This window comes from Drosophila miranda, chromosome XL (genome assembly GCF_003369915.1).
Source record: "Drosophila miranda strain MSH22 chromosome XL, D.miranda_PacBio2.1, whole genome shotgun sequence".
Taxonomy (NCBI): domain Eukaryota; kingdom Metazoa; phylum Arthropoda; class Insecta; order Diptera; family Drosophilidae; genus Drosophila; species Drosophila miranda.
The window spans coordinates 4,473,843-4,545,758 of NC_046673.1; the positions used below are offsets into that span (position 1 = coordinate 4,473,843).

Sequence of the window (71,916 nt, forward strand, 5' to 3'; positions counted from 1 at the left end):
GTTGTCCACTACATATATCCACATATTGTCTATTCTCTTTGTCGTTATTTAACCGTTGCAGGCGCATGGTTTTAAGTAGGGAAATGACGATCCGAAAGCAATAAAGACCCCAAATTCAACCCACCTGTTTCAGAACATTCTCCCGTAGGAATTACTCACCCCCTCTCCCTCTTTTCCCTTTTCCCTGGGGGCCCAGCGAAGTGGATGTGAGTCGTGGTTCATGCGGCATCCGCAAAGCTGGGTTTTCTCTCCTACACCCTCGCCCTGGGGACCCAGCGGCGCAGATGTGAGTCGAGGATCATGCGGCAGCTGCTAAACTAAGCTCCCCTCTCCCAAACCCTTCCGATCCCCTTCCCCCGCCACGCAAGACCCCCGACGCACATTTCTGCAGCTCCCAAGCATGGGTTCACCCACGCCTCGTGGCCGCGCCAGGCCCGACCGTCCCACGATCAACCCCACGGGTGCGCTTTCGCCACGAGCGGCTCTCCCCTTAGGTCCTCACACAACCAATTTTGCTGTGGGGAAGGACCAGGCCCTGGACAGACTGAGCAGCTGAACCTCGGCCTGAGAACTTTCTTACAGCGGTCATATTCGGAAACCAATAATGATTCTTAATCTCGGTTACACATTTTTAAACTCCCAAGTGGCACAATTTTTCGTGAACAGCTCTTATTAAATTATTTTCCATTTCTGACGGAACATAAAGCAATTCGAAATTCGAAAAATACCATCTTCTAATACAACATTTTTCACTGGTTCTCTTTCTAACTTTTCCTTCAATTGAATTATAGTGCTATCTCTATTTTCTATATCTATAACTGAAACTATTTGATCCTTATTTTTGTGTTCCCCAACTGAAACTTTTGGGTCGTAACTGAATCCTGGACTTATTGTGTGGTGTCTACTTAGGCCATCGGCATGGGTCATGTTTACCACTTCGATGATTTACTGTGCAGTCATAATTTTCAAGTTCAAGGGCCCATCTAGCAATTTTTGAATTTACAGTTTTCTTACGTAAGGTTAGAGTAAGGGCATTAAAATCGGTTATTATTCGGAACGGTATTCCTTCAAGGTAAATCTTAAATTTATTCAATGAGTAGATTATGGTTAGAGTTTCTAATTCATAACTATGATACCAACTTTCTGCTGGTGTTGTTGCTTGAGAAAAATATGAGATTGTATGAAATTTGTTATCATCCTGTTTTTGTAATAGAATTCTTCCAAACCCTTTGAAACTAGCGTCACAATGCAATTTTGTTTCCTTAGTCGGACTATACAGGGCTAGAACTGGTGCTGAGGCCAGTCTCTCACAGAGATAATTAAATATTGTCACACATTTGTCGTCTAGCTCAAATTTCCCTATAGTGCTTGCATTGGCTTGGCAACTTTCGAGTAACCCGGAATAAATCTCCTGAAATAAGAAAAGAGTCCTAAACATTTTTGCATATCTGCGGAATTAGTTGGTTTCGGAAGGTGCTTAATTGTCGTGATGTGATCATTATTTGGCTTAATTCCATCTATGCTTAATGTGAATCCCAAAAATTCTATACTAGTGTAACAAAACAGACACTTGCTTAACTTATTTTCTGATCTATATTCTGCTAGGAGACGTACTCAAGACAACAAAGTGTTCTATGGTTTTGGTTCCATTGCTGATTTGGTGTACTTTTTCTCCGGGAACGTCTTTATAGTGTGGCTGAGAGAGCCGCAACGGAAGCAGGACCCCTTCGCACGTTTGGGAGCCTTGCAATCTGAAGCGTAGTGTTCAAACAACGAACAATTGTAGCATCGCGTCTCACCATTCGATGTTAATGAAGATTGTGCTGAAGTTGAAGCTGAAGAGATAGTCAATGAGTTCCATTTTGGTTTGTTTTTTGCTCTTAAGTCCGCATATCGATGAGATAATTCCTTAAGCTCGTTGATAGTTTTCGCTCCATAGAGCAAGGCGATGGCTGGCGACGTGTCGCGGAAACCATCGATGATAAAGTGGACTGCTTCAATCTCACATACACTTTCACACAACGCCAACTCTTGCATCTGCAAAATGTACCCCATAACGGATGTTTTTGCCGGAATGTAGAAAGTTTTCTGTAGTTGCATCACTAATTGAGTTGTCAAACATGCCTTATCAAATGTTTTCAGAAAGTTGGTTTTAAATAGGTCATAGTTTTCTGAAAGTCGAGCCGCATGAATGTGTACGCCTCTGAATTTGGTGCCATTAATAAGCGTGCGCATCGTAGCTGGTAGGCGTCACTTTCATCAACAGCAGAGCAAGCGCGCTCTAATTTTGTAATCCATAATACAGCGTCTTGGTCCCTCGGATTCGAGAATGGGACCATTGCACGGATCACTTCTTTGACGCTGGTGCTCTCCGCCATTAGTTTTGTGAGCAAAGCCCTTTTTTTTGTAATATTCTAATGGCGGCAACCAACTCTTCTTCTTCTGGTATGCGTGCCTCGCCAACCACCGGCGCCAGCGTGTCGGCGTCGTTTTCCAAGTTGAGGTTGTGGTCGGCCGGAATGTCGTTGTCGGCCTCTTATCGCATAAGACCTATCCCAGTATAATATCGGGATCGGTTAGGGTTAATATCGGTGTTGCCTTACACACCCAAATCTCTCTGCGTATCTTCCTTTCATTTAATAATTTCTTCATTTGCACATTTTCGCACAGCAACGCTTAAAGAGAGAGAGGCTGCGGCTTTCAGCTTTCAGCAATCAGATCAGCCTACAATGTACGCACCTGCAAGCTGATTCTGCTTGAAAAAAGCTCTCAGATCAGCTGAGCTTTCAGCTCCGATTTCATCTACAGTGTGCGCGAGCCCTAAGTCTTCAAAGACTGCCATGAGTCAGATCAAGACATAGTAATAGCTAGCACCACTAACATCAAACAAAATCTGAGATAAACTGTTTATTGTAAACCTTCCACCTATCTTAAAAATTTCTAACAAGCAATTGACTACCTGTTAGAAAACCTTAACTCTTTCGAAAAGGTCATTATTGCAGTTGATTTCAGACTTCAGACCTTGATAAATACGTGTTACGGTCCACCAATTGATCGTAGTTTGACCTTCAAAGTGGAAGTGCGAGAATTTTTTCATAGGAGGTATTTTACTAAATAAATATAGAAAATAAATGTGCAAAGCTATGGTCGGACGGAAAGTTAGCCACACTTTTCGGGCAGAAAAGGGCAGGTTCGGAACCCTCCTTTCAAAGCTTTTGCAATGGAAAATGTTGTACAATTCGATAAGGGGACAAGAAATGTGAGGAGATTACCAAAAACTCGAACACTAGGGAAGCTTAGAGGTTCCTTACTAACCTGTAATGTGTCACACCGGGTCTAGCGTGGTGGTTGATGTCACGCGTTCCACAAACTAGTCAACTTTTTTAGCACTGGGGGCATCTTTCGGCTAGGGCTCATCGGATGGGGGGATCTTTTATTTGTTCTCGTTAAACACATATGTACAAGTGATTCTAAGTGCTAACCTGGCCGTTAGGTGATACAAAAATCAAGTCAATAGTGCCATATATGTGTGGAGAAATTGGCCGCTTAGCTTTAGCACCTATTTTTACGCGCATAGTTGTGTTGTTACTGCTTTTGCTCAAAACGTAACTGTAACCTTCTCACACGTATAGACAATACATCGATGTGTACCGTTTTGCATTGCACCGTCGCATCGCATGATCTTTCAATTCCTCTTTGCTTGACTTCCTTTCGTGAAGTTGATTTTAATAGAAAATTCTAGTCGCAACCACCCGCACGCATATCGCTGTACCGCCGCAGATCAACCCCCGCTATCTTTCTTTATTCTTTTTCTTCTTGACTTAATATTTTATTGCGTTGTTTTTCTGTATCGCACTATAACCGTTCCAGTGCTACACTGCACTTTCGAAGAGTTTTCAATATTTATTAATCAGGCAAGTGTTATCATTTTCTCTCGTCGTATGTAATTCCACCAAAAACTAACCCGGCACAATTAAGTTGCATTGATCGAATGATTTAGAGCTTGAGCATTGGGTTTTTCGCATCCATTATGTATCCACAAATAAATAAATATGGTCCGTCACAAAACTCAAAAACTGCCAATGTCGACGAAGCAATGTATACCATCAAGGAAAACAAAATACCTTTCTTTTCCTTGGGAGATCTTGAAGCGGGACTAGTTCGTAAGAGGAAAACAGGGGGAGGTTTCGACCATATCACTTATTTTGAGTGATATTCTGTATTCTGAGAGATTCTAAGTGCATTGAATACAAATACAAAGATAGAATTAGTTATGTTTTTCAATATTCAAGTGGCTATGTGTGATTTTCCAGTCGAGTGGCGCTCAATAAAAATCATACCAATTTTCTATGTTATTGATTAACAACAAATCAAAAAATAATTTAAAAGTGGTTTAAGCGGAAAAGATTCTTTCAACCGTACAAGAAGTAATCGGAGAAAATGTATTTGTAATTATTATTTGTGACGGGTTCAATTTCAGACAAACCTTCAGCATTGAGATTAAAATACCATTTTATTTTTTTTTTAATCATATTTGAATCTGGATTTCTTTTCAAAATGGCTTTAAATTTATTTTTTAAGTCCATTCCATATTTCCGCAATAATTCCCTCAATCGACGCTGTACATAAGTCCATTTTAAGTTGCAAAAGTTGCTAGACGTGTTGCTGGAAATAGGCGCATTTTCGTTGGATGTTTTGGACTGGACCTTCTGAGGACCTTCTTCCAACAACTTTAGCAATCTTTTACATTTCACAGAAGATGCCATTAACGGCTAAAATTGCATTGCAATTTTGTATAAATTATGTATAATTTGTCATCAATTTTGGTGAAATGCTTCCAGTAGAAGCTCATTGTTATTCTAAAATAAATAATTTTGCAGTAACAAACGAGGGGGAACGTTGTGAGTTGCTGCGGACACCGCAACTCTACAGTTATACCCGATACTAAGTCAGTATGGCTCTCCTCCGGCAGACGCCGCTAATATTAAACGACACGACAAGGAGTGCGTGCGAGAGAGACAGAAAATCTGTCTGAGCGTGACGTCGGGGGCTGCGTAGCCAGTGCAAATTGATTTGTTCCTTTTGGCTATAAAAATGATCTGATCTGATCCAGATTCAGCAATCTGATAGATATGGTCATTATCTATGATTCTGCGTTTTTAGTTTTCTCGAATGTGCAATATTGTGGATGCAACAGATTTTCGTCCTTTGTGGGGGCGGAAAAGGGTAAGGCGAAATTCTGAGATATACGTTTTATAGTGAGATCTAACAGAAGTGCGGATACCAAATTTGGTTACTCTAGCCTTAATAGTCTCTGAGATTTGTGGATGCCCCAGATTTTCGTCCTTTGCGGGGGCGGAAGGGGGTGTGGCGAAATTTGGACACGAAACGGTCAAGGTCCGATATCACAGGAGTGTGGATACCAAATTTGGTTGCTCTGGCTCTTATAGGTTCTGAGATCCTTGAACTCATATTTTGCAATTGACAAAACCGACCATGAAACCTGTGTGTTAGAGAGAGACAGAGCGAGAAAGAATGAAATTGTTTTCTTGATTCTGGCTATAATCATTATTCGATCTGGTTCAGATTTTGCACTGTAGAAGATATGGTCATCCTCACCGATTCTGCGTTTTTGGTTTTATCGTATCTTTAAAAATGTGGATGCCACAGATTTTCGTTCTTTTGTGGGGCGGAAGTGGGCGGGGCGAAGTTTTGAAATATTTTTGTAGCAGTGACATATCACAGAAGTCTGGATCCAAAACATCGTTGCTCTAGCTCTTATAGTCTTTGAGCACTAGGCGCTGTAGGGGACGGACGGACGGACGGACGGACGGACAGACGGACAGACAGACAGGGCTCAATCGACTCGGCTATTGATGCTGACCAAGAATATATATACTTTATGGGGTCGGAAACGATTCCTTCTGGACGTTACACACATCCACTTTTACCACAAATCTAATATACCCCAATACTCATTTTGAGTATCGGGTATAAAAAGGCTAATGCCAAATTCAAAAGAGCAATCAGGGAAGCTAAGCAGAAATCGATTCTTGATTTCACAGCCCAAACACACCCTACCTCAGACACATCCTCAACATGGTCTAACATCAGACGACTATGCGGACGTTACCCTGTTAAAAACATTCACAATATCTTTAACCCACTCACCCAAACAAACACAACCAACCAAACCGAAATAGCCAACTCCTTCGCCCATACGTGGTCAAAAGAAGCTCACGATCGTAATTTCTCCGCAACATTCCGGACGAACAAATCCCACACAGACTCCCTTATAAACTACACCCCAACTCCACCAGCATTAGAAATCGAAAAGGACATTACACTCATAGAATTCTCATCAGCACTGTACTCCCTGAAAGGAAACACCCCCGGCCTCGACCGCATCTCCTACTCAATGATAAAAAACGCACCCCCCACCCTTAAGACCAGAATAATAAACCACTTTAACAAAATACTCGACTCATACATCCCTCAATCGCTCAAACTCAGCCTAGTCCTCCCGATTCTAAAACCACAAAAACCACTAACAGACATAAAATCCTACAGACCTATATCACCTAACTCATGCCTAGCCAAAACGCTCGACAAGATAGTGGCAAAAAGGTTATGGTGGTTTGTTTTGAACAACAAACTAATTCACAACAGCCAACTAGGTTTTAAAAGAGGCAAACCGGTACTAGATAGTCTACTCTACGTAGACCACCTAGCTACCAAAGCCATTGCCCAAAAAAAACATCTAACCTTAATATCCCTTGACTTCACCAAAGCTTTCGACAAAATAGGAATCCACTCCATCATTCAACAACTAAAAAAATGGAAAGTAGGTCCACGAATGTTACAATATGTCATAAACTTCATGTCAAACAGGAAAATACTCGTGAAAAGTGGCTCGAACCTCTCGAACACCGTCCCACTCCCTAACGGCATACCCAAAGGCTCCCCCATCTCAGTTATCCTTTTTCTTATAGCGTACAACCCACTCTCCGAAATCTTATCCTTTCACAAGCAGATCAAATTTAGTGCATACGCCGACGACTTCCTCCTTATCATCCAACACAGCAAAAGGAAAAGCCCACAACTGACATCCAAACAATCCTCAACCAAATAAACAACTGGTGCACTCAGTCAGGAGCAGACCTCTCCAAAGACAAAAGCCAATCTCCACACATATGTCGCAAACATAACTGCACGGGGACAGCTCCACCAGTGGCTGGCTTTGCCTACGCCACGGCTCGTTTGCGCCGCGGCATCCTTTTTCCAGACAGTCATTGTCTGCTGCTCTTTGTCTGTGCTCTTGGTGCTCTGTGAGCATTTAATGCACAGGAATACAGCGTCAACCTCGCGTGAAGCTCCTTTATTCGCATGAACATATTCCTCGTCGCCATGTTGATGTGGCGCGTATTCTTGTCCATCATCCTGCTATGGACTTCATCCAAGATATTCCCCAGTTCTTGGAGGTTTTCAAGGCAGGTTGGCTCCTGACAAGCCTTGCTTTTCTTGGGTGACGTTCTTCTCTGCGAACTCTCTGGGCTGGCTGGGTCCCGTACCCCTTGGGGGTCTCCAAGGTCCAGGCTCTGTGCCTCTGCTCTTGATGTTGGCACAGCTTACGGCGATCGGGCGAGCGAAAACCAGGTTTTTGTCCTCCTTCATTCCTCTTGCTCGATAATCCAGTTAGCTCTGGGGTCGAATTTAAATTGAAATTTCAAATTTCGCTTGGCGCGTAACTCTGACCGGCAGCCCTGTGCCGTTCAAGGCTGTCCGGCAGACCGGTGCTTCAGTGATCTGCTCATAACAGCTTTCCTTTTCAGTTGCCAGGCGTGGCACGGATTTTTACCCGGAAAACTTGCAGCTCGTGGTGATCACAACCGCACTTGGAAAACGCTCAGCTTCCAGCAAACCAAACGCTCACACATGATATCGCATACGAGTCAAATGCGAGACTTAACCCGACAAAACGCTCGCATTCGGACCCGCATATGATAGAAGTATGATACAGAATGATGATTGGCGGCAAACGTTTCAATGCTCGTGGGGCGGCGTTTGCACTTGAGATTGCCTTTTCTTTTGGCGGCAAACGTTTTATGGCCTGGAGAGAAGCGCTTTCGCGTGCTTTCGGCGCCGTATGTCCGGATGCTGAGAGAGCGTAGGCGTCACTCTCTATGTTGCTTGAGTGTATTAAGTGTATCTCAACGCTAGAGTGGAGTTCGTTTTCGCTGTTTGTTTGGCGCGAAAACGTAAGGGCATGGTTTTGTTGTTATGTGCAATTAGATGCTCTTTTGTTAGAGCGAATGCGCCGCTATCTTTATCGGCCGTTGCGCTGCCTCCAGTGTCTGACGCTCATGGACATACCTGTGGCAGTCAAGAAGACGCTCGTCATGTCCTCCCAATGCCTGTGCCACACTCGGGGCACCATCCCTCTGTCTCGTGGCCAAAGCGCTTGAGGTAACCGCGGAAGCAGCCATGTCCGCTCAGTGCCTGGGTGAGGTAGAAATCTACCTGGCCGTGCTTTCTTTCAACCCAGCAGGCTATGCTCGGGATGAGAGTGTGGGTCCATCGGCCTTTGGGTGAGTGGTCTCATCGAGTCTGCCATCTGTCCAAGCTGATCTTCTGGCGGCGTCCTTTAATTCCGCTTTGGAGCGTACCTCAGCTGCGCTGTCCTGCATAGCGTCGTGGATCTCCTTCTCTCCCTTATCACCTCCCTGAGCGGAACTTGCCGGCAATGACAAGCGCAGCTTCGTCTGAGATGGTCCGGAACGAGCACGCTATCCTAATGGCGCACAATCTGTACCTTGCCTCCACTCCTCGCATGTAGCTCCTCACCTTCGCGGCTTCTGCCACACTGGTGCGGCGTAGAGCATCTGCGACGTCACGACGCTCGTCAGCAGTTTCCTCGCTGCCTGCTTTGGGCCTCTGATGCTTAGCAGCATCCTGGATAGCGCTCCGCGGTCCCACCGGCCTTCGTGTGGACGTATTCCAGATGCTCATGAGGACAGGCGCGTGTCGATGAGGACTCCTAGGTACTTGATGGACCTCTGCGATTGGATCGCGGTCCACCAGCCTGACTCTGGCGGTCTCGACCACTTTACGGCTGGATATTAGGACGCCTCCGTTTTTGGGCCGCCAGCTCCAGCCTCGCGGCGGCTAGCCACGCCTCAACGGCTTGTATGGCGACGTCGGCAAGCTCCTCCACTGCGGCTAGTTCCTTCGTTACTGCCACTATTGCGACGTCATCAGCGAATCCCACAGGTTGGTGTTGGCTGGCATCGGGAGCCTTAGGACCCGTCGTACATGGCGTTCCAGAGCAGGGGTCCCAAAACGGAGCCCTGTGGGACTCCGGCTGAGACTTCGTGTGCCCTGGAGCCTGACACGTGTCCATTATCAGCACCCTTTTGCTGAAATAGCTGCGCGCTATATTTAGTAGGTAGCCCGGGATGTTGAAGGACCTCAGTGCCTCCAGCGTCCGGGTCAGTCGGCCGAGTTGGCAAAGTCGGCCGGCAAAGTCGGCCGGACTTTGTTCCGCCTCTCCACCTTGTCCCAGCAGTGGCCTTCTCCGCCGTTTGTACGACCCTCAGGATGGCATCCAGCGTCAACCTCCCTTTCCTGAACCGTATTGGTTCTGGGAGAGACCGCCTGCTGCTTCGATGGCTGCGCTCAGCCTCGCACCGATCACCATTTCGAAAACCTTTCCTATTTCAAATTTCGCCACACCCCTTCCGCCCCCGCAAAGGACGAAAATCTGGGATATTTAAAAATCTCAGAGACTATTAAAGCTAGAGTAACCAAATTGGTATCCGCACTTCTGTTAGATCTTACTATAAAACGTGTATCTCAAATTTCGCCCCACCCTTCCGCCCCACAAAGAACGAAAATCTGTTGCATCCACAATATTGCACATTCGAGAGAACTAAAAACGCAGAATCATAGATAATGACTAATATCTATCAGATTGCTGAATCTGGATCAGATCGGATCATTTTTGTAGCCAAAAGCAAGAAATCAATTTGCACTGGCTACGCAGCGCCCGACGTCACGCTCAGACTGATTTTCTGTCTCTCTCGCACGCACTCTTTGTCGTGTCGTTTAATATTAGCGGCGTCTGCCGGAGGAGAGCCATACTGACTTAGTATCGGGTATAACCGTAGAGTTGCGGTTGTCCGCAGCACTCACAACGTTCCCCTCGTTTTTATATAAATTCTTATCTCGACTATTTGCCAGAGCTCTAAATGGGTAGTAAAATATCCTCCATGCCCACACACCGCCGACCAGAGACAAAAGCCGAAGCCAGCGCGTACTTCATACTCCCGTTTAGTTATCATCAGCTCCTATAACCTGTACGTTGTATGCTACAGGTAAAGACAAATTTTAAATGGCAACGGGTTCGAAAAGTCTGTCCCGATTTTATGGCAGGGTTTTAAGAACGTTTTTAAGAATTATACATATAAAATTTGGCGCCCAACGTGGGGCCCTTCTTCGGCATGCCCGACCAAGAAAATTTGTATAAAGTCATCAACACCAATGCGAGCTGCATCTCAATGCAGTGTCATAAGACTTATTCCTTTATCCATTAATTCCAAAAGATATGCATGGTCGTGCATTGTCTGGGGGATTGACTTCGAGTAGCTGGATTGCGTAGCAGTTTCTAAAAGAACTTAAAGCCCGCGCTTGATGTTAATCAACTTACTAGGCATAGTAACGAACCTGTAGTATCTGGCCGGATAGGCCACTTTGCTAAATAGCGCGTTCCAATGTTTCTGGTCGGATTAGGTGTCAAAGTGGATTAGCTCTACTGCCTAACCTCGAAAATGGGAGCGTGTTGTTTGGGGGAGGAGCTTGTCCATACCGTTGCTGAGCATTGTCTGCCGTTTTGGCCTGGATCAGGTTAGTCAGTGGCTTAGAGCTACGGCCTGCCCGCGAACGAATGCAATAGAATCGGAGATGGTATATTTCCTGGGTCAGCATAAACTACGTCTTCTTCTTCAGTTTTTCTTTTGTTGTTCCGACTGATGGACTGATGGATTCCGGCGCATCCATAAGTTGCATAGGTGGGAAGTTTGCGGCCGACCTGGTTCAGAATCCGAACCAGATCAAGCCTGTGAGAGCAGCAGTACGTACGGCGGATGGGCAGAGCCAGCCAATAATTGGCAAGGTCACCACCGAAGTGGGTTTTCAAGGCCAGAAGAAAGTATTGAAATTGTTAGTAGTCCCATCCTTGGTGCAAGACCTATATCTAGGCATAGACTTTTGGTCTCGTTTTAATTTGTTACCTGCTTTTCTAGCCCATAAATCATCCAGTCCAGAGTTATCAGGTTTAACATTCGATAGTACGTTACATGTGTGTTTGTCGAAGCAGCAGCAAGCTCAGTTAACAGAGACGGTCAACTTGTTTCCCTCCTTTGCGAAGCAAGGTCTGGAAAAAACGGGCTGGTTGTCGCACGAAATTGAAGTGGGCAACGCTAAGGCAATAAAACAACGGCATTATGCCGTGTCTCCAGCCGTAGAAAGGCTGATGTACGTAGAGGTAGACCGAATGTTAGCTCTTGGAGTTATCGAAGAATCAGATAGCGCATGGTCGTCACCCGTGGTCCTCTTTCGTAAACCTGGAAAGGTGCGATTATGCATCGACAGTCGGAAACTTAACGAAGTCACTGTTAAGAACGCTTATCCCATGCCATTGATCGATGGCATTCTCAGTCGGCTTCCTCGAGCTGAGTTCATCTCAAGCATCGATTTGAAGGATGCCTATTGGCAAATTCCGCTGGAAGTAAGCGCTCGTGAAAAAACGGCGTTTACAATCCTAGGGCGCCCGTTGTATCAGTACACGGTCATGCCCTTTGGGTTTTGTAATGCACCCCAAACGATGTCCAAGTTGATGGATAAAGTGATACCGCCATCTCCACGAAATGAGATATTTATTTATCTAGACGACTTGTTGGTGATATCTGAATCATTTGAGCAGCATATTCAAGTTCTCACTGTCCTGTCCGCCCAGTTGCTTTTTGACTGCCACTCGAAGCAGACGTGTTTTTCAAGCGGTCCGCTATACCGTCGTTCGAGTAAAGTAAAAAGTGATTTTTCCAAGTGGAAAATATATTAAAATTGCCGCGAGATCACGCGCTGTTCGCCAGTGCAATCGCGTGTTAATTTGGTGAAAAAACAGAGCAGCTATTTGCAAATTAATATTTGTAAAATAAACGTGCCATCAGCCACGTGCGGAAGCTTAGTTCGTCAACAAGTGCGAATAGTTCGACAACAAGTCGGAATAGTTCGTCAGCACGTTCGAGTTCGAAGCTTTGGTTCGAAGCTTTGGCTTGAGTTCGGAGCTTTTCGGTTGGTGTCCCCGCTAAAACTTTCGGTTTTAGTCTCCGCTAGAACCTGCGGTTCGTGTCTCCGCCGAGACTTTTGGTTCGCGTCTCCACTAGTGCCGTTTAGTGTCGAGTCACGCCAATAGAGGGAGCCATAACAAGCCGGGTATGGAAGTGGATACGGAGGCCGACGCCAGCGACACTAGCCTGGCTAGTGTAGGGGCGAGCTCGTCGTCGAGCGTTCCCGCCCGCAGGCGGGGTCGGCCGAAGTCCTCAGCCGCCAAAAAGGGAGCCAAAAAGATCGGGCTTGGGATTGGGATAGCCGGAGAGCTGCCGATCCCTGCCGAGAGATCGCCGCCACCATCGCTCCCCTTTGAGGAGGCTCCAGGCACCTCTGGCGCCGCCGCTGCCGATGCCACCACCGCTGCCAGTACCTCTGCCGCCGCTGCTACCATCGCTGCCACCACCGCTGCTGCCACCGCTGCCACCACCGCTGCCGCTGCCACCACCGCTGCCGCTGCCACATGCCCGGCAACTGGCATTGTCGCGGCAGGCTACTCGGCCATCATTGCGGAAATGTCTGCGATCAGGATGGCGGTGAACGAGGCTGTGCTGAAGGGGCTGATGCCGCCAGAGGCTTCCATAGGAATCCTCGTCGCTACCAACCGGTACGACGAGTTGGTCATGGCCCTGGCTGGAGAAAAGGTACGCCTGGAGGAGAGGGCAAGGATGCCGCCTCCACCGAGACCCGCTGCTGCTGCCCACACGGGCACCACCGCCGTCACAACCGCTGCGTATGCGACAGCCTTCCCAGGCCTGCCCGCACCGAGCGCCGTCGCTGCACCGATCCCAAGGCCTAGGGATACCTGGTCTGCTCTAATAAGGAGCAAGAACCCGGAGGAGACCAGCAAGGAGCTTGTGGAGCGTGTAAAGAAGACCGTGGTGCCGGCACTTGGAGTCCGCGTTCACGAGGTTCGCGAGCTGAAGAGCGGAGGAGCGATTATTCGCACCCCTTCAGTGAGCGAACTGAGGAAGGTAGTGGCCAGCAGAAAATTCGCCGAAGCAGGACTGGTGGTCAAGAAGAGGCCGGAGACCAAGCCTCAGGTCGTGGTGTATGACGTGGACACGTCGATCACACCTGAAGAGTTCATGGAGGAGCTCTTCGCGAAGAACCTGGAGGAGACCATGACCGCCGCGGAATTTAAAAAGTCGGTTCATCTGGGCAGTAAACCCCTGTCGGTCACCGACGGCGCCACGATCAACGTGACGCTAGAGGTCGACACGAAGGCACAGGAGGCGTTGCACGAATGCGTGTACATAAAGTGGTTCAGATGCCGCTGCCGCTCCTTGGTCCGAACATACGCCTGCCACAGATGTGCAGGCTTTGACCACAAGGTGTCGCCACAGAACGGCCACAACGTTGCACGGTGTCCCAACCCCGTGGACTGCCGCAACTGCCGCTTCAAGGGGTACCCTGCAGCACATTCCATGCTGTCAGCGGCGTGCCCGATCTACGCAGCGGTACTGGCGAGGGTGCAAGCTAGACATTAATGTTTAGCTTCATCCAAGCTAATTGTGGCCGTGGCCGAGCGGCTGTGATGGAACTCGGAGCCATCATGCGCAGCTCTGGCCGTCAGTTCGCACTGGTCCAGGAGCCGTACGTCGATGGAGCAGGGCGGATTACCGGCCTTCCTTCTGGAATGCGAGTATTCCAGGACCGCCGAGGAAAAGCTGCTATCATCGTCGACGAACCGGACGCCATCTGCATGCCAATGGAGACCCTTACCACGGATTTTGGAGTATGCGTCAGAGTTACGGGAAGATTCGGCTCAATCTTCCTATGCTCCGTGTACTGCCAATTCGACACCGACTTGGCGCCGTACCTCAGGTACTTAGATGCGGTGCTGCTGCTGGGCAGCCGCACTCCTGTCATCTTTGGGCTCGACGCGAACGCAGTATCCCCAGCGTGGTTTAGCAAGCTCTCCGGACACAATCGGGGGCAAGCTAACTATGCACGGGGTGAGCTGCTGTCTGAGTGGATAACCGAGATGAGAGCCGGCGTGCTCAATGAAGCCAGTCGGGTGTTTACATTCGATAACCGTAGAGGCCAAAGCGATATCGATGTGACAATCGTCAACCAAGCTGCGACTATGTGGGCCACATACGATTGGGAAGTGAAGGAATGGGACACCAGCGATCACAACATGATCCATGTTGTGGTGACGACTGACCCGAACGACGCAGTTGAGCCCATTGCTCCTGTGCCGTCCTGGAAGCTTTCCAATGCGCGCTGGCGATTGTTCGAGGAGGAAGTGGTAAGGGAGACAGCCGAATTACCGGAAGACACCGCCGAATCGCCGTTGGACAACCAAGTGTCTGCACTGCGCTCTGTAGTGCACAGTGTGTGCGACAGAGTGCTGGGACGCAGCACACCGAGAGCCGCGAGAAAAGTAGTTTGGTGGACTTCCGAACTACACTCCAAACGCCGAGAGGTCAGGAGACTGAGGCGAAGGCTCCAGGACGCTCGTCGGCACGAGACCGACGCAGCAGAGGAACTTGTGCTCGCGTTGAGGATCTCCTCAGCGCAGTACAAGAAGCTCATCCTGAGATCGAAGGAAGACAACTGGCGACGCTTCGTGGGAGAGAACAGAGATGATCCATGGGGGCACGTCTACAGGATTTGCCGAGGCCGCAAAAAGAGCACGGAGATTGGATGCCTTCGAACGGATGGTAGGCTGGTCGCAACATGGCACGACTGTGCGGGTGTGCTCCTTCGCAACTTCTTTCCTGTTGCGGAGTCGAATGCACACATTGCCATCCCGATCGAGGCTCCACCGGCCCTCGAAGCTTTCGAGGTTGATGCATGCGTCGCCAGGTTGAAGAGCAGACGCTCTCCCGGCATGGACGGCATCACAGGTGCCATTTGCAAGGCATTGTGGCGTGCCATCCCTCAGCACATGACAGCGATGTATTCCCGCTGCCTGGAGACAGGGTATTTCCCAACGGAATGGAAGCATCCTAGGGTGGTTCCACTTCTGAAGGGACCCGATAAGGACCGGACCGATCCTACCTCATATCGGGGTATCTGTCTGTTGCCAGTGCTGAGCAAAGTGCTTGAGGGCATCATGGTGAATCGTCTGAAGGACACCATTCCGGATGGCTGCAGATGGCAATTTGGCTTTCGCCAAGGACGTTGTGTGGAGGATGCTTGGAAACACGTCGTGAGTACTGTTTCGGCCAGCCGGTCGAAATACGTGCTCGGAGTCTTCGTGGACTTCAAGGGAGCCTTCGACAACGTCGAGTGGAATGCTGCACTACGCCGCCTCCTTGAGCTGGGATGCCGAGAAGCAAGCTTGTGGCGAAGTTTCTTCTCCGGCCGGAGTGCGAGCATCGTCAGTAGGCATGGAGTAGCCACTGTTCCGGTGACACGAGGTTGCCCGCAGGGGTCCATAAGTGGTCCATTTATATGGAACATCTTAATGGACGTGTTGCTCCAGCGCTTAGAGCCCCTTGGTGCGCTCAGCGCGTATGCTGACGACTTGCTCCTCCTCATCGAAGGGAATGCCCGATCAGAGCTCGAACAAAAAGGAGGTGAGTTAATGTCCATCGTAGGCGCTTGGGGAGTTGAAGTCGGCGTTGCCGTTTCAACTAGCAAGACGGCGATCATGCTGCTCAAAGGCATACTTAGACGGCCGCCAGTGGTACGGTTTGCTGGAGCAAGCCTGCCATATAAGCGCAAGTATCGGTACCTGGGCATCACGGTCGGCGAGCGGTTGAGTTTTCTCCCGCACATCACGGGCTTGCGTGATAAGCTGACCGGAATCGTAGGGGCATTGTCGCGCGTACTGCGGGTTGACTGGGGACTCAGTCCCCGCGCAAAGCGGACAATATATGCCGGACTCATGGTGCCCTGCGCACTATTTGGTGCCTCGGTTTGGTCTGTCGTGACGACGACGCAAGTGGTTGCCAGGAGGCATCTGCTTGCGTGCCAAAGGATCATCCTGATTGGATGCCTACCGGTATGCCGAACAGTGTCCACCATGGCGCTGCAAGTACTAGCTGGAACCCCCCGTTTGATCTGGTTGCCAGACGCCTGGCAATCAGCTTCAAACTAAAGCGTGACTACCCGCTGGAGGAGAGCGATTGGCTGTACGGCGAAGATTTGGCAAATCTTAGCTGGAAGCAGAAGATGGCGCGACTAGACGAAGGCCTGTTGTGCGAGTGGCAACGCAGATGGGATGATGGTGACTCCCCAGGTCGGGTGACGCACCGCTTCATCCCGAACGCAGGCTTCGTTTACAGCGAACGAAGGTTTGGCTTCACGCTGCGCGCTGGGTTCCTGCTGACGGGCCACGGATCGCTCAATGCATTTTTGCATGGAAGAAGCCTTAGCGACACGCCAGCATGTCTATGCGGCGCAGAACGCGAGGATTGGCAGCACTTCCTATGTGCTTGTCCCCTCTATGCAGACTTGCGAGACCTCGATGGACTTGGAGTGCAGTACACGGATGGCGACTGGACCTTCTCCGATGTGACGGCTTCTCAGGAGAGAATGCGGACTTTCGACGGGTTCGCCGGACTGGCGTTCTCCAGGCGACAGCAGCTGCTGAACGCGCAAGCGGCGCACGGGCTGGGTGGATTCCCTATCCAGGCCGGTCGGGGCTAAAAGGGAGGATCGAGCTGAGTCCTTAAGATCGGTACCACGGGTTGTGCAGTTCCAAGGCTGCACATTGAGGTCGGCCCCCTAGTGGGAGTATCGTGGTGGCTGTGGTTGATACCCAAACGTTACGCGGGGAGAGCCGCTAGGCTCCTCGTGGAGTTGCGCTCTCAACCGGGTGCCGAGACCCATAGATCGGAAGACGTGTTAGATACACCTCGCCCCTCACCAAGGGGGATTGTATGCCCGACCAGGATACTTTCAATTGGTACCGGATGTCGCTATGTACATAGCTATAGCTTCTTTTTACGGGCGCTAACTGGCGCATCGTACCAGGTTCCTGCGTATGTAGCGGTGGTGCGTGATGGCGTGATATATGTATATATATCGCACTAATCGAGGCTAAGCTGCAAATAAACATTAGACGCCGTGGTTGAAATCCCTCCCTGAGGAACCGCCACGTAAAATAAAGCTGAGAGATCAGATTCATTCATTCTGTCCTGTCCGCCCGATTACGCGAAGCCGGTCTGACCACTAACGTGGAGAAGTCCAAATTTTGCCTAAAGGAGGTCAAATACCTAGGCCATGTTATAGGCAACGGAACTATCCAGACAGATGTGGAGAAGGTCCAAGTGATTCAAGAGTTTCCGGTCCCCCGATCCGTGAAACAAGTCCGCAGGTTCTTGGGTCTCACTGGTTGGTACCACAAATTCATAAAAAATTATGCGGGTATCGCAGCGCCGATCTCAGATACACTTAAGAGCAAGCGAAAATTTGAATGGACCGATGAAGCACAGAACGCGTTCGATTCCTTAAAATCACAGATGTGTAACGCTCCTGTGTTGCACAGTCCCGATTTTACCATTCCCTTTGCAATCCATTGTGATGCGAGTCACACAGGAGTGGGTGGTGTCCTGATGCAATCAGATGAAGATGGCAACGAGGTACCCATCGCATTTATGTCGCGCAAATTGAACCAATGCCAACGTAATTATTCCGTAACCGAAAAAGAGTGTTTGGCAGAGGTAATGTGCGTCAAGAAATTTAGAGCATATGTAGAAGGGCATCAGTTTTCCATCATTACCGATCATGCCTCATTAAAATGGCTGATGTCACAGACAGCCCTAAACTCGAGACTAGCTCGATGGGCCCTGAAACTACAGGGCTTCACCTTTAAGATTTGCCATAGAAAGGGTTGTCAGAACATCGTTCCGGATGCCTCATCACGAGTGCATACCGAAGACTTATCGTATATTGGCATTGATAGTCTAGTAGACCTTCAATCTAATGCGTTCAAATCAACCGACTATCAGGAACTCATTGCGAAAATTCAAGCTAATCCAGATCGTTTACCTGATGTAAAAGTAATGGATAACCTTCTTTATCCTCGAGCTGAGCACGCCACTGGTGAACAAATTAGTGACGACATGTGCTGGAAACTGGGTTCCCAGAGATCTGGTGACAGAAGTGCTTAAACAAGGCCACGAACATCCCTTAGCTTCTCACAGTGGGATCAATAAGACGCTAGAACGAGTTCGACGCTTCTATTATTGGCCAAATTTAGTGGGCAATGTAAAAGCGATTATAAACAACTGCGAAGTGTGCAAATGTTGTAAGCACCCCAATCATCCTCTACGTCCACCAATGGGCAAAGCAGGAGAGACCTTTCGTCTATTTAAAAAACTTTACGTCGATTTTCTAGGTCCGTACCCCCGAAGTCGATCCGGGAATATAGGCATTTTTGTAGTACTCGATCATTTTTCTAAATTTCCTTTCCTAAAAGTGGTAAAGAAATTTACGGCGGATGCCGTAACTCGGTTCATGGAGGAAGACCTGTTTCATTGCTTTGGAGTCCCGGAGTGATAGTGTCAGATAACGGTGTTCAATTCAAGTCACACAAGTTCAATGATCTGTTAGCGAAATACCAAATTCGACATTCGTACACCGCCGCCTACGCTCACCAAACCAATGCCTCAGAGCGGGTAAATCGCTCGGTACTCGCTGCTATCAAAGCGTACTTTAAGCCCGATCAATCCAATTGGGATGAGCAGATTAGCTTCATTACGTGTGCGTTACGGTCCAGTGTGCATGCAGCCGTCAAAAGTAGCCCATATCGTGTTGCTTTTGGCCAAAACATGATTACTGGCGGTTCCACTTATCAACTCCTACGAAACCTCAGTATGTTGGAGGACCGAACTGTAGTCTTTGATCGCGACGATTCCTTCGAGCTAATTCGCAAGACCGCTGAAGAAGCAATGAAACAGCAGCATGTTCGCAACGAAAATATCTATAATCTTCGAAGCCGAGAAGTAAACTTTCAAGTGGGTCAAGAAGTTTATAGACGAAATTTTGACCAGAGTAGTTTTGTGAAAGGCTTTAATGCGAAACTGGCACCTACGTTTCGGAAAGCCCGCATTAAGAAAAGACTCGGGAACAGCTACTACGAGCTGGAAGATTTCCAGGGTCGCTTTATTGGTAAATATTACGCAAAAGATATTAAACAATAAATCGTATCCAGCACTCCAAGTGTGGATCACGCTTTGGTTAGCAAGACCACAAAGTGTGATTTCAGCGGGGGGGTGTAATATTCGACGCTTGTCGTGCCTTCTTGTATTTTAATTAACCACGGCTAACTCCCAAAATTACAGCCTAAAACTAGGCCGTAAAAAAATTCGAGCTGAAGATCTTTTGAGCTTTGATAAAGCTTATCAACAGCTGTTTTGCGACCAAGCGGCAACGCTTTGATATTCAATTTGTCTGCCGTGCAGAAAAATATTGCTGTGTCTGGATTCTGTATAACAGAAGAAGACCATAGAAAGTGTGTAAAAAACGTGGGTTGCTGTACTTAGTAGTCCCAGCCTCTTTCTTTTTCTCCTCGTGACCGTCAGAGTGACCGGCAGTGGAAAAAGAAGTCTTGTAGAGCTGACACAGTTTTCTAAACCAAGGTCAAGCCAAAGTCAAAGCCTAGTGCAAGTGCCAAGTGCGGCTCAAAGTGATCATTCAATTTGAGTGGACGCGCCAGTTATATATCGCCAATACTGGGGCAGCCGTTCGACCATTTGGAAAACGAGCTCCCACAGCTTATTAAAATTTTTCGAAACAGTGGTGCAATTCTGTTGAGGTAATTATCCACCCAGCTACAGCGACCCGTTGAAAAATGTTCTGTTCTTTCCGCGTAGGATTAGCACCACTAGTATCTACGTATTGAAACGCTGGTCTAGAAGTTACGGATTGGTTATTCCCGGAGACCCTATTGGCCACGTGCCCGTACCACCGGTTAAACCCCCACCGTTTGACATTCGGATGAGGCAGTAGCCGAGGTAGCCGACTTGCTCCTCCAGTAAACCCGATCGGTGGGCTCTGCAAGCGTCGCCTGGACCCGTGCGACCCATGGGCATGATCTGACTGACTCTTCAAATACACCAGTCGCCCCACGAGCAATCCAGTGTGCGGGTGTACCTAACCTCACGCCGCAGATGGACCGCGGTCATTGACCCTTGGCATCGGAAGCAGCTGAAGTTACCTGCGCCCGGTACAATCGTGTGCCACCTTCAGACCTCGAGTAGGAACTCGGTCTCTAGCCGGGAAGCATCGACCCCGCCTAGGATTTAGTTATATTTTCTATCTTTCTTTCGAAACTAGACCCGATATGCGAAACCCTGTTTTTTTATCCGCTTTCGGTTTAACTACGTTCTTTTGATACGGCAAAAATTTGCAACAGCCAATTAAATCCGGTATAAACAAAAAGGGAATTCCTGTCCATGGGCTAAGTCGAACTTGAACAAATGAGTAGTGTATTAATACCGATTATTTTTACAGTTTTTGATTTTGGTTGCCACGCATTCATCTCATCATCTATGCAGATACTCATCACAATCACACACATCATCATACTCATCCACCCATCAAATCACCTCATCCAACACACAACGAAAGATCTTTCTGCGTGGGAGTCAAAGCTATTAATCGTATCGTAAGTGATTATCCTGCACCAAGTAAGCCATCTGAAAAGAATGAATGTGCGGTGACTATTCGTTGGTCTTCAACCATGATAACGGTTTTATACACGTATTTCTCATGCCTTTAAGCGATTTTCCATATACCCGATTTTTGTCTGGTTTTGGCACTGACCAAGTTAACGTAATGAAGTTTGAAGTTTTCTTCTTCCTATGATGAACACATAACCTAGCTCGTGCATTTATATATACCTACTACTAATCATTTTTATAGATTTAAGATCATTATACCCTACCTCGCCCCTATGATATTCTTTCCCCAGTATATGCTGTATAGTAATACCCTATAAATGTAAGACAATATCGAATAGCAGGCTTATATTAGGGACTAGATTCTATTAGCGTTAGGTTTTATAGCAATTTAAATGAAGAACTATGGATTGCTTAAATAAAGTTAGTTTGGAAATGAACCAAGGCTAAATATCTTATATCGGAACCATGCAACCTCGTCTGACGGAGATGTGACCCACCGCAGTCTTTGTTGGAGGGATCCTGACTGTTAATAGGTGGCCCTGAAGGATCATGGTAGGGTGGGCGTTCTCGCCAATGGGCGTACGCGCCTCCCCAGGGGTCATCTTCGGCGGCATCACACAGCTTCAGGAAGCATTCCCTCTTACTGTCCCTTATGGTGGTCTTCAGACCCTCCTCGCCGCTTTGTAGGTCTCGATGCATTGGGCCAAGCGCGGTGTGCCTCTGGCTCGCTGGAGCAGCCTTTTGGCTCGGTGGCAGGTTCTGCGGAGATCCGCCATCGCTTCGCTCCACCAGAAAACTATATCCTTGTGCTTCCGGAACGTCCCTCTCGGTAGCATGCTCTGGTCGCAGGCGCCTTCCAGTGCGACCGCCAATTTGGTCGCCATATCGTTGGCTCCGTCTGCATCGTTTGCAGAGTAGCTCTCGAGGGCGCTTGCGAGGGCGCCTCAGCGTGTCCTGGCGGTACGCCTTCCCGTGCCGGAGCGGGGTACCTCTCGTTCGGGCAAGAGTGCCCAGGGTGCACTGTATGGCCTCGTGGTCGCTGGCAGTGTATACGTCGCTGATCCTCCATCGGGCGTGCCGGGCCAGCGTGCTGCTGGCATAGGTGAGGTCGATGATCGACCCTACACCTGCCCTGTTGAAAGTGTGTTGGGACCCTTCGTTCAGAAGGACGACGTCCAGAGAGGCAAAAGTCTCCAGCACCGTGCGGCCTCTGGCGTTGGTACGGGAGGACCCCCATTCCAGGGCCCAGGCTTTAAAGTCGCCCCCGACTACGACGTTGTTCCGTCCTCGCAGATCGCAGCTCAGCTCGTCCATAATGCGGCGGAAGGTCTCGAGTGAGAGGCTGGTTCTACAGCTGCGTGGTCCAGATGAATAAATTGGCTTCACTGTATCACTGGCGTTGATTTAGAATGTTTTTAATTGCAATATTTTAGCACATAAACTTCTTTGTCTCGATGTATATGTATTTTACGGATGCTCCAGATTTTCGTCCTTTGTGGAGGCGGAAGTGGGCGGAGAGAAATTTTGAAATATTCTTATAACAGTGACATATCACAGAAGTCCGGATTTAAAATGTCGTTGCTCTAGCTCTTATGGTCTTTGAGCACTAGGCGCTGATAGGGACGGACAGACGGACGGACGGACAGACGGACAGACAGACAGGGCTCAATCGATTCGACTATTGATGCTGATCAAGAATATATATACTTTATGGGGTTGATTTTTTTTTTTTTTTTAACGAAAATATTCCAATTATGGTCAAAGGGTTTACTGAAGAAGAGGGAGGGGCAATTATAGGCAAAGGCTTTCAAATATAAGGAGTTTCTATGAGGAACCTATATCCTCAATCGGATTAGGAATTTTCTTAGTAGATAATGAAGTCATAGAATTAGAGGAGAGATTTCAATTTCTAGATTTGCAAAGTAAAGCCGTAGGTTTACCTTATGAGGGAAATATTTTAGTCATTCCATTGCTTCATCATTGTATTTAAAATGTAATATATTTTCATTACCTAAAATTAGCACAGATTTTACTGGGGGTGCTTAGTCCGTAGGCGTGTTTTTCAACATGAATCGGGCAAAAAATATATATATACATATATATCTGTGTAGATTTTATACAAAAATATTATAAATTACTTATTTCAGAAGTATGGCATCACCGCAAAAAATTTTACGCTTTTCTATGCCAAGCAATGGTAAGTATATTTTACAATATTTCTTAATAAACAAAAACGCTATTACGATATTTCTAGACAATGAGAATAGTAAAAACTTCTCCGACGTTTTAGAGGAGCTAAAAAAACGACGGATAAATAGCAACTTTGTTTCCAATGAATAGTGAAATAAATACATCTAAATAAACATTTATATACTTTTATAAAATCTGCAACAGGAGAATACAGTTATTCGTGACTTTTAACTTTTGATCAAACAGCTGGTCAAGAAGAAGGGGGAATTGAATCCCATTCAGGGACAGTGCCCAATAAAACGTGAGGAGGACTTAATCGAATTGGAAGAAAAAGTAAAATTAAATAGGGACATTTATGTAAGTAAATCTAAACTCTAAATTTTATGACTTTTTTCTCTGTCTTATCTTTATATTTTACTGTTTCATTTACAGATAACAGCAATTTTTTTTATTTATTTTATTTTTTTTTTTATTAAGCGTTGAATCCGTACATTGCATATAACGTATCTTAACATCACTGGTAAATAATATTGGGGTAGCCAAACCTAATGCTAAATGCGAGAGGACTTACAAAAAATATAATATTATAATATTGGGAGGGAAACTTAGAGTTGGCCAATAGTTTTGGCAAAACCCAATCTCTTCAACCGCCTCAAAGGCCTGGCAGGTAGTAATCGTCTGGCGAGCATACTATGGTGTCTAATTAGCCTGTCACTGTATCTGCTGGTGTGCCTTCCAATCTGCTCCTCTACTGTATGCAGATTCAAATCCCGATGTAGGGTGGAGCCGCGCACGTACCAAGGGCAGATCGTTATTTGCCTCATGGCGCGATTCTGCAAGACCTGTATCCGTTTATAGTTCGATTTGGCAGCTATACGCCAAATCTGCACACCGTAGAGCCAGATCGGGGCTACACAGTGTACATAAACTGCTCTTTTGGCTCTCAGTGACATGGTGCTTCTTCTGTTAATCAGCCACCGCAATTGCTGCATTCTTTGCCCACATTTACGAGCCGTAGCTTTCAAGTGTGGACCAAAAGTAAGACGCTTATCAAAGGTGATACCGAGATACTTTGCTTGCTCTGGTTGGTCCAAAGTTACGCCTTCAAACTTTATGAGTGGGGTGTGGTCTATGAGCGCTTTCAGGGTGAAGCATGGATTGGTGGTCTTCAGTGGGTTGACTTTTAAATTCCATCTTTTGCACCAAGCTGCCAAAGAGTAGAGGTACTCTTGGAGACCATCTGCTGCCTCAAGGCGGCACTTGGAGCTGTAGAGCAGTGCTATATCGTCCGCGTAGGTAGCAAGCAGAGCCTTACGGGGGCCTCCATATGTTGCTCGCTTGGGGAGGGTAGATTTGCAGTATAGATAGAGTAAAGCAGCGGGCCAAGGACGCTGCCCTGTGGAACTCCAGCTCTCATTTGGCAAGGTGTTGAATGTGTGTTCCTGAACCTGACCATAAACTGACGTCCTTCCAAGTATGATCGTAGGACACCGTAGTATGGTGCTGGGAACAGTTTTTTAATTTTGCTCAGTAGGCCGATATGCCAAACTCTATCGAAGGCTTGCTGAATATCAATGAAGACTGCATTGCAGTATTCTAGATCATCATAGGCCTGTAGGATGTGTCCTGCCAATCTGTGGACTTGCTCCGCTGTGCCGTGTCCCTCCCGAAAGCCAAACTGGTGATCCGGCAAGATACGGCATTCCTTGATTATACTACCAAGACGATTGGCAAGAAGCCTCTCCCATACCTTAGATAAGGAAGACAAAAGACTTATTGGCCGATACGACTCAGGGTCGTCCTCCGGTTTTCCAGGCTTATGGATCATCAGGATTGTTGCTATCTTCCACTGCTTAGGGAAAAACTGCATCCTTAACATGGCGTTAAAAATGAGCACTATGTAGAGTATCGCCCGAGTAGGCAATGCTTTCAGTGTGGAATTGCACACTCTGTCAATGCCAGGAGCCTTCTTCCTCGGTAGGGACTTGATGACTTCAACAATCTCCTCAGCCCTGGCTGGTTTAATGGGTAAGGCCATTTGTAGAGGTGTTTGCAGACTATCTTTTGTCTCTTTGTACTGCGCCTCCGTGGCGAATTGGTAATGGGTGAACCTGTCCCCTAAATGATGTGCAAACGAATTGGCCTGCTCTTCTTCGTTTCTAGCAAGTTCACCGTTGGGACACCGGATGGGAATCTGTCTGAACGGTTGTCTCTTAAGAGACTTAGTGGTCTTCCAAAGCGAATATCCAGCATCCACGGTGTAATCCATGGAAGCAAGCTTTTGTTCAAAGAAGTTGCTTCGAAGTTCTCTCAGGGTGTTTCGAAGTTGCTTGGCAGCCCGGTTCCATAGAATTCGGTCCCATGGGTCTTGAGATCGGATTGCGCGTCTTCGAAGTCTCCTTTTTTGTGACAAAAGCTCTCTGGCCTCTCTTGTAAGAACTATTCCATAGGCGGCGCTTGTCGGAGGATGCGAGGGCGTTGAGGCAGCAGCAGCCATGTGTATACTCTCTGTGATGTTATCTACAGCCATCTCGATATCTTCCTCAGAGTTTAGCGTGACGTTCAGTTGAATCAACCTCTCCAAATGTTGCCTAAATGCGAGCAGATCAGTGTGCTTGGTGACTAGATGAGGGCTTGGATTTTCTATAATGCCATCTGTTTTAATGCTGATGACTAAGGCCAGATGGTCGGAGTCCAGATCCCAGCTCTGACTTATTGTTGCTCGAGAATCCGGAATAACATGATGTACTGCGAAGTCTATGCAGGACGGCGTGTGATTGAGTACATATGGGTACCTGGTTGGTGATCCAGTTGCAAGGATCTTAGCGCCAGTAGCAGAGATGGCTTCCGCTAGCTCTCGCCCCTAGGGGAATTGTAAGTGTCTCCCCACAGCCAGTGTAGGGCATTCCAGTCACCACCAACCAAATACCTTTGCCCGCAAGCACGGAGTGCATCGATGTAATGTCTTTCCTCAATCCTGACTCTGGGAGGGCAGTAAATGGCGCTGAACTCCACATCGCCCAGTCCTGTGGCTACTTTTACTGCTGACATTTGCATGCTGCGTGTCTCAATGACCCTTTGTGGAAAATGACGAAGCGAAGTCTTAACTAAAACCGCAACTCCACCAACGCTATTATTATTCCGCGATGGCTTGAAGGCTGGATAGAAGGCATATCCATGTATTTTTACAGCTGCCCCTCTTTTAATTCTGATCTCCGTCAAAAGAAGAATGTCAACGCTATTCTTGTGCGCGAAGAGCTCAACTTCTTTTGCTTTCCCTGAAATGCCGTTAGCATTCCAGATGAGAACCTTTAGTGGGTTCATTAAGATGCTGAAACGTTGTTCTGGAGCTGAAGATTAGATCCAGACCATTGCTTAATCGTGTTGGCCAATTCAAAAACCATTTCATGCTGCTGCTGTTCTTGCTGCTGTTGCTGTAGCCACATAAGAAACTGCTGCTGCTGCTGCTGTTGGAGCTGTTGTTGCCATTGTTGAAATTTTGTCTGCTGTTGTTGTAGCAGTGCATGAACTTCATATGAATTCTGTTGCTGGTTATTCAATCCTTGTGGCTGATGCGCTTGTAGACTATGAAAACGACGCTGAGCAGGTGTAGCAGGTATTGCATTTGAATTACCATTTGCTACGGCAGCATAGGAGGCTCCTGTATTACTTCTAGTGCCTACCAAAGGTTGGTGCTGAACAATATTTCGCTGGTGCTGCTGTATTGTTGGTCTATTAGCCCCCTTTTTGTGACTAGACTGCAAGGTAGGAAACTGTTGCTGGTCTCCAGGAAGTGTGGTAGAGTAAGCATATGCCACTTGATTATTTAAGGGGACATGACCCGTCCTGTTCGTATTAATTGCCTTCTTTGCGGAGCCCATTGATCGCCGTAGAAACTCCTGATACCATTTGCATCCTTTGTAACTGGCCATATGGCTTCCAGAGCAGTGAATGCAGGTTGGCTGTGCATCTAGGGGCGTGTGCATTGTGAGGTTTGGTGATTTTCACCGCATCTGGCACAGTTGTGATGTCGGCGGCAGTATTTGGCTGTGTGGCCGAAATCCTGGCATCGACGACATTGAGCAATCTCTGTGGATTTTCGCATCCTTTCAATCCTTATTTTTTGGCGGCAAAGGGTCTTGACTTGGTAAATTTCGTTAATTTTTGCACAAGGCTTAATATTAATGAAAAAAATATTAAGTTTTTCGTCCTTGTTAGTCCTTGAGCTTGGATTATGGATGTGAAGGACCTCGAAGCCCAACATTTTAAAATCGGCGGTAATATCATTGTTTAGGGTGCTATGATGTAGGTCTCTTACAACAATTCTATGAGGCTTTTCAGTCTGCAATTGGTATGTGTGGAATTCTATTCCAATGGCATCGAAACAATCCACAATTGCTCTATAGGTATCACTGTCTTTGGGGAGGATTCTGACCGTTTCCCCCTGGTTAGCTTTGACGACAACGTTATTCAAATTTGCAACGTCCTTTATGACATAAAATAAGTCATTTAAGTTGCTAATATTGACAACTATTTGCGGTGGTTTTGGAGGGCCTTTAAGCTGATTACCAGAGCTCGTTGATTCTCCTTGAAGACACTGGTCTGTATTAACTGCTTCATAAAGGTGTTCATCCAGTTGGTCATTTCCAGCGTCTGCATCTACATTCATCCGAACTTCCTCATTATTACTATCACTTGGGATGTTCGTGTCAAGAATGGAAAATCTGTTGTTGGTGTTTGCCTGTTGGCTTGTAGTGGGGGGCAAGCCCAGGTCCCGGCCGCCGCTCCCTCGTTTAGATTTAGATGACAAAGTCTGATCGTTTTTTCTTTTGCCCGTTCTCCGTTTTTGAGCATCCAGAAGTCGTTCGGCAGCAGTGCGAAGTGTTTTTGCCTCAGTGTCGTCGGGGCATGTGGATATGGAGTTTTCTTGGCTATCAAAGCTTAGTGCAGGGCAGATACTGCTTATTGTAGCAGTTGCCATGGTGTAGGTGGTGTTGTTGGTGGCACTAGTGAATGTTACTGTTGTTGTGGTTTCTGTGCATGTAGAGCGTTCAGCCTCTGAACGGTACTCAGAACGAATCTCAGAAGGTAATTTGCCTGATATTAGAAGCATTCTCTCATGATCAGTCCGCTTACTTCTAAGCCGAGAGTCAGATGAACTATTCGCATTCATTATACCGTAGCTGATAAGCGAAGTTTTTATTGCCCCTCTTGTGCGGCTGTGCGCAGACTGAGGGGAATGTCTTGCCCGAAGGGCAGTGAATACAGTTGTAAAAACGTTCACAAATGTGTTTTTTGTTTTTGTCCAATTGCCGACACCGCACAAAGCAGCACCCGAATTTACGATGTATGCTATTTTTAGCACACAAGAGAATGCTCCGCTAAAGCAGAATAAAGAAAACAACTTTGCACAAGCGCGACACAACCGATCTCTATGAAAGTTGATTCGAGACTCTAAAACTAGCTGATCCTAATTTCTCCAAGCCCCAACGTATCGATCTGTTGATAGGTTCTGGTTTGTTCTTCGATTTAATGTGCGTCGGACAGATTCGACTATCAGCCCAATTGCCAACATTGCAGGAGACAAAACTTGGTTGGATAGTATCAGGAAGCATTGATAGCTCGGAGAATAAGCGTGCAGCTTTAACCGCTTTTGAAAATTCCTCGTGCATCTCTATTGACGATTTTCGACCCACAACGCTTTAGTACCAAAACTTAGAGCAGCAATGCAGGAAGCAGCTGCTCGAGTGCCAGGTGCAAGTGGAAAAACTGCAATCGGAGAATCAGGAACTGCAGCGCGAACTTTTCCATATATTAAAAACCTACATATCCACGCCAAATGAAATTCAACTTTCAACAGTTTCTACATTGCCAAATTTCCTGCCATTCTATGCAATTACAGAGGTTCCCGATGATCAACACGTAATCACGACAAGCCGCCTTCGTAAAGAAGCGTCAATTGCTGCGTTCGACGATCATCCCAGCGTAGCCGCCAGCTGCGCCCAAGCAAGCATCTTCAAGAGGGCCGTTGGAAAAATAGCGGTTCTGCCCCTTCAGGATGGATCTGTTGAAAGCCTTTGCCTTCCAACGGGGGGTGAATGTTTGTTTGTTAAAGCTTTGCGCTTGCTTGCCCTGCTAAACGCTCTCTGCCAGCTCGCTCTTCGCTATCTCCGCTTTGCGTCTGCCTACCGACGTCGGCCGAGCGAAGCTGCGCTTAGCGATCGGAGCGGCAATGTAAAGGCAGGCAAGCCACACTTGCAATTTGGATGTCACGCATTAAAGAACATAACATAAAGATAACAGCAATGAAATCAATACTCCAGCCAGCTGGCATTTTAAGCAGCTTGTACTTTATACTGAGCGAAGATATTGTCATGGCATTTAATGTCGATAGAGTCCAAGGGAAGAAGGCCCCTAGGACCCACAAAGAATTCTTTGCAGCTTTGCTAGGTAAAATACCGTTTACACTTCTAGAGATTTAAAAATTTTTCAAATTAAATAAAACTAATATTAATTACAGAAAGTATTCCGCCTAGCGATAAGCCCCCCGAAAGCACTTTACGGAAGGCAATGCAGAGGATGAAGAAGAGAGAATTTAAAAAGAAGTGTCTTACAAAAAACCAGGAGTAGGCTAAGCAGCATACATATAATTAAAAATTATTTATATTTATGATATTTATTTATATTATATTGAAAGACATTGTGTTTTTATTTTTGTATTATTCTAGACTGCCAGATTGACTACTACCAGTAGTCAGTTCGGAACTAGTTACTGGTAACTAGTAATCGAACTAGTAGTAACTAATACGGGTAATCGAAGGGTAGTCGAGTTGGGAACTAGTTGCTGGCTTTCTACTGGAAACTAGTTCGGAACTACCTCCTGAGCAACTAGCTACGGGTAATCGAATAGTAACCGAGCGGGAGCCAGGGGTGGTTCCGCCCTAGGATATGCATGCGTTAAATTCTCCGCTGAAATACATTGCACTTCATATTGCTACTGCACTTCACAGGTCCAAAGCATCCAACGAAAATGCGCCTACTTCCAGCAACACGTCCAGCAGCTTTTCAGATAATTCAAACGATGAATTTAAAATGGATCTATGTACAGCGTTGATTGCGGCAAATATACCATGGAATGTGCTTAGTAATGGTACATTTAATAATTTTCTGAAAAAATACACCGGGCAACAAATTCCTGATGAGAGTACTCTCAAAAAGAACTACTTGGATAAAACCTACCAACAATCTATCCAAAAAATTCGCGAAAGTATAAAAGACGAAAACGTTTGGATATCAGTGGACGAAACTACGGATAAGCAAGGGCGATATGTCGCAAATTTGATTATAAGAACATTAAGCGAAAAGGAATCTTCATCCTCATTTTTATTGTCCTGTAAACAGTTGGAAGAAGTAAATAATGCAACTGTTTCTCGATTTGTGAACGACAGCATTCGTATATTGTGGCCTCACGGGAATGAGTTAAAAGTTTTGTTACTCTTAACTGATACTGCGGCATATATGATAAAAGCTGGTAAAAATTTAAAGGTTTTTTATCCGAATCTCATACATATAACTTGTTTAGCACATGGATTAAATTTAATAGCTGAAAAAGTAAGAACATCGTTTCATGTCGCTAACTCGTTTATATCCTGTGTGAAAAAAATTTTCATAAAAGCTCCGCTCAGAGTACGACGCTACAAACAAATACTCAATAAGGAGTTACCACCAGAACCGATCATAACCAGATGGGGTACATGGTTGAAGGCGGCATCATTTTATGCAGATAACATGGAGGGAATAAAAGAGGTTTGTCAACAAAAAACATTTTAGTTTGATAAATAAAAAGATTCTAAATTTGCATTTTAGGTTCTTGAAACACTGAACCCAGAAGATGCTGAATCCATTAAGCTGGCGAGGGAGCTGATAGAAAATCCACAACTACATCAAGAATTTATATGTATATATAAAATCCCACTTCGAGAGAGTTGCCGAAATAATAACAGCATTGGAAGCGAAGGGGCTACCATTAGAAACGTCAATGGACTTATTCAAGGAAGCTGAAAATATTGTCTATAACATAACTGGTGATTTTGGAATGGATTTAAAAAAGAAATTTGAAGCAATTTTGAAAAGAAATCCTGATTTTAAAATCATTTCAAAAAAAAAAAAATATATCAAATATAAATGCTGAAGATCTGTCTGGAATCGAACCAGTCACAAAAGAAAATATAATAAAATATAAATTTGCTCCAATTACTTCCTGTGACGTTGAAAAAAGCTTTTCCGCGTACAAAATGAATTTTGGAGAGAAACGTCAGAGCCTCTTAATAAATAATTTAGAGAAAATTTTAGTTGTTTACTGCAATACAAATTATTTCTAATAATAAGCCTTTATTATATCGTATGTTTTAAGTATGTAGTTTAATAGCAAAAAATAGTTAATAAAATTTCAATACCTATACTACCTTCTAAATCCCTTTTAAATTTTTCTTTGATTTGATTAACATAGGAAATTGTTGCATATTTTGCATATGTTTTGCATAATTTGCATATACTTTGCATATTTTGCATATTTTTTGCATAATTTGCATATATTTTGCATATTTTGGCATATGTATATTATGCATATGCATTTCATGCAAATATGCAAAAAAAATGAAAATATGCAGATCGTTTTCAAATCTACTTTTCATGAAACGAACTTTAGTGTCATCAGAATTTTTCTATCTTACCTTTAAAAATATGCAAATATTCAAAATCCGAGGTCAACTGATGTAACCTTGTCGACTGTAATGTAGTGCAGCATTTAATAGAACAAATTTCAGAATAAATAATGCATATATTAGATACTGATGTGCACATGTATTTTCCAGAAACATTAACAATTTCACAAACCTATTTAACATGGATTCTGCCAATATTGCCAAAATAAATGAGTACATTCCAGTCATGTAAGAAAATTTCTTTATATATGCCAAATAAATATTACAACAATTATTTCGAATTACAGTTATGCATCTTAGAAAAAAAAAGGAACTAGATCATCAAATGGACCCAATTTTAAATAAAATCTTCCGAAACACAGCGGAAATGTTGGCTCTATAAAGGCAAATGTTCGTGGAGCGATCCTCAAATCAAAAAAAGCTCCATTGTCTCTAACGAGGTCGCACGACAGTGCTCTTGTGTATTATAATATAATAAACATTGATTATTCTTTTACTGCGGTAATTAAAGAAAGATTTGCGTTGAAAGACGGCGATTTTGACCGGTTTACTCAAAAAATTTTCCAATACGCCCAAGACAGAATGTCAACGGGGCAGAAGCAAATATAACTTTTAATTAAATTAAATAATAAATTTATTATATAATAATCTGTGTACTATAAATATTAAACAAATATTTGGTTATAAATTAGTGGACTGTATTATTTTAACATAGGTTTTATTTAATCTATCTAATGATTATGTTGTCGTATTACAAAGAGCGGCGGTACAGCGATATGCGTGCGGTTGGTTGCGGCTAGAATTTTGTATTAAAATCAACTCCACGAAAAGAAGTCGAGCAAAGAGGAATTGAAAGATCATGCGATGCGACGGTCCAATGCAAAACGGTCCACATCGATGTATGCGTGTGCAGCTGAAGGTTTGGGTTATGTGAGAACGTTACAGTTAGGTTTTGCGCACAAGCAATAGCAGCACAATTCTGCGCGTAAAAATAGGTGCTTAAGTGGGAAAATACAATGATGAGCACATGAATAGGGAAAGTTATAATTTAAATGAATAATGAACTAAAGTTAAGCGGCCAATTTCTCAACAATATTATTTAAAAAATATAATATTGAATTTTCAATATTACTTTGGGCTTGCAAATCTTTGCGACATTTTATGGAGCGACGAAACAAAAATAAATTTAGTTCGGGAATGCTTGTGAGAGCAATGTACGATACCCTAAAGGAAATGGATTTGTTCCAAGTTTCACCGAAAAAACTGTCAAACATGATGGTGGCAATATATGTAATTATATGGACTGCTCTCGGTACGTCGTAGGTCACATGCAGACAACGAACAGAACGAACGCTGAGGAAGGAAAATCTTATTGGAGCGAGATAACGACCAACTAAAACACGTGGGAGTTTAATAAAGAAATTGACTAAGTTTTTATTTTTATCAAGCAAAAATTATGGGTTGCTTTCGCCTTCTCTATCGCTCTCTCAATCTGTCATCCAACAATCGTCGACATTGAAGAGCATTAAACAATTATATCACAAAAAACAAAATTTCTGTCGTTTAAAAGAAAATCATTTGGAACCACGGTTCATTTTTTCTTTTTTGCACAAGCAGCAGAAACGGTGCTCGCTTCGTCTACTTTTCGTTCTGCTTGCGTTTATTGCTAGCGTTCCTCTTTGCGGTCTTCTTCCCGCTTGAAACGTTTCTAAAGCGGGTGCCGATATGAATGCGAGAAACAACGGCAATTGGCAGTGGACTGTGCTTTGACGTTGAGCTTGTCGTGACGCTAAAGAAGATAATTCTCTCTGAGATCACAGTGTGACCGCGAATTAATTGATAAAGTATACAGTCCGATCCTCAGAAATATACCGAAACATACCGTCCCATTTTAAAAATATAGCGATGACAATAACATTTTTTTCTTAATCAAAACGACTAGCACTAACCATACAGTATATAGATGTGCCAGTTCATACCACGAAAGCGTCACACACTGGCTAGCGCGTTGAGTACCCCAGAGTACTGACGCGTCATCATGAGAGAGAACGCAGAGAGAACATCTTTGCATGTGTTAGTACACACGCAATATGTTTCGACAAAAATATGTGATTGTATGCTTTTTTCAAATTTTTGGAACTCTCTCAGGTCTGGTTCTGTTTTGCCTCCAGCATGTTTTAGTGTATGGGTGCACATGCATTCTCACGTACTTTGCGTGTGTGTGTTTAGTATTGCTGGCCGCTAGAACTGAAATTTGAGTTTGGTTCTTGTTTTGGGTCTTTTGATTAACTGACCAACCGCCACAAAATAAATGAAGAATGGGCAGGGGTGGGGTATGGTACACTAGGGCGCGGGATATAAAATAAAAGCTGTTATTTGTTTTATTTATACCACAAAATATAAAATATTACAATAATATAATTACACATTTATTTCATTATTTTGAACAGGTTGATTATAAATTATAGAGCTAGAGCAACGACGTTTTATATCCAGGCTTCTGTGATATGTCACTGCTACCAGTATATTTCAAAACTGTGCCCCGCCCACATCCGCCCCCCACAAAAGGCAAAAATCTGTGGCATCCACAATATTGCATATTCGAGAAAACTAAATCAGAGATCAGAATCAGAGATAACGACCATATCTATCAGATTGCTGAATCTGGATCAGATCGGATCATTTTTATAGCCAAAAGGAACAAATCAATTTGCACTGGCTACGTAGCGCCCGACGTCACGCTCAGACTGATTTTCTGTCTCTTTCGCATGCACTCTTTGTCGTGTCGTTGAATATTAGCGGCGTCTGCCGGAGGAGAGCCATACTGACTAAGGATCGGGTATAAATGTAGAGTTGCGGTATCCGCAGCAACTCACAACGTTCCCCCTCGTTTTATTTTGTGTAGTAAAAAGATTAGATTAGATTAGTGAATTAAGTTTAATTTGCTTTTGCCCCCTCGACATTCCGTCCTGGGAGTATTGAAAGAATTTTTACCCGGTGAAAATCGCCGTCTTTCAAAGAAAATCTTTCCTTAAATTCCGCTGTAAAAAGAATAATCATGTTTATTATTGTTGAGAAATTACCCGCGTAGTTTCAGTTTAGTGTTCGTGGTTATTACAACTGCCCTATTCATATGCACATGATTGTATTGCACCGCTTAAGTAACTATTTTTACGCGCATAGCTTTGTTGTTATTTACATACATGTAAAATACTTTGTAATATAACCACCAATATTAAATAACCAATATAAATAAATAAGCTCAATATTCAAAAGATTATACAGTCCACTAAGTCATAAGCCACGTCCATTACATTTTTCAAACTGCACGACATTGATGGGCTCGTCCCCATTAAATTCCGTAATTTGTTTATCTAATAAAAGAAAATAATGAAAAAATAATATTAACTGGCTGCCATTGAAGGATAGGCTACCACTCACATAGAATCGGAGTTATGATATTGAAGTGCTCCAACTCCATCGTCGATTCTATCGGGAACTTCATGCAATTTTGTTATACCTCTGGCTGTTTTTTATTTGTAGCTTGAGAAGAGCCAACGCCCCCTCCAATGTTTCTGTTAAGACATCTACTTTTTTTCTAAATTAGAAATTTCCTATGAAATATGTATAAACAAAAAAATACATATTAGTATACATGGATTTACTGTATGGTTAGTGGTTCTGCTGACTTTGTGACACCCAGCGCCAGGAAACCTAAGCGCCGGCGCCACAAACACCAACATAACAGCTGGAAGCATGAAGACTAAGAAATAATATATAAGGTGTAGTATAAATCAAATAAATAACAGCTTTTATGTTATTTCCCGCGCTCTAGTTGACCATACCCCCACCCCCTGCCCATTCTTCATTTTGTGGCGGTAGGTTAGTTCATCAAAAGACCCAAAAGAAGAACCAAACTTAAATTTCAGTTCTAGCGGCCAGAAATACTAGAACACACACACGCAAAGTACGTGAGAATGCGTGTGCACCCATACATTCAAATATTCAAATAGCATCAGCATCAGATCTCTGATAACGAAAGAAGCATACAAACACACATTTTTGTCGAAACATACCCTCTAGTACCAGGCAACTAGTTCCGCACTGGTGCCGCACTAGCTACCATTCTCACCTCCCTGGTTCCAGATCGATTACCCGCAATGTATTTCAGCGGAGAATTTAACACATGCATGTCCTAGGGCGGAAGCACCCCTGGTTCCCGCTCGATTACCCTTCGATTACCCGTAGCTAGTTGCTCAGGAGGTAGTTCCGAACTAGTTACCAGAAGAAAGCCAGCAACTACATAGTTCCCCACTCGACTACCCTTCGATTACCTGTAGCTAGCTCTGACCTAGTTACCAGTAACTAGTTCCGAACTGACTACTGGTAGTAGTCAATCTGGCAGTCTGGAATAATACAAAAATCAAAACACAATGTCCTTCAATATAACGAATAATTTTTAATTATATGATGCTTAGCCTACTCCTGGCTTTTGGCAAGACACTTCTTTTTAAACACCCTTTTCTTCATCCTTTGCATTGCCTTCCGTACAGTGTTTTCGGGGGCTCATCGCCAGGCGGAATACATTCTGTAATTAATATTTATTTTAATTTATATGAAAAATTTTTAAATCTCTAGAAGTGTAAATGGTATTTTACCTAGCAAAGCTGAAAAAAAATCCTTTGTGGGTCCTAAGGGCCTTCTTCCCTTGGCCCCATCGACGTTATATGCCAGAACAATGTCCTCACTCAAAATAAAGTTCAAGCCGCTCAAAACGCCAGCTGGCTGGAGAATTGATTTCATTGCTGTTATCTGTAAGTGAAACATTAAAATATAATGATAAGACAGAGAAAAAAGTCATAAAATTTAGAGTTTAGATTTAGTTACATAAATGTCCCTATTTAATTTTATTTTTTCTTCCAGTTCTATAAGCTCTTCCTCACGTTTTATTGGGAACTGTCCCCGAATGGGATTCAATTCCCCCTTCTCCTTTAGCAGCTGCTTTATTAAAACAGTTTGATCCGCTAAAATTTGGACCACTGCTTTCAATTGATCTAAAAACAATGTTGTTAATTAATTTGATTATAAAAATATTTTTCTATTAATCTTTATTAGTCTTACCACGAATAACTGCATTCTCCTGTTTTAGAGTTTCTAAAAGTATATAAACAAGTATACTCAAAATGAGTATTGGTGTATATTCGATTTGTGGTAAAAGTGGATGTGTGTAACGTCCAGAAGGAATCGTTTCCGACCCCATAAAGTATATATATTCTTGATCAGCATCAATAGCCGAGTCGATTGAGCCAGATCGTATAATTATTATAGCCAGAATCAAGAAAACAATATCATTCTCTCTCGCACTGTCTCTCTCTAACACACAGGTTTCATGGTTAGCTTTGCCTATTGCAAAATATGAGTTCCCAGATCTCAGAGACTATAAAAGCTGTTGCAACGAAATTTTTGATCCACACTCCTGTGATATCGGACCTTGATTTCGCCACACCCCCTTCCGCCACCGCAAAGGACGAAAATCTGGGGCATCCACAAATCTCAGAGACTATTAAAGCTAGAGTAACTAAATTTGTTAGATCTACTCCCGTTAGATCTCACTATAAAACGTAGATTTCAACATTTCGCCCCACCCCCCTCCGCCCCACAAAGGACGAAAAACTGGGGGTATCCACAAATCTCAGAGACTATTAACGCTAGAGTAACCAAATTTGGTATCCGCACTTCTGTTAGATCTCACTATAAAACGTCTATCTCAGAATTTCGCCCCACACCCTTCCGCCCCCACAAAGGACGAAAATCTGTTACATCCACAATATTGCAGATTCGAGAAAACTAAAAACCCACAACCATAGAGAATGACTGTATCTATGAGATTGCTGAATCTGAATTCTTGTCTCTTGCATTCCTCGAGCGCAAGTAAAGTAAAATATCACGATTATCTTACAATTTCGGTGCTTATTGGATGGCGTGTCTCGGTAACTAGCTGAGTGGGCACTGTATTGTAACTCTTGTTCGCGTTTCTTCATAACTCCACGGGATTGCGGTTATTTGTCGACTTCGAAAAAAAAAAACAAAGGCGGCTTCGTTTTTCGGTTCTTTTTCGACTGGTCTGCGTTCGCTTCCCGCGTAATTAGTTGCAGAACTAGTACATTGTAGTCGACGAAGACCTGGTCCGCGTTCGATCTCCGCGTAACTAGTTGCGCGGTAAACAGCGCAGAACTAGTTCGAGAGGAGTGACATCTTTGGTTCTACAGGGTAGTTATGTAAGTATGTGTGTGTATGTATATATGTCTTTTTTTTGAATTAATATTTTTATTAGGTAGTATTGGCGCAGAAAGTCCACGGATGTTTCGTACTTTTTATGATTTTATTTTACTTAATTCTTTTCCAACCTCCCCGTCTAGTCGATACAGCAAAAGTGCTCATCGAACCCCCGCTCCGATCTCTCGTTCTCTTCCGACCTAGTTCTCGCATAGTTCTTGTTCGCAGAACTAGAACTATCGGATGATAATTCATATCGATACTTATTCAGATACTTACCATATTTCGTACAACGTTAATAGTAAATACAATTGTAGATTAGCACTAATAATTATAAGCTAGCAGCAAGGTAAATACAAATGTAGGGTTATAATACTAAAACAACCTAACAGCTCGGCCATCTTGACAATTAGATCGCCCTCGATCGTAAATATGTAATTAAGAGTAATTCTAATTATATGTGTATATATATAAATTGTTAACTATTTAAGTAGGAGTCACTTTCACACTGATTACGCCAATCTGCCCATTTCCTTAATCGGCATGCCTCTATAATGCCCTCATACGGGATTTGACTTATTTGGAAGTTTTCAATGTCATTTAACACATATCTGTCGTTCGGCAATACCTTTCTGATGATGTACGGACCCCTGTACTTCGGAAGAAATTTTTTATTTGTACCTATTGTGGTGTCAATGTTTCTCATTACAACGAAATCGCCTTCCAAGAACTCAATATGATTTTTGTGATTCCTTTCAAAATACTCTTCACTCTTCTGCTGACAATGCTCGATTTTATCCAAAGATAAATATAGATAGATATACCGCTAGGTATGACAAATGCTGTATACTGCACCGAACTCTCTGCTACTTTTACTTGTTGATAACTGTGTTTCAAATCTAAAAGTGTAAAAATTGTGTTCCCTTCTAAACTCTCTAAGCAGTCGTCTATTAGTGGCAATGGATATCCATCACGAATGCAAATCTTATTAAGCTGTTTGTAATCTACACACATTCTTTTTTCCCCTGATTTTTTCTTAACTAATGCTATTGCAGAGCTGTAAGGCGATTTACTTTCTCTTATGAAGCCTTTTTTCAATAGTTCATCTATTTGGGTATCTACTTCTTTTTTCTCCTGATATGAAAGTCTTCTCGGAACAGTGCGTATAGGTTCTTCTGATTTAAGTTTGAGATTCATTTGGTAGTTATGTTGAATTGCTGGAATGTTAGTTAAGTCTGAATAGTTAAGTTTTATCAATTCCATGAATTTACTACGTTCTTTATCAGTTCGCTTTGGGTCGATATTATAGCTGTCCTCTTCTTTTGTTATTTCAATACTATATATATACGGTATATCTATGTCGGTTCTTTCTAATGATTCACATGCCATATGCTTTTGCTCGTTATCTTTCAATAAAAGGTCAATGTTATTACAATTCAATTGGTCACTAATCTTATTCTCATAATTTTCATCCTTTAATAATCCATTATTATTGATATCTGATAACATCATCTCACTATCTCTATTTGTCAATACTACATTTTCAATTTGGTCACTCTCAATGTTCACTAATTTTTTAGTTCGCAGAACTAGAACTATCGGATGATAATTCATATCCTTTCAAAATACTCTTCACTCTTCTGCTGACAATGCTCGATTTTATCCAAAGATTTCTTACGTACTGATTCTAAATTGCTTTGAGTTCGGTATTGTTTCTCATCTAAGTATTCTGTTAACGCGTCAATATTACAACCCCTCTGTTGGACTCCGAATAACAACACTGAAGGCAATTCTTTCGTGGTCGAATGGACTGAGTTATTAATTGCATATTCAGCCTTTATTAAAAGTTTGCTCCAATCTTCGTGATTTATTGGCTCAGTTATTTTGGCGAGCATAGCTTTCATAGTTCTGTTAACCCGTTCTACCTGACCATTCGCTTGGGGTGAAGCAGTTGCCACTTTCACGTGTTCTATATTATTTTCTAGCAAAAATTTACTAAATTCTAATGATGTAAAACACGTTCCTCTATCGCTGATAATTCTACGTGGACGACTATAAAATTGAAAATACTTTGAAAAACATGTGTTGACTTCTTTAGTGCTTGTCGTATTTACAGAAAACAATTTTACAAATTTCGTAAAGGCGTCAATGATAACTAATACATGCTTCTTCTTTGATATAACAGCGGGAAGTGGTCCAAAATGGTCTACGTGTAAGGTGTCGAATGGGATTGGTCGCTTAGGAATATTGTGAAGTGTTCGATTATTCGCATGTGTGGGGACTGAAAACATGATACAATTTAAACAATTTCCTATAAACAAATCGATTTTAGATCTCATATTCGGGAACCAATAATGTCTTAAGATTTCTTTCATATATTTCTCGGTTCCTAAGTGACATAAGTTTTCGTGAACTCTTCTGATTATTTGCGTTTCCATTTCAGCTGGGACATAAAACAGCTCAACGTCGTTCTCACCTATTTTATAAACAATTCCGTCGCTCAATGAAAATTTCTTAACAGGTCCATGCTCCAATTGTTCTTTTAATTTTCCTATATGGTTGTCCCTGTTTTGTGTTATCTGAAGCTGAAGATTAATGTCGTCGCACTCAATCACGAAAACTATTCGGTCTTTGTTATCACTTTCATGAATTGTCACTATTGGTTCATATTCAAAATCTTGATTAAGCGCTGAAGGATATCTACTTAAGGTGTCCACATGGGACATATATTTTCCACTACGATGTTTTAAAGTGTAATTATAATTTGCTAGCTCTATGGCCCATCTGGCGATATTTGAATGAAGACGTCCCTTTCCTAAACATAAAACTTCTGAGTTACAATCTGTTATAATTCTAAACGGAATCCCTTCTAAATAAATTCGAAATTTCCTCAATGAATAGATCACAGCTAACGTTTCCAGTTTGAAACTTTCGTATCTTGCCTCTAGTTTTGTCGCTCTCTGTGAAAAATATGCTGTTGGGTGAAACTTATTGTCATCTTGTTTCTGCAACAAAATTCCACCAAAGCCTTCACTACTTGCATCACAATGCAATTCTGTTTCTCGATTTGGATTATACAGAGCTAATACTGGTGAAGAAATCAGTTTTTCTTCTTCTATATGTCCAGTTTTTCAAAAATTTGTATGCATTTGTATTGAAGCTCAAACTTAGTTCCAGGTTTTGCAAGTTCTTGTAATGGTTTTGCTATTCTTGAGTAAGCAGGGATGAAACGCCTAAAATAAGAGAATAATCCCAAAACCTTTTGCATTTCATGGCGATCTTTTGGCAATGGCAGATGCTTAATGGTTGCTGTGTGTTCACAGTTTGGGCTTATTCCCTTACCAGAAAGGGTATATCCCAAGAACTCAATACTTTCATAACCAAATTGACATTTACTAATCTTAATTTCTAGTCGATATTCTGCGAGAATTCTTAAAACTCTACCTACTGTTATAAGATGTTCGTTCAACGACTTGGAACCTATAGCGATATCGTCCATATAAACTACTACATTACTCTCGGGAATTAATGGTTGTAAAATGAAATTAATAAATCTCATAAATACTGCTGGTGCATTCATAAGTCCAAAAGGCATTCTTGTGTATTCATATTGTCCGCTAGGTATGACAAATGCTGTATACTGCACCGAACTCTCTGCTACTTTTACTTGTTGATAACTGTGTTTCAAATCTAAAATTGTAAAAATTGTGTTCCCTTCTAAACTCTCTAAGCAGTCGTCTATTAGTGGCAATGGATATCCATCACGAATGCAAATCTTATTAAGCTGTTTGTAATCTACACACATTCTTTTTTCCCCTGATTTTTTCTTAACTAATGCTATTGCAGAGCTGTAAGGCGATTTACTTTCTCTTATGAAGCCTTTTTTCAATAGTTCATCTATTTGGGTATCTACTTCTTTTTTCTCCTGATATGAAAGTCTTCTCGGAACAGTGCGTACAGGTTCTTCTGATTTAAGTTTGAGATTCATTTCGTAGTTATGTTGAATTGCTGGAATGTTAGTTAAGTCTGAACAGTTAAGTTTTATCAATTCCATGAATTTACTACGTTCTTTATCAGTTCGCTTTGGGTCGATATTATAGCTGTCCTCTTCTTTTGTTATTTCAATACTATATATATACGGTATATCTATGTCGGTTCTTTCTAATGATTCACTTGCCATATGCTTTTGCTCGTTATCTTTCAATAAAAGGTCAATGTTATTACAATTCAATTGGTCACTAATCTTATTCTCATAATTTTCATCCTTTAATAATCCATTATTATTGATATCTGATAACATCATCTCACTATCTCTATTTGTCAATACTACATTTTCAATTTGGTCACTCTCAATGTTCACTAATACTCTATTTTTATCTAAGTCACTGTTCACTAATACTCTATTTTCATCTAAGTCACTGTTCACTAATACTCTATTTTCATCTAAGTCACTGTTCACTAATACTCTATTTTCATCTAAGTCACTGTTCACTAATACCCTATTTTCATCTAAGTCACTGTTTACTAATACTCTATTTTCAATTGAGACCATATTGCTTTGCGTAACTCGCTTTACATTTTCAATTTCATTTTCAAAAATTAATTTTATTCCATAATTTTCAAGGAAACTGCGCCCCAGAAGGACATTACACGAAATATAGTTGTTTGGTACAACGAAAAATATAAGTTCTTTTTCAATGTTATGAAAAACTAAATTGACAATTATTTTTCCAAAAATGCTTATTCTCGAACCGTTAACTCCAAAATGCTCTGTCGGTCTTAATACACCATCAAAATTTTCATAAGGTATCGCCGAGCGCTGCATCAAATTAATAGCGCTACCGGTGTCCAACATGCCAGAAAGAAATTTAATTTGATACCTGCGTTTTATATCAGTGTAAAAATATACCCCTACCTGATTAACAATAGGAACAAAAATATTGTTCTCCTCTCTGTCGTCCATTGGCGGGTTGCTGGCTGTACCCACGGATCGCTGGGTTGGCATAGGCTTCTGTTGGCAATCCTTCACCTGGTGCTGCATGGATCCACACTGGAAACACGATCCCTTCTCCCGCTTAGGTGCGGGACACGATGAAGCATAATGGCCATGTGCTGAACAATTATAGCAGCGCACCTGGCTCCGGTCATTTCCGGAAGCGGTCATCCCAGTGCGCTCAAAATTCGTCTGGGTACTCTTCCTCAAAGCCTCGTATTGTCGAGCTAGCTCCTTAAGTTTTCCGATGGTCGACGCTGAATACAATAAGGCGATACTGGAAGATCGATCACGAAAACCATCAACGATGAACTGCACTGTCAATTTCTCTTCGATGTCGGCACGCATAGCAATTTCTTCCATGCGAAGAATATATCCCATTACGGAGTTTTTCTCCGGGTTGAAAAAGGTTTCCTTCAACAGAAGTACCACGTCGGCAGTTGAATTGCTGCGACCAAAAGTTTTTAGGAAGTTTCCCTTAAACTCGTCGTAAGTCTTTGATTTGTCGACACGCATGAACAAGTCCGCCTCTGTTCCCGCCTTCATCAACATGCGCACACAACGAAGCTTAAAATTGCTGCTTTCGTTCACGCCTCCGCAAATCCGTTCAAAATTCAAGACCCATTCAGAGGCTTCATCATTTTCACTGGCAGAAAAAGGGGCAATAAGTTGCTTGACCATTCGGATGTCATCGGTCATATAGTTGTCCATTACCATTAAAGCAGCCAGTTTCTTCTTTTTCTCAGCCACCCTTATTGCGGCGTCAAGTAATTTTTCTTCTTTCATATCGTCGATCTGCTCATTTTCAGACACTTTTTCATCCGATTCAATATCCGATTTATTCACCAGACTTTCAGAAACTTCGTCCATTCCACCACTTATGGCAAGCTTACGAAGTTGCCTTAGTGTTGCGCTGGCTGGAAAAATGATCTCCTTCTCCAGCAACCACTCTACAATTTTTTCTTTGTCAATGTTTGCCATGGTTTCCTCGGCCATTTATAAAATGTGGAAAATACTCGTTGTCGGGGATGCCAGTGGACAAATACTTATGTAGGCAGATACTTTAAAGGGCTACGATCCCACTTCTGAAGTTATTGGCGCAGAAAGTCCACGGATGTTTCGTACTTTTTATGATTTTATTTTACTTAATTCTCTTCCAACCGCCCCGTCTAGTCGATACAGCAAAAGTGCTCATTGAACCCCCGCTCCGATCTCTCGTTCTCTTCCGACCTAGTTCCCGCATAGTTCTAGTTCGCAGAACTAGAACTATCGGATGATAATTCATATCGATACTTATTCAGATACTTACGATATTTCGTACAACGTTAATAGTAAATACAATTGTAGATTAGCACTAATAATTATAAGCTAGCAGCAAGGTAAATACAAATGTAGGGTTATAATACTAAAACAACCTAACAGTAGTGAAGACAGAAAGGAGAAGCGTTTACAGATACATACAGTAGTGGGTTTAGTAGTATAGTAGTAGGAATTTGACAGCGGATGATAGGGAATGTAGATAGGTTGGTTTCGAGCTGCTCTTGCGGGACGACCGTCAAGTATTGCGTCGCAGGTACCGGGCGAGTACTCTAAGCCCCTCCTGTTTGCGGTCTTCTGGCGCGCTTGTACTCGCGTAGCTTACGCATTACTGCGCTCGCAAAGTTGCATACTGCCTCCCATTTTCGCGTGTCCTCCAGCATCGCTCTCACCAGTGTTTCCTCAATCAGCCATTCCCCACAGCATTCCTCTATACTCTCTCTCTCTCTCAGCTTCGAACCTAGCGCAGTTGAAGAGTATGTGCTCCGCATCCTCTGGTGTTCCGTCGCAGGCAGGACAACCTCCGTCGCTTTCGTGACCAAATCTGTGGAGGTACGCTTTAAAGCAACCGTGGCCGCTTAGAAGTTGCGTCAGGTAGAAGTTCACACTCACGTGACTTCGCGTGCCCCACTCTTCGACTCTTGGCATAAGGGTGTAAGTCCATCTCCCCTTCGCCGACTCCTTCTATCTATGCTGCAACTCGGACATTGTTTGCTGCCACTCCCGTTGGGCGATAGCGTCCCTATTTGGCGCCGCCGGTGCAACTTCTCTTCGCTGGGAGTATATTTCGGCAGCCTCCCTTGCTAAAAGGTCGATCGGTGCCGTCTCAGAAATGACCAGTGCTGCGTCGTCGGAAACTGTGCGGAATGCACTGCTTACGTGCAGGGCTCCCAGCCGATATGTTGCATGAATGCTCCTCATAGACCGCTGAACCGTGCAGTATTGTCGCCTTTAGCACATTGTGCAGTAGGAGCCGCCGTCCCTGTTTCGGGCACCTCATGTTGAGCATTATTTTTTTGAATGCCCTGCCCAACGCAGCAGCTCTTATGCTCACCTGGTTGAGGTGCTCACGAAACATAGCCGCGTGTCCAGCATCACTCTCAGGTACCGTATGGCTCTCACGAACTCTATCCTGCAAGTTTCTGCGTTTACTATCGCTGATTCCGTTTTTTTGCGACTGCTTATCAGGACTACCTTCGTCTTGTGGTCGGCCAGTTGTAGCCCAGAGCTTAGCCACTCTCTAATTTGTCTTATTGAGGCGCCGCATTTGCCTTCCGCATCCTTGAGGTTTTTTGCTACGGCCACTAGCGCGACATCGTCGGCGAACCCTATCAATCTCGTGTCCTCAGGTACTGGTAGGCGCAGGATGCCATCATACATGGCGTTCCAAAGTTGCGGCCCTAGGACCGATCCTTGTGGGACGCCGCCAGTTACCTTGTAACTCTTAGTACCTTCTTCAGTATCATACAACAGGACCCGATCCCGAAAGTAGTCTTGGACAATGCGCATGAGGTGGTCATCAACTCCAAAGCCCGTTGGCGCCCGTAAGATACATGCCCAGTTGGCAGTGTTGAATGTATTTACCACATCTAGTGTAAACACGATGCAGTATTTTTTGGCTCCGCCCTTCCAGCGGGTGCCTTCGATTGCCTTTGCTGCAATGTCTGCTGTTACTCCTAGCTGCGGCCTTGACCTCTGACACGCTGATTTGCTCTAGCTCGCTTAGGTTCTCTGCAGACTCCTGCCTTGGTGGGATGCCCCCCTGGGGCTTACGGGGGAATAGGGTCTCCACGATGTCCTTCATTTTGCTTGCTCTGTGCCTTCGGTTTCATAGCAATTTTTTTTTTTTATTACCACCTTGCAGGCCCTTCCCCAGATGTCCTGTTCCGCCGAGTCGCAGAGTTCCAGGAAGCACTTCCGCTTGCTCTCCCGTATGGCTAGCTCTAGGTCCCTGCGAGCAGCTGTGTATTCACCCTGGAGGTGTGCATATTTTGCCCGGCCCGGCTCTCTGGTACTTTCTGCGGGCTTGCAGGCACTTCCGTCGCGTGTCCGCGATCTGTTCGTTGCACCAGTTGCACGGGCTGGTGGTGGCTCCTATACTCATACCGCCTTTCAATGCTCGCATTGCAGGCGTGCAGCACTGCCTCCATCACCCTGGCCGCCTCGCTGGAGGCATCAGACGCTGGCGGTGGGGGAACCAGGTATGCGGCAAATTCTACTGGGTTGAACGAGGCTACTTTGAAACCCTTCCTTGTTGCATGGGGATTCCCTGCCTGGCCGTTTCTTCTGCCAGTGTTAATATCGCAGTAGATTGCAATATGGTCGCTTGCCGTTTAAATTTCGCTCAGCTTCCACTCAGAATTCGTATATAGGGATCCGCTGACGAAGGTCAGTTCTATACACGATTCGATGCCTCCCCTGTTAAAGGTGTGCTCGTTTCCTGTGTTGAGCAGGGCGATATCCAAACTCCAGGCATTTATAGCACCTCCTTTGTGCTTGCCTTTCGCCTTGACTCAGCCTGCCCTCTCTAAGCAGTTCACTGGCGACCGATGGTGGGAGGCAAACTATTGCCGTTTGCGTACCGGCAAAGGCCTGTCTAAGACTTTTAACCACACTGGTGTCCACTGACTCTTGGCCCGCCTGATTAGCAGTCTGACCAGTGGCCTCTGTTGGCCATTATCAGCAGCGCGGCTGCATCGGTGCAGGGCTGTGATGCACCGATCCACAGCTGACGGCTCGATCAGCTGGCATGACTAGTTACAATTTTGCATAAAGCAGACGGCACAGTCAGTGACATAGAGTGACAATTAATAACAACACTAGTGGCATGCTTGGAATGAGAGACACAGAGAGGGAAAATCTCACCCCCGGCCTACGACCGGGTCCTTCGTCTGCAGCGTCTTAATTATTATGTATATATGTATGTACGTATGTGTGTATGTATGTAATTCGATTTATGTATGTGTAATTAGAGTACAACGTCGGCATAAGTATTTTGACAAAGCTCTACGCAACGAGTTGACGAATTGCTACGTGTTACAGCTCTCTTATCTGATTTACCGCTAACTACATGAATGCATAAAGTATATTGCAAATTATCTTCGTAGTTGCATTTTGCGTTTTGTTAATATGCTTCTTATTCTCATTCGTAATCTGATCTTGGCTGGACAAAAGTATTTTGTCAGAACTTCAATTAATTTGCATTGATCTGCTGTTGATAGAAAGCGAAACCATTATTACGGATTATCTCAGTTTAGAGATTGTAAATGCTGATAAAAATTGTTTTCGTTCAATAATTTGTGAAATATGAGTAACCGAAAGGAATTCAGTGAATCTCTTAAAAATTAAATAATAGTGAAGTTCAACTCTGGTATTTCAGTGCAAAATATCAGTAGATTATAGTATATTTCACGTCAGACAAACTGCTATAAAAAAACAAATTTAAAAAAACCAACACTGCAAAAAACGCTACACGTTGTGGCAGACCACGAAAGACAACTGCCAAGGTAGTGTAACGGACCTGCTTCTTGGTTCGCTTGAGTTTGCTGGGCTCGCTCAGCGGTCGGCCGATTCGTCGCAACGTATTTTTATTGTTGCCCCCAACGACAAATGATTAGACCTTCCTTTTCTTTAATCGAATCTCTCTTTATTCGTACTTATATTAGGACTTAGGGCTAGATGCTACAATTCAGCTTATCTATGGATCTCCACCACGCGTGGGCTCTCGTCGGGTGTAGCAGCGTTGAGGCTGTTGATTGGGGCAGTTTGACCTCCGCTATTGCTTTGGCCCGCCACGCAAATCCGCACTCTACGTCTCGCACTCCCCTCTTAGCTTCCGCCGGCAACTGTGGATCACCTCTTAACTTAGACTCACTCTGGGGGCAGGCGGGGCCTGTCTTCCTGTTGTTATTCACTTCACTGCACTTCTTCGAACCGTACCGGGTATTACTCTCACGCTTCGGCGGGGTTTCAACGTGCGCGCGCGATCACTTCTCCACGGAAAAAGAGACGCTTCGTTGCCGCAGCCTCCTTTTATAGCCCCTTGACGGGCCCCGGCTCGGCGTCGGTAGTTTTCCATCGCCGTCTCCTGGTTTCCACGGCCTTCGTAACGGGGCCTGGCCGGTGGCGTGATCCCATGCCCCTATTTGGTCATGCGTCGGATCGCTGCCGGCCCGATCCCGCCGTCTCCTCTGCCCCTCGCGTTTCTCTTACTCCGAGAGCGGGACACTTCTCCTCTCGGGGCCCTTGGCCTCTTCGCCGCATCCGGCTATCCGTGGGTATCTGGGCTGACCTTCGCCTTATCCAGCCAGCCATCAGCCTTTATCCGACCGTCCCACCGCCTCTATCCGGCTATGCTTTGGTCGAATTCGGCCTGTGGGAACCACGGTTCCTCACACCCCCCTCTTTCTTCCCGCAGCGGAATACTCCCGTTTTCCGCGACCTTGCGACGGAGTGTGCTTTCCTCATTCAAACGGCCCCATTTTACGCGCGCTCCTTACGGCATCTGGGATCACGGGCGCCCTGGCGCCCTCTGGCGCCTTTGCTCGGGCGGCGCTGCCAGCCCTTGCAATTTTCTGGCTGGGGCCGAATCCCCACCTATCGATAAGGTGTAGGGGCGTTTAGGCGATCCACTCGATATCTCTCCCCCGTACGTATTCCACTTTTCTCTTTTTCTTCTCTCTTTATTAATTTTCTTCCCGCGTGTTTCGCCCCTGATTTTTCTTTCTTTTTTTTTCTTTTGCTCTTTTTTTTTCTTTCCCCTTTTTTTTCCTTACTTGTGCTCGCGGAACACCTCCGTGCGTGTGGCCGACATCGCAATGCGGTACCGGGTACCCCGCTCGCTCACCAGCTTCTTCACCCTCCTACCCACGAGGCGAATCTGGGTCTGCGCGCGGACCACCGCCGCCGGCCACTCCTCCCGCGGGATCGCCATCCAGTGGACCGTGGCTGCTGGTGCCGAGCTCTGCCGTTGCAGGGCCGGTCGCTTCGGTCCTGCACAGGGCTCCGGGCAGGAGGCCTGCCGCTTCAGAGCCGGGCGTTCGGCCGCCGTCGACCTCTCCGGTGCGGGCCACACCCACGGTCCGCGCTCCCACGCCTCGAGTTCCACCTCCGTCGGTGCTGTCACCCCGTCGCTGCTGCTCGGCCGTTGCTGTCTGGCCGCCGTCGCCGTTTCCGCGGCCCGCGTCTCTGCTTCTGCCGCTGCTCGGCCGTCGCCGTCTGGCCGCCGTCGCTCGGCCGTCGCTGTCCTGCTGCCGCCGTCGCCGCCTCTGCCGCCTCGGTCGTCGCGTCGCCTGCTCGCCGTCGTCTGCCACCACCGCCGTCGCCGTGTCTGCCGCCTCCGCCGTCGCCGTGTCTGCCGCTGCTTCGGCTGTCGCCGTCTGGACCGCCGTCGCCGTCTGGACCGCCGTCGCCATTTCCGCGGCCTGCGTCTCTGCTGTCACCTTCGCCGCTTCTGCAGTCCGCATCGCTGCCTCCGACGTCGCCATTGCTGCCGCTGAGGTCGTGGGGGCGGGTCCGGGTCCCTCCTCCGCGGGTCCCTGCTGTTGCTGCCGCGTGGACTCTCCTCCCACACCCGGGCGCCGGCCTCTGGCTGGGCTTCGCTCGGGGCGGGCCCCGAGGCCCACGTGATGTGCAGGGTCTGGTGGTGCCACACCATCCCCTGGCGCACGGCGGTCCGCACCTCCTGCGATACATACGGACCCATTACGGCCGCCTCCGGTCCCCTCCACTGTGGTTGCTGCTGCCACTGCTCCTGCCCCTGCTGCTGGTGATGCGGCTGCTGGTGCTGCTGGTGCTGCTGCTGCTGGTGCTGCTGTTGCTGCTGTTGCTGCTGCTGGTGCTGCTGCTGCTGGTGCTGCTGCTGCTGGTGCTGCCGTTGCTGCTGCTGCTGGTGCTGCTGCTGCTGCTGGTGCTGCTGCTGCCGGTGCTGCTGGTGCTGGTGCTGCTGCTGCTGCTGCTGGTGCTGCTGCTGGTGGTGCTGCTCCTCCTCGGCTGCGGCTGCCGCCTCTCGGAGCCCTCGTCATCCTCGGCCGGTGGCGTAGGTTGCCACAGCTCGCCTTCCTCCTCCTCGGCCTGCTGCAGCCGCCGCTGCCACTCGGCCTCTGGGTTCGTAGCCTGCTTGCCCGTGGCCTGGGGCGGCGTTCCCTCGGTCTCCGCCTCGTCGGTCCGGGGCTGCATCGGCGGCAGCACCACCCGGAATGGTGGGGGTGGCGGCGCCTCGTCGCTCTCTTGGCCGTGCTCCTCCGTACTGGCGGCTCTTTCCGCCTGTCGCCGCCGCGCCTCCATCCGCTCGTCCCTCCGCCGCCTGATCGCCCGCGCCCTCTCCAGCACTTGGTGCATCCGGCGCTTCTCCTCCGGCGTCGCCTCCTGAAACCTCCGCCTCACCGCCTCAATTTTGTCGCGCAGGGTCAGCGGCCTTCCATTCCTCGTCTCCGGCTCCGCCCTTTGCTGCCGTCTCCATCTGGCCTTCTCCTGAGCGGTTGGCGCGCGCGGGCCGTCGGTGCATATGACCTCGTCGTCGTCCTCCTCGCTCCATCATCCGATGACACCGTCGGCGACACCGAGTCGTGCCCCGATGGCGCCGGTGACACCAACGGCGAGGCCAGCAGTTGAAGGAACTGGGAGCCATCGCACCAATCCTCCTCGTCGCTACGCGAGAGCAGAGACGCCCGTCGCTGACGAGAAGTACCGGCGCGATAGCCCCCTCCTCCCACGATCGCCTGTTGCTCCTCCAGGAAGGCCCTCATATCATCCATCTTCTTCCTGCCATCCTCGTGGTTGAGCCCGCGTTTTATCTCCATTTTTTTTCTTGCTGCCTTTCTTGCGTTCTTTCTGGTGATAATTACCTTCAAGTGTTCGCTGTTCCGTTTTCCACCCGCCTATATACACGCGTTGCATTGCCAATCGTTCCCTCTACCGGTGCCGGTGCTCCGTGTCTCGGTCTCTCCCGCCTGGTTCTAACGGTTGTTGCGTTTGTACTCATGGCCCTCAGCCTCGTCTCTCTGCCGGCCGCGCTCTCTAACGGCATCTTTCCCCTGGTTGTGCGAGTGCCGTCGCGCTCTCCGCTCTCTATCCGATTTCGCCTTATCCCTTCTTTTTTGGATACTGTTGTGCTCTCGCCGCGTTTCTCTGTTGGCTCATGGATAAAACTTTTCCATCTTTGATGGACCCACCCCCTTCCCGTTCATGATTATTTTGCTTTTTATTCCCCCATTTTATTTTTGCTTATTCACAACTTTTATTTAGCCCTTTATTCTTGTTTATTTTAATTGCTATTTAATGGATTGATGGATTGCTAATTATTTACTTTTAATCGTTATAAAAAATTGCTATTTATTCTTACATGCCACCGCCGACCTGTCTTCTTCATCCCGTGCTGCTCGGACCCTCCTTGGCCTGGGTGAGTTCTCCCGACCCGGATGACTTTTACTCCATCCTTTCTCCCTTTCCAGCTCGCCCTCTGCCCTCAATGCGGGCCGCTTGCCGCGATTCCGCTCGTGAACAATGGGTCATCCGACCCTCCGCCCGGGCTGGAATCTTGGGCTCACATCCCAGGGCAACTCCTATGCGCCACCGGCCGGACTCTTTTGACAGGTGTCTCCCTCACACAGTGGCTCGGACCCGAGGATCATCCGACTCCTCGCCCGGTAGTCCACGCATGAGCGGCACCCGTCGTTCCGGCCCGACGCTCGTAGTTGCCCCGTGAGTCCGCGTTGAGGCGTGAGCCTGGCCCCTGGGTTTTTCCTGGTCATCCGCTGTCTGAGATTACACTCCCCGACCCTGGATTCGCCTCCCAGCTTTGAGTGACGCGTTTCCTGTTCAGGTTTGCTGAGCTTTTCCTCTTCTCGTTTTATTTTCCTTTCTTTTTACTAATTTTCGCTTTTTTCAGATTTCTCCAACCACAGTCTTCCTGTTCGCCTTTCTTTTTTTTTTTTTAATCTAAGTGCACAAGTCCATCACCCTGCGTGCTGACGAGTCTCGTGCGTGTCCTGCGCGCACCCTTCCCAGTGTCCTGCGTGGCACTCTACCGTTCCTGGTCCTGCGTGACCCTTTAGGGCGACCTATTACAGCCATTCTCCTTCACCCCTGTGTCTCTCGCTCCTCGGGTTGGGGTTTCAGATCTCGTATGTGTGCCGTTCTCTTCTTCCTGTCGCCCTCCTTTCTTAGGTTGCAGATAACCGGGGATATAAAGTCCTCTATCTGGTATGGCCCATCGTACCTTGGTGCCAGCTTCGCGGCGAATCCCTCCGCTGCATTGGAAAGGTGGTGCTGTTTGGCCCACACGACCTCTCCCACTTTGGGTCTCCACGGTCTTCTTCTCAGGTTGTAATGCCTGGCCTGATCCTGGGCTGCCCTTTCCAAGTTGCGTCGAACCAACTGAAACAGCTCCTTTAATTTCTTCGCATTTTCATCCGGCGTCTCTGTGCCTTGTCCCGTGCCTACCGTCTCCTCGTCATATAGGGCCTTTGGCAGCCGGGGTTCCCTTCCTTGCACCACGAACGCCGGTGAATATCCCGTTGTATCCGTGGTGAGAAATGAGCCTCGTAGTTTTTACATGTATATTGCGATTGACCTATTTACACGCTCATGATTGTAGTACACCGCCTAAGTAACTATTTTTACGCGCATAGCTGTGTTGTTGTTTACTCGGGTCCAGAACATAGCTGTAATGTTCTCACACGCATGGCCAGACCCGCAGCTGCACACGCACACAGCGATGCGTTCCGTTGTTTTGCATTGAAACCGTCGCGTCGAGTCTTATCGCGTGATCTTTCAATTCCCTTTTGCTCGACTTCTTTTCGCGGAGTTGATGCAGTAGAAACTTCGAGACGAAGCCGCCCGCACACATAGTTTGTACCGACGCAGAATCGAACCCCCCGCTATTCTTGTAATATAATTGTACTATAACCACCAATATTAAATAATCAATAAATAATAAATAAGCTCAAGATATAAACGATTATACAGTCCACTAATTCATAACCATAACAAAAATTGGTCCTTCGAGCCGGATTTCCGCGTTTGAGTTTATTTATACGTATACATATTAAGTGATACCGTTACCCGCTGTTTGCCATGAAGGCCCTAGTGCATCGTCTAATTCAGCAACGTGGGGCCTGCAAATCCCAATTAACTCGCGTGGCTGCGGAGGCTCAAGAGTTTGTACAGTCATGTACTTCTGTGCAAACATTAGAGCACAAGTTGGACCGACTTGTTGCAACTTTCAACCGCTTTATGGAGCTGTCTGAAGAGCTGGTCCAATATAATGATGAAGAGGAATACGTGGATCCGGATTTGGACATCCCCGAATATGAGAAAAGGTTCTTTAGTGCGCATAGTATCTTCACTGAAGCCATACGTGACCGGAGCAGTCACGAGACTGAGCACGACAACTCAAATCTACTGCTATCGACCACTGTGGAACGCTTATTTGAGGGACAAACTCAACTTCTGGAGAGGATTCGGGACTCATCGGGAACCACAGAGCTGCAGTTCGAGAAAATACGCATTCCGACGTTTTCGGGCAGATACGAGGATTGGTGTCAGTTTAGTGACTTGTTCTTAGGCTCAGTCGACAAGAAGAGTAGTCTGTCCAAGTGCCACAAGTTTCATTATTTGAAATCCTATCTGGATGGTGAAGCGTTGTCTCTGATAAAACATATTCCCGTATCGGATGCCAATTACCAGGACGCATGGGAGAGGCTCGAAAATCGCTACAACAAGAAGTCACTGATTGCTCGTTCGTTCATTCAAAACTTTCTTTCGTTGCCAACCGCAAAGGGTTCAAACATCGCCGAGTTGCGTAAGATAGTCGACACCGCTGACGAAAGTATACGTGGTCTACATGCGCTGAGCTGCGACAGCCGCGATGTGTGGCTAATCCATATCTTGCTCTCAAAGTTAGACCCGGAATGCAAGGAAGCGTGGGCCACCTCCAGTGAATCGTGCAAGGAAAATGTGACCATAAATGACCTGTTCGGCTTTGTCTTCGCCCGTTGCGATGCACTTGAGTCTTGTCAAGATCCAAAGCTAATCCAGGATACACACACGGTGCTGAATAAACGTCGTGCAATTTCTCATCATGTGGACGTGCCAAATACGTCTGCTCGTGATTGTGTATATTGTCACGAGCAACACAGCCTTTATGCGTGCACTCAATTCAAGGCTCTGGATGTTGTGGACCGCCGCAAGTTCGCAAGGGATGGTCATTTGTGCTTCAATTGTCTAAGCCGATCTCATCAAGTCAAGGAGTGTAATTCCACAAACACGTGCCGTCTGTGTAAGCTGAGGCACCACACTCTTGTTCATCCAGAGGACATACGCTCTGTCACGGCTTCCGCTGATGTCAATAACTCCGCTGACTCACCCGTCCGCTCGTCCAGTTTCCCTGATGACGCTGATCCTGCCGTGGTCAGCCATCATACATTGGAGAGGAAATTCGTGGCCAAGAGTCAGGCCATATTGCCAACGATTTTGGCCACTATAGTCGACTCCTGGGGCAACGAGACCACCTGCAGGATACTGTTGGATACTGGTTCGACTATAACGATGGTCGCCGAATCATTTATTCAACGAATTGGTTTGCCGCGCACCCACGCTCGTATACCAGTGGTTGGTCTAGGCGCAAATCCTGCTGGGGTTACTAGAGGTCGCGCCACATTCACGCTGCTCTCCCGCACAAGCTCGGCCTCAGTGGTGGTAACAGGTCTGATTATGAACACTTTAACATCCTCGATTCCAGCCCAGAGGATCGAGTCTAACACACCGATGTGGAAAAGGATTCGTTATCTACCCTTAGCGGACCCTACATTTGGTAAGCCAGGCGAAATCGACGTGATTTTAGGAGCTGATCAGCTTTGGAACCTTTACACTAGACAACGCAAAGAGTTTGGTTCTGAATATCCTATTGCACTTCATACTAATTTTGGTTGGGTCATTACAGGCAGCTACCATCTCAGTAGTGATGCTCACAACCACGCACTAGCACATCACGCGCACGAGGATCTGGACACTTTGGTTCGATCGTTCATGGACATGGAACGAGTTCAACCAAGTGACGCTACCATTGATGCTAGTGATCCCGCTGAGCAACACTTCGTTCATACGCACGCCCGCAGAAACGATGGCGTGTACATCGTCCAATACCCGTTCAAGGAATCTGCCCCTCCGATGGGGTCCACACTGCCACAAGCACTACGACGCTTTTCTTCTCTCGAGCGGAAATTTCGAAAATTTCCTGCGCTCAAACAACAGTATGTCGAGTTTATGGAGGATTATATACAACGAGGACACATGGAGGTGATTCCTTCTAGTACCGTAGAAAACGGTCCCGCCAATCACAATTACTTAGCACACCACGCAGTATTTAAACCAGATAGCACCACCACGAAATGCCGAGTTGTATTCGATGGCTCTGGGGAGGACTGCAATGGATCTTCACTTAATTCACGACTACACATCGGACCACCTATTCAAAGGGATTTACTTGGAGTATGTCTACGTTTCCGTCAGCATCGCTATGTGTTTTGTACGGACATTGAGAAAATGTTTAGAGGCATCCTGGTTTCAGAAGATCACACGCATTACCAACGGATTGTCTGGCGAAAGGAGGAGACTGCTACACTCGATCATTATCGATTGCTGACCGTGACGTATGGTTTAGCGTCTTCGCCGTTCTTGGCTGTTCGAGTCCTCAAGCAGATCGCGCAAGATCATGCCGATTTGTATCCGAAGGCTGCTGCTGTGCTTGTACGAGACGCGTACGTGGATGATATCCCTACTGGTTGCGATAGTATCGACGATCTCATTGCACTCAAAGATGAATTAATTTTGCTATTGAGCCAAGCTCAATTTAAACTTCGAAAATGGAGTTCAAACTGTTGGTCACTACTCAAATCGCTGCCACAGGACATTTGTGAGTATCCACTTGAAGCCCTAGAGGGAAAGAGCCCAACTCAATATGTCAAGGTTCTTGGAATACGCTGGGACCCGGCTGTGGACGAGCTTTCCTTCAAGTTGACCATTCCCGACGCCACAGGGGTTCTGACAAAACGGATTTTGCTGTCCGAGCTTGCCAAGATCGCCGATGCGTCATCTCATGCATACGCCGCTGTCATCTACAGTCGCGTGAGAGTCAATAATGACTACGCTGTAACACTGATCGCCGCAAAAACCCGGGTGGCACCCATCAAACCTATCTCCATCCCACGGCTCGAGTTGAATGCCGCCCATCTTCTGTCGAAATTGATGTCTCTGGTTAAGCAAACTCTAACTATTCCTATTTCAAGTACTTCGTGTTGGTCAGACTCCGAAATTGTACTACATTGGCTCTCATCACCCCCACGGACTTGGAACACTTATGTTTGTAATCGCACGGCTGAGATTCTAGAAGCTTGCCCACGTAGCTGCTGGCAACACATTCGCACTGAGGACAATCCCGCGGACTGTGCATCACGCGGACTTTTACCAAAGGATCTGGTAGAACATCAACTGTGGTGGAATGGACCACCGTGGCTTTCCCAATCACATCGCACTTGGCCACCTGTTAAGGCCAAGTTCGCACTGTCGACTGAGGACGCTGAGCGGATGGAAGTAAAGGTCAAGCCCCAAGTTAGTCTACACATTTCCAATGAAGGAAATGATCTTAACTGTATGATCAACAAAGCTTCCTCCTGGTCACATCTCTTGCGGACACTTAGCTATTGCTTTCGGTTCGTACATCGTCTTCGTTGCAAGGACCGCCTGTCATCATTTTTATCGTCATGGGAGCTTCAATATGCCCGCTCTAGGGTAATCAAACATGTCCAGATGGAGTTCTTCCAAGTGGAGTACAGACAGCTGAGCACTGGACAAGCCCTTTCTCAAAAGTCCAAGTTGATTCACTACACTCCATTTGTTGACGACCAAGGAATTCTGCGCGTAGGAGGACGCATTGGAAACTCGATGACAACCTATGACGCAAAACATCCCATACTTCTTCCAAAGGAATCACCAGTCGCTGTTTTAATAGCTAGACACCAGCACGTCACATCGTTACACGCTGGAGTCGAATTTATGTTTCACACGTTGAGACAGAAGTATTGGATCCTGGGAGCCCGTAACATAGTCCGCAAAATTGTATTCAACTTCAAGATATGCTTCCTCCAGCGCAAAGGAACGAGTACACAACTCATGGCTGATCTTCCCGCCTTTCGCGTTCAGCCCACCCGCTGCTTTCTACATTCTGGATTGGATTACGCTGGACCAGTTACCATCAAGACATCAGCAGGTCGGACACCGAAGTTTGGCAAAGCTTGGTTTGCCATCTTTGTTTGTCTGTCCACCAAAGCAATTCATATCGAGCTCGTCAGTGATTTGACGACTCCTGCATTTATCGCCGCTTTCAAACGTTTTTGGTCTCGACGTGGCCCTATATCCGACTTGTACTCGGACAATGGCACAACATTCCATGGAGCCAGAAAGGAACTAACGGAGATGCAATGGATAGCTGTATCTCAAAGTCAAGACGAGGAAATTGCTAATTTTCTGACGAGTCAGGACATCAACTGGCACTTCATTCCGCCATCTGCCCCGCACTTTGGAGGTCTTTGGGAAACAGGCGTACGATCTATCAAACTCCACCTTCGCCGAGTAATTGGTAGCAGTGCGTTAACCTTCGAGGAATATTCAACAATTTTAACTCAGATTGAAGGGTTACTCAACTCTCGCCCACTGTGCGCGCCCAGCGATCACAGCTTGGATCCCCTTACCCCCGCTCATTTTCTTACAGGTCAACCTCACATGTCGGTGCCGGAGCCGTCCTTGTTAGACGTCAACATTAACAGACTGCAGCGTTGGAGACAACTGCAAGCCAAGGTTCAAGGATTCTGGAAACGTTGGAATCTGGAATACCTTACTTCCTTGCAACCTCGCACGAAATGGCAGCAGGAGTCCAACGACATAACCGTGGACACTCTTGTGGTACTGAAGGAGCCAAATCAACCGCCTAGCAAGTGGCTGCTTGGGCGAATCACCGAAGTTCATCCTGGCCAAGACGAGAGGGTTCGAGTGGTCACCGTCAAAACCGCCCGAGGAGTGTACAAGAGGCCTATTACCAAACTTGCTGTGCTTCCCTTGTTCTGAACAGTCGTTCAGGGGGGCCGGTATGGTGAGAAATGAGCCTCGTAGTTTTTACATGTATATTGCGATTGACCTATTTACACGCTCATGATTGTAGTACACCGCCTAAGTAACTATTTTTACGCGCATAGCTGTGTTGTTGTTTACTCGGGTCCAGAACATAGCTGTAATGTTCTCACACGCATGGCCAGACCCGCAGCTGCACACGCACACAGCGATGCGTTCCGTTGTTTTGCATTGAAACCGTCGCGTCGAGTCTTATCGCGTGATCTTTCAATTCCCTTTTGCTCGACTTCTTTTCGCGGAGTTGATGCAGTAGAAACTTCGAGACGAAGCCGCCCGCACACATAGTTTGTACCGCCGCAGAATCGAACCCCCGCTATTCTTGTAATATAATTGTACTATAACCACCAATATTAAATAATCAATAAATAATAAATAAGCTCAAGATATAAACGATTATACAGTCCACTAATTCATAACCAATCCGACACTCCCGAATTCATGGCCAGCATCAGCTCCGGCCATTTTTCATCCCAACACCTTTGATCACCCTCGGTAAACTGAGCTATCATGGTCTTTACCGTTCTGTTCGTTCGCTCTGTCGGATTCTCTTGCGGCGTGTATGGCGCCGTAAACTGGTGACGAACTCCTAGCTGCTCCAGGAATCTTGTAAATGCCCTGCTTGCAAACTGCACCCCATTGTCCGTAATGAAGACTTTGGGCGTGCCAAAACGGGCTATTATGCGCTCCCGACAGGCCTTTATTAGTGCCTCTGCTGTGGCCTTCCTCAGCGGCACCAACTCGGTCCACTTGGAGAATCGATCCACCAGCACCAACAACATCGAGTTCCCATGTTTCGACCTCGGCAGAGGACCCACAACGTCCGCGCATACCGTTGCCCATGGTTCTTCCGGCACCTGTGTCAACATTTCTCCTGCCGCTTGTAGCTGACTTGGCTTATAGCGAAGACATAGTTCGCACTTCCGCACGTAGGCCCTCACGTCCCTGTACATCCCTGGCCAGTAATATCTTGCCGCCACCCGTGCCGCGGTTCTCCTTCCGCCGGCGTGGCCTGCTTCCGGACTATCGTGGCTTTCCTCTAAGACCCTTTCTCGGGCATATTTCGGCACACATAACTTCCACGAGGCGACTTCTTCGCTCCCTGCCCGGTGAGGAATGTGCCGGTACAAGTTTCCCCCCTTCTCCACATAGTCGGGGTACTTCGGGGATTCTTTTCTGATCTTTTCTACCATGCCCTCTAACCACTTGCAGGGCGGCTCGCCTACTGGTTGTGTTCCCTCCTCACTTCTTATCCGACGGCCTCGCTCCTCCACCGGTTGTCGGGAGAGTGCGTCGGCTACCACGTTGAGCTGTCCTTTCCTGTACGCGACTTCAAAGTCGTACTGCTGTAGCTCTAATGCCCATCTCGCCACTTTTCCCGACGGACTTTCTATGCTATTTATCCATTTCAGAGCCATGTGGTCCGTGACCACCTTGAAGCGATATCCTTCCAAGTATGGCCTCAACCGGCGGATGGCCCACACAATGGCCAGACATTCTTTCTCGGTCGCCGAATAGTTCCTTTCGGGTCCATTTAGCGTCCTGCTAGCATATGATATTACCCGTTCGCCCCTTTCCGTCTCCTGCTCCTTGACATTTGTCGGCGGTTTCAATTCGGCTATGGCTGCGACTTTCTCGGGGTCTGTACATATCCCCTCGCCGGTCACCTTGTGGCCTAGATACCGCAGCTCTTTCCTAAAGAACTCGCACTTGTCTGCGTTCAGCCGCAGGTTAGCCAAGCGCAGCCGTCGAAACACCTCTTTCAGGTTTCTTCGGTGTTCTTCCTCTGTTCGCCCGATGACCACTATGTCATCCTGGTATGCGAACGCGTGCGGCATCATTTCTGGCCCAATCACTTGGTCTAACGCCCGTTGAAAGGTGGCCGACGCGGAGTGTAACCCAAACGGCATCACCTTCCATTGGTATAGCCCCTTTCCGGGCACCGTGAACGCCGTGATCGGCCGGCTGCTCTCGGCCAGGGGGATCTGCCAATATCCATCCTTCAGATCTAGGCTACTTATGAATTTCGCTTCCCGCAGTTGATCGAGGATGTAATCGATCCTGGGCATTGGGTACGAGCCTTTACTGATCTCGCGTTAACTTGACGAAAGTCCACGCACAATCTCCATTTGCCATTTTTCTTCTTTACCATCACTATAGGCGAACTGTAGGGGCTCTTTGACGGCTCTATGCATCCCATTTCTATTAGTTCGTCCACTTTCTGGTTAATCTCGGCCTGCATTTTGGGGTTCTTCGGGTAATATCTTTGCTTAATCGGTTGCGGGTCACTCATGGTGATTGTGTGCACCGCCACATTAGACACCCCCTCGATCTTGGAAAATGCCTCTAACTCTCGGGTTAAGAATTCCTCCACTGGCTCTTCCCTCGCCCCCTCATTCTGCCTCATGCCCGCTGACACCCCTCTGGCGGCCACTCTTAGGGTCGTGTCCGTTTCGTTGTCGGACTCCGGAGCCGTGTCTCCAGCTTCGGCCTTCGCCACGGACAGTCTTTCTTCCTGGTCTCCTCGTTCCCGATCTTGGGCAGGGATCACCACCCTGTGCCCTGCACAGGTCACCACTGCCCCGACCGCGCGGAGGAAATCCCATCCCAACACTAACTCATCAATCACACCCGGCAATACGAGTAGCACCATTGGGATCTCCTTGTTCCCAAAGCATACCTTCGTTTCAATCTGGCACGTGACCTCCTGGCTATGGCCATCCGCCAACCTCACCCTTTTCCTTGCCGCCGCCTCCCGGCCTTCACCCTCTAGTCGGTCCGCCAGCTCGCGGCTCACGAAACTGCTGGTAGCTCCTGTATCCACCGTGGCTTGCAGCTCCATGCCCGCGACCTCCACTACTGCGGATAACTGTTCCTCCTCGCTGGTCAGCCTGCCGACTAGGCTTGAGGGACCGTTTCTTGCGACCCTGGCACGGCCCTCCGCGGCGTGGGTCGCGGGGCGTTTCCCGTCTTCCTGCAGCATTGCCATGCCGAGATGCCCACTTTTCCGCATCTCCAGCAGTAGGTGAGAGGTCGGCCATTGCACTCCCGGCTCCAATGATCCGCGCTCCCACACCTTCGGCACGCCTGGGCCGGATTCTTGACATATCCGTTCTCGATATTGCCGTTGGTCGGTGTCGGCCTAATGACACGCTCTCCCCTCTCCTCAAGTGCTGCTCCGTCCAGCGGGCCGTCCTTGCATCGCCGACAGGCCGTCGTCTCGGCTGGCTTGTAGAAGGGATTCGCTGCCCGGGCTTTCACGGTTGGATTCTCCCGTTGGAACTCTAGGCGGTCCCTCTCCAACGCCTCGAACTCGTCTGCCAGTTCCCACATGGTGTCGAGGTCCTTGCACCGGTGCGGCCTCATATACGCTCTCAGATCGGGCATGCTATTCTCACGAATCAGCTCCGTTTGCTCCTCTTGGGGACATTTCAGGGGTCGCATAAGTGTCTGCATCTCTACCATATACTCTTCGAATGGCTCGCCCCATTTCTGTTTCCGCATCCTCACTTCCTGCAGCAACTTCTCAAAGTATCCCCGCGGCAGAAAGTAAGCCTGGAAGCTCGACGAGAACTCTTTCCACGTTCTCCACTGTCGATTGTTCGCCACGAACCACATCAGCGCCCGCCCTTTTAGCAGCTCCGGCATCGCCCTTGGGACCAGATCCGGATCCAGACCGTACGTCTCGGCGCCTCTCGACCTGCTCCAAGAACTCGAGAGGCTTCGTCGTCCCGTCGAACCGGAACGACCACTCTCTCACCTGTTTCGCCACTCTAGCGTAGTCCAGGTGTGCTGGCCGTATTGTGGCTGGTTCGGTTCTCCCTCTTTCGGTCTCTCGGCTTCGATCCCTTCCTTGGTGGCGGGGCCTGCTAGGCGTCCCCGTGTGCGAGCGTTCCGGTATTGGCACTGAGAGACTCGCTATCAATTCTCTCTGTATGTCGACTGGGGACCTCCACAGCGTCGCCGCGGTTGCGCCGGGTGGGGGTGCCAGGTGCTCGTACGCGGCTTGTTTGTCGTCCGCCCGGGGTGTCGGCGAGGACCTGTCCGCCCGACACTCCCATACCTCAATCAGATCGGCCCACTCCGACTCATCTTCGTGTTCCCTCATCCACTCCTTAAATGTTCTTCTCATTTCGTCCACTGTGCCCTCCAGCCGCACGCCGAAGGCGTGGCCGCATTGGACCAGCTCCTCCTTTCTCAACCGGTGGATCCATTGTCCCTTCCCCATTCTCTCGTCTATAGGAGAGCCCTTTGTCCTACTATTTGTCGTTGTAGGCCCCACGTTGGGCGCCAGTTGTAACGGACCTGCTTCTTGGTTCGCTTGAGTTTGCTGGGCTCGCTCAGCGGTCGGCCGATTCGTCGCAACGTATTTTTATTGTTGCCCCCAACGACAAATGATTAGACCTTCCTTTTCTTTAATCGAATCTCTCTTTATTCGTACTTATATTAGGACTTAGGGCTAGATGCTACAATTCAGCTTATCTATGGATCTCCACCACGCGTGGGCTCTCGTCGGGTGTGGCAGCGTTGAGGCTGTTGATTGGGGCAGTTTGACCTCCGCTATTGCTTTGGCCCGCCACGCAAATCCGCACTCTACGTCTCGCACTCCCCTCTTAGCTTCCGCCGGCAACTGTGGATCACCTCTTAACTTAGACTCACTCTGAGGGCAGGCGGGGCCTGTCTTCCTGTTGTTATTCACTTCACTGCACTTCTTCGAACCGTACCGGGTATTACTCTCACGCTTCGGCGGGGTTTCAACGTGCGCGCGCGATCACTTCTCCACGGAAAAAGAGACGCTTCGTTGCCGCAGCCTCCTTTTATAGCCCCTTGACGGGCCCCGGCTCGGCGTCGGTAGTTTTCCATCGCCGTCTCCTGGTTTCCACGGCCTTCGTAACGGGGCCTGGCCGGTGGCGTGATCCCATGCCCCTATTTGGTCATGCGTCGGATCGCTGCCGGCCCGATCCCGCCGTCTCCTCTGCCTCTCGCGTTTCTCTCGCTCCGAGAGCGGGACACTTCTCCTCTCGGGGCCCTTGGCCTCTTCGCCGCATCCGGATATCCGTGGGTATCTGGGCTGACCTTCGCCTTATCCAGCCAGCCATCAGCCTTTATCCGACCGTCCCACCGCCTCTATCCGGCTATGCTTTGGTCGAATTCGGCCTGTGGGAACCACGGTTCCTCACAGTAGACACTTTTAGTTTGCGGCAATTTAAGCAGGATGTCTTAAAAACTCCTCGATCGGTTGCCAATGACTTGAAGGGAACAGGAAATTTCGATGTCAGCGAACGGACAATACGTAGACGTCTTAAGGAAACTGATTTTGGAACATATATTACTAGAGCTATACTGCAAATAACACAGCGCAATAAGTCAAAGCGCCTTGAATTTGCCAAAAAATTGATCGGCAAATAATTTTAATTTTGGAAAAAATTTTTATGGAGCGATGCAAGTGCTTTTCCTAAAAGAACGTCGCAAAAAAGTGGCACCTATATGTGTAAGAGCGATCCATGGAGGTGGGACCATAATGTTTTATGGATGCGACGCCTACAATGGCTCGCGAAATTTAGTTCCTGTTGATGGTAGCATGAATAAAGACAAATATTTGGAAGTGCTAAACTATCACGCTTTTTCCTCTGGAGATCATTTTATTGGGGAGTCCTTTACCTTCCAACAGGACAACGCCCCGTGTCATAAAGCTAAAGTCGTTACCCAATTCTTGAAGGACATTGGGGTTAATACTTTGGACTGGCCGCCGCAGAGCCCAGATTTAAACATTATTGAGAATCTCTGGTCATACATAAAAAGAAGCCGGACTCCAGATTTGACAAGGAACCGTGAGGATACAATCTCAGAGGTGAAATCACTCTGGAGAGAAATTCCATTGTCTTATATCCACAGCTTAGTGGAATCAGTTCCGAGACGTCTGCAAAAGGTGATAGAGGCAAAGGGAGGATATATATTTTACTGATTGATTATAAAAAGTTACTTCGTTCCATTCGTTTTTGTTTTTTTTTCACATTTTATAAAATGTCAAAATACTTATGCCACCGTCTGTTTACGAATAATCAATTTTCATTTAACAATAAACCCACTTATCATACTTTGTTTACATATTGTTAATAGCTTAATATAATACCTATCTACGATAAATAAATATACTTTCTACTTAAAAAAAATAAAGAGTTACAACCAAATATGCAGTGCATAATTTTTGTCAAAATACTTATGCCGATGTGTGTAGCATCTGCAATGAGACATCAACCATAAAATCCGGACTACTTCCACAGTACTCCTCAGTCCTTTCCAGCGAAATCATAGCTATCCACGAAGCCATTCTACTAAGCCGCAACAAACGCGGAAGATACGCTATCTGCACTGATTCACTCTCCTCTATATCCGCAATTACCAATCCCAACAATTCCTCGTACTACCCCACCACAATCCGTAACCTCGTCACCAAACGTTTCCCAAAAATAACAATTATATGGATACCTAGCCACATTGGCATAAAAGGGAACGAAATTGCTGACACCGCAGCCAAAACTACCTCCAAACTACCCCTCATATATAACCCCAATCATAATTCTAACGACATCTCACTATACCTTAAGAAAATCCTCATATCTAAACAAACAGACCTCCTCACTAAGACTTCCCCTGGTACCAACAAGTTATCAACCTATCTTCCACTCATCCTCCCCCCAAAAACCTAAACAACCTTAACAGAAGACACCAAGTCATCCTAAATAGATTGAGACTAGGGCACACAAGATTCACCAATGCCCACTACATGGATAAAACATCCTCCAACGCATGCCCACTGTGCCACAACCCAATCATAGACACAAGACACATACTATACACATGCCCCGCCCTCTCTCTTCAAAGATCCTCAATATTCCATAACACCGACCCCATGCAATACATCTCCAACCCTAACACCAAAAACGCAAAAATAATCCTCAACTATCTAGACCAATCTAAAATCATTCACTACATATGTATAACCTCATAAACAATCATCCCTGTACATATACATATACACAATTAGTATTTTAGATAATAATTCCTCCACAACATATAATAACGTATAGAACCAACCCTGTACATATGTATATAAGTACATACATCCTCAAACGTATAATAATACTATTGTTGTGAGCAGAGCTTTTGCTCTCACACGCCGCGCTCTTGTACTGCTCTCTGCGCATTCAAGATCGGCTCGACGGTGGAGTCGGGGAGTTATTGCTAACTCTGGCTGCGACCAGTCCAATAAATGCTTTGAAGTCGAGCACTTGTTTTATTTAGTCATAAATTACCTGACAATTTAACGTAAAAAACCGAAACTATAGCCCGCTGGACCGGAGTCATCATAACGTTTGTTTTGGAAAAACTCTTCCGAATTTGCAACTATAGTGAGCTTAAGGCCTCAGCAGCTATAGCCCCATACCCTGTTAATACCTAGTTTGAACTATTTATTAGCTTTATATAATAATAATAATAATAAAATTCGTCTCTTGCAAAATATATATTTTTTTTTTTGGTCTGTCTAAACACCTCCATTTTATGCATTTAAAAATAAGCAAAAATACTGTGATGTACCTATTTCAGGCTGAGGTAAGCTCAGTCCCGTCCAGGGGTCAATCCACAAGAAATTTGTAGAAATGGATGGAACTTCAAAGGAGACGTCGGGGTGGCCTATCGTAGAGTAGATGGATCGGGGCTTGGGCGGGCGTTGCTAGCGTTGTGTATCGAATGGTGTACGTGGACGTGGAGTGGGGTGGAGTCGGTGCCTCGGCTAATTGGGTTGAACTTACGCAATCGGGTGTTTTTACTTTAATAATTTGACACTTTATTGTATTTCTTAGCGGTTTAAATGAACTTATTTTAAATTGTGCGCCGATGTCTTCTGGTGAGTTCCGGGTACCGCGTCTGTACTCCGGGTCGAGTCTCTGCGTAAGTTGCTTTCTGGTTTCAGTCGGCGTCTATTTATACGCCAATTGGTGTTGTGTCAGCGGGTTCGAAAGTGCACTTCCGCATCGGGGTGCACTTCGCCGTTCTGGCGATCGTGGGTTGACCTGGTTCTGTCTCTTCGCGTTTTTTGGCGAGCTGGCGGGTTTGCCGTTGGGTGCTTGTCGTGGGCTTCCGCGGTGTCATCGTTTGTTTTGTTTGTTTTGGAAAAACTCTTCCGAATTTGCATTGGCGCCCGAGCAGGAACATCGGCATCCAGCATTTCGTGGAAATTCGCACGACAAACCAGTGACCTACAGTGCATCTTCGTTGTCTCGGCACAAGTCATTGGTTTTTTTTGTTCTGTTGCGAATAGAGCTCTAGCTGGCTGGTTTTGTGCGACAAATTGGATTCATCTTTACTCAACAAAAAAGGAAAGTGTTCGGCTAATCTATGCCGAATTCTCAGGTATTTAGTGCGAAAAAAATTGAGTGCTAGAACCAAGCCACCATTTTGTGCGCTGTGTTTCTCTATTTGGCCACTGATCTCAATTTCATTGGCACCTCGTTGAATTGGAATACCAATTAAATAAAACACAAAGTAATAAAATAAACCAAAGTGAACAGCCAGCAACATAAAATATTTATTATATGCGGAATATTGGTGGATTGAAGAAAAGTGCAAATTGATGAGGGTTTACGGTACTTGCTAATCAGACGCTCCGGTCATTGCCGCTGTTCTCAATTCTCTTTTGCGAAGTACCGCTATTTGGTGCTGCCTTTACTTCGGTAACGCTATCGTTGCGCCAAATTGTGCATAATTTGGCTGCGTTTGGTTGTGTGCATTGGCAGCATAATTTGTGTTTGTTTCGCTGCGTTAACCCTTTGAAGCCGATACATAGTTTTTTGTGGAAATTTCGCGTTCTTTCATAGTTTTTTGCATACCCTACAGTATTTTGGTTAACCATTGTCTAAACCCAGTGCATTACTTTCCGACCCTCTTGAAGTAAGAGAAAGCGCCAGAATGAGTGAAAAGGAAAGGGAAATTGTTACCAGGGAAGGAGGTTCAAAAGAAGGAGGGGGTCCAAAAGTCCTGCAAAAGTTAGCAACAGCAATGCAAAGACACGATAGGGTGATGGGCGATCTAAGTCGTGTGAGAACGGCCTTTGAAGAAAAAACTATTTCGTTCGACTCTCTTCAAATTAAATGCAGACTCGAGCTGATCGAAAATTATTGTGAAAAGTTGATGGATATACAGGCAGACGTGGATTGTTTAAATCCCAACAACGATCTACGAGCATCGGTCGAGGATATGTGTGTTACCACAAAGGCTCTGTACATGTCTGCACTTAAAGAACCCGAAACTCAGCGAATACAGAGGAGGGATAGGAGTAGCCAGCGTCATTCATCACATCTGCCTAAAATGAATCTCCCCAAGTTTAGTGGAAAACATGCTGAATTTAAAAACTTTATAAGCCTTTTCGAGAGTTTGGTGCATAACGACCCAATATTATCAAATGTGGAAAAATTCAACCACTTACTGTCGTGTCTCGTTGACGATGCATTGGGAGCAGTGAAGGCGTTTCAGATCTCTGCAGAAAATTATGAGAGGGCTCTTGATAGTTTGAAGGAGGTTTACGACAAAAAATATTTGATCTTTTCTGATACTGTTTCGCAGTTGTTTGACATTCCCAGCACAACAAAAGCTTCTGCTTCATGCCTTAGGTCCCTCATTGACACGGTGTCAGCCATATATTCTTCTCTGCAGTCGTTAGGAAGTGAAAAAGACATAAATAGCGCGATGCTAATTCACATAGCGCTGTCTAAAGTAGATCCCACAACGAAGTCTCGGTTCGAAGAGCAACTGGATTACGATAAACTACCGTCTTGGTCCGAGTGCGCAGCCCAGCTGAATCGGCGCTATCAGCATCTAGCTGCCGAAGAGTCAACACGGAATAAGGGTAAAACTAAACAAGAGACAAGTAAAGGACCCACTAAATCGTCATTTTCATGTGCAAAGACGGATAGGCGAGCTGATTCGAAATGTAGCTATTGCCACGCGGGGAATCATACCATAAGCAATTGTCAATCGTTTAGTGCTCTTCCTGTTCTTCAACGGTTCGATATCACCAAGCAACTCCGACTGTGCATAAATTGTTTGAAGCCAGGTCATACAGTGACGAGGTGCAAGACAGCAAAATGTCGAGTGTGCTCTAAGCCCCATAACACTCTGCTTCATCGATACGGGGTTGAGCCACAGCAAAATGGGCCTAGTTCTGTGCCAGTAGAACATTCGTCATCGTCTGAGCCTCAGACAGCTTATTCTAGTCACGTTGCTAGTGCTGACCAGGTTATTCTTGCTACCGCTGTTGTAAAGGTGCAAGATCGGTCCGGACAATTTCAGTATGCACGGGCACTTCTAGATTCCGGCTCCCAAATTAATTTTATATCCGAGGATCTAGCCCAGCGCTTACGATTGCGCCGTGATGAGTCGTGCCTTAATATCACAACTGTTGGAAAAAACTCGTCCGTCATAAAGCACAAGATTCATACTTCTGTCCAATCTCGTATCAACGATCACAACTTTGATTCCGATTTTTGGGTGTTAAGGTCGATTTCCACATACCAACCCGATCATGTTGTCAATTTCGCCCAATGGAAGATACCAGCAAACCTGCAGATGGCAGACCCGCAGTTTTACAAGCCTGCTAAGGTTGACTTATTGATAGGGGCAGAAACCTTTTTTGAGTTAATGTGTGTAGGCCAATTAAAGGCAAGTTCCGAACATCCAACAATCCAAAAAAAAATTGTTGGGATGGATTGTATCAGGAAAATATAAGGCATCAGCACAGGATGCTGTATGCAATATCGCTGTTGGTAGCGATCATTGTTCTCTCGACTCTCTGGTGGAGCGCTTTTGGGAATTGGAACAGGTCCCAGAGAAGTCGAAGGCTGTATATACAGCTGAACAATTGGCTTGCGAACAAAACTTTAAGCAGACTTTACGCAGGCTCGAATCGGGTCGTTTTGAAGTGGGGCTGCCATTTAAAATAAATCCCAACGTGTTGGGTTTCTCGTTCGAGACGGCAAAACGCCGCTTTCTATCCCTAGAACGCAGACTTGCACGAGTTCAGTATTTGCATGATCTGTATATGGAGTTTATGAAAGAGTATCTCATCCTTGGCCACATGTCATTGCTTCCAGGCACTCCTCCAGGACGCCATTACTACATTCCACATCAATGTGTCCTGAGACCTGATAGTAAAACCACCAAGCTACGCGTCGTTTTCGATGCATCGAGCAAAACATCGACTTCAATCTCATTAAATGAGACTTTGATGGTGGGTGCAACTATTCAGAGGGAGCTTTACGCAACTCTTGCCCGATTTCGATTAAATCGTTTTGCGCTCACAGCTGACATCTCCAAAATGTATAGGCAAGTTCAGGTCGCCGAAGAAGACCGAAATTTCCAATTGATTCTGTGGAGGGATAAGGCAAATGTAGATGTTCAAACGTATCGCCTGAATACGGTTACTTATGGGACAGCCTCAGCTCCATTTCTGGCCATCCGCTGGCTCGTTGAATTGGCAGACGTTTATGCTGAGTCCCATCCTATTGCATCACAAGTCATAAAAAGTGACTTTTACGTCGATGATATGCTTACTGGAGCAAACAGTCTGGAAGATTTAGAACGTATTCGGCTGGAAGTGTGTGAGGTCTTAGAATCCGGTGGTTTTAAGTTGGCCAAGTGGGCGTCAAATCATCCCCAGCTGCTGTCCGATAGTGGCCAGGAGAAATCGCTGCAGTTTGATCCTTCGTCGTCTGTTAAAACGCTCGGAATTAGATGGAATCCGCAAAATGATTTGTTCCATTATCATTTAGATGACTCATTTGATTCATTGACCCCTACAAAGCGAAACATTTTGTCAGTTGCGTCCCGATTGTTCGACCCATTAGGGTTATTATGTCCCTTAATAACGAGGGCAAAAATATTGCTGCAGCAATTGTGGCGGCAAAAGTTGGATTGGGACGAGTCGGTTCCCATGAGTTTGCACACGAGTTGGAACCACTTCAAGCAAAATTTGTTTGAATTAGACAAGATAACCATACCTCGCTACATTGGCCTTCCCACGCATAAAAGCGTTCAGATTCACGGATTCGCAGACGCATCAGGTGAAGCCTACAGATGCTGCATTTACATCCGTACCAGTGATGGTAAAAATGTCGTGTCTAAGCTTCTTACCGCAAAGTCTCGAGTAGCTCCTCTCAAAACGAAATCGATTCCAAGACTCGAATTGTGCGCAGCACTCCTGTTATCCACTTTATTGGCTCAAGTAAAACCGCTCCTGGACAAGTTCATGATCGAAAGTGTGAACTTTTGGTCGGACTCCCAAGTCACCTTGTACTGGCTGGAAAGGGATCTAGCCACGCTCGCAACGTTTGTGGCCATTAGGGTTGCTGAAATCCAGGAATCGTCAAGCGGTGTGACTTGGCGGCACGTTCCTACTGAGCAAAACCCAGCCGATTTGGTGTCACGTGGCACAGACGTAGACGGTGTAACGTGCTCATTGTGGACTGAGGGTCCCCAATTGCTGCTCAGGAATTCTGAGGAGTGGCCATGTCTACATCAGGTTGAGTTGTCCCCAGAAATGGAACGGTCGGAAAACAAGAAGTGTTTGGCAACATATTCAGTGGCAAAGTGTCAGGCCAATGATTTCATCGAGTTGATTGAAAGATGCTCTTCTTTTGAGAAATTGCTTCGGATTATGGCATATGTAAACCGGTTCCTACAAGGAAGCAAGCGTAGTCGAGAGGTCGTTCTGTCAGCCAAAGAACTTATGGTCTCATTTCTAAGGCTGGTAGAAGTAGTCCAAAGACACGAGTTGGGACCAGAATTCCACAAGCTAGCGAGGTCGGAAATCCTGTCACCGCATCTTCAACGACTAAACCCGTTCATACATACGAGCGAACTCGACGGAGTAACGCTGCGACTGATTCGAGTGGGAGGAAGGTTGCTCAACGCAGAGATTCCGTATGACGCCAAATTTCCTCTGCTGCTGTCGCAAAAGTCGCAGTTCGTGACGCTTTATCTTCGCAATTTGCATCGGACTCACTACCATGCAGGCCCCAAAGTCATGGTTTCGTGGCTAAGGCAGCAGATATGGCTAATCAATGCTCGAGAAGCATGTACAAGGATCCTGAGAAATTGTGTGCACTGCTTCCGATACAAGCCAGTCCTACAGGGACAGATCATGGGAAACCTGCCAGCTGATAGAGTGCGAAGAGCTCGGCCCTTTTTGATTTGTGGGGTAGATTTC

General features: G+C 46.3%; 3 protein-coding genes and 1 long non-coding RNA gene across 4 annotated transcripts; 2 read left to right on the forward strand and 2 right to left on the reverse strand.

The window, feature by feature from the left end:
• The first annotated feature begins 29,853 nt into the window (after nt 1–29,853).
• On the forward strand, nt 29,854–31,586 carry LOC117187146. The gene is made up of 2 exons (XM_033389212.1): nt 29,854–30,968; nt 31,029–31,586. The coding sequence occupies exons 1-2, from the start codon at nt 30,111–30,113 to the stop codon at nt 31,221–31,223; spliced, it is 1,053 nt and encodes a 350-aa protein (XP_033245103.1). The 5' UTR covers nt 29,854–30,110; the 3' UTR covers nt 31,224–31,586.
• A 4,853-nt stretch (nt 31,587–36,439) lies between these two features.
• Nucleotides 36,440–37,065, reverse strand: LOC117189246. Its single transcript, XR_004473323.1, has 3 exons — nt 36,773–37,065; nt 36,544–36,697; nt 36,440–36,473 (listed from the first exon to the last, which is right to left on the reverse strand). It is a non-coding gene; the product is annotated as an uncharacterized LOC117189246 (long non-coding RNA).
• A 5,197-nt stretch (nt 37,066–42,262) lies between these two features.
• Nucleotides 42,263–44,346, reverse strand: LOC117188757. Its single transcript, XM_033393084.1, has 2 exons — nt 43,077–44,346; nt 42,263–42,999 (listed from the first exon to the last, which is right to left on the reverse strand). The coding sequence occupies exons 1-2, from the start codon at nt 44,148–44,150 to the stop codon at nt 42,991–42,993; spliced, it is 1,083 nt and encodes a 360-aa protein (XP_033248975.1). The 5' UTR covers nt 44,151–44,346; the 3' UTR covers nt 42,263–42,990.
• A 10,986-nt stretch (nt 44,347–55,332) lies between these two features.
• On the forward strand, nt 55,333–58,961 carry LOC117189960. The gene is made up of 2 exons (XM_033395044.1): nt 55,333–56,686; nt 56,759–58,961. Exons 1-2 carry the CDS (start codon nt 55,500–55,502, stop codon nt 58,590–58,592), a joined length of 3,021 nt encoding a protein of 1,006 aa, XP_033250935.1. The 5' UTR covers nt 55,333–55,499; the 3' UTR covers nt 58,593–58,961.
• Nucleotides 58,962–71,916: the final 12,955 nt, after the last annotated feature.

Excerpts from the sequence above, each read along its gene's own strand:
- LOC117187146 (XM_033389212.1), top strand. The coding sequence starts at position 30,111 with ATGCATGCGTTAAATTCTCCGCTGAAATACATTGCACTTCATATTGCT. Across the intron at positions 30,969-31,028 it reads ACATGGAGGGAATAAAAGAG|GTTCTTGAAACACTGAACCC; the intron begins GTTTGTCAACAA and ends TTTGCATTTTAG.
- LOC117188757 (XM_033393084.1), bottom strand. The coding sequence starts at position 44,150 with ATGGCCGAGGAAACCATGGCAAACATTGACAAAGAAAAAATTGTAGAG.
- LOC117189960 (XM_033395044.1), top strand. The coding sequence starts at position 55,500 with ATGGACATGGAACGAGTTCAACCAAGTGACGCTACCATTGATGCTAGT. Across the intron at positions 56,687-56,758 it reads ATCTCCATCCCACGGCTCGA|TACTTCGTGTTGGTCAGACT; the intron begins GTTGAATGCCGC and ends TCCTATTTCAAG.